General features: G+C 36.6%; 3 protein-coding genes across 3 annotated transcripts in view; 2 read left to right on the top strand and 1 right to left on the bottom strand.

The window, feature by feature from the left end:
• Nucleotides 1-16,307: 16,307 nt before the first annotated feature.
• LOC112045381 (uncharacterized) lies at nucleotides 16,308-30,821 on the top strand. The gene is made up of 5 exons (XM_024081541.2): nucleotides 16,308-16,478; nucleotides 21,086-21,245; nucleotides 28,621-28,794; nucleotides 29,362-29,528; nucleotides 30,403-30,821. The coding sequence occupies exons 1-5, from the start codon at nucleotides 16,308-16,310 to the stop codon at nucleotides 30,553-30,555; spliced, it is 825 nt and encodes a 274-aa protein (XP_023937309.2). The 3' UTR covers nucleotides 30,556-30,821.
• A 31,468-nt stretch (nucleotides 30,822-62,289) lies between these two features.
• Nucleotides 62,290-65,183, top strand: LOC128199280 (uncharacterized). The gene has a single exon (XM_052888156.1). It carries the CDS (start codon nucleotides 62,385-62,387, stop codon nucleotides 65,124-65,126), a length of 2,742 nt encoding a protein of 913 aa, XP_052744116.1. The 5' UTR covers nucleotides 62,290-62,384; the 3' UTR covers nucleotides 65,127-65,183.
• Nucleotides 65,184-66,644: 1,461 nt separating this feature from the next.
• LOC112045379 (glucose dehydrogenase [FAD, quinone]-like) overlaps nucleotides 66,645-67,993 on the bottom strand; it is a 3,764-nt gene continuing 2,415 nt past the window's right edge. The window contains exon 4 of the mRNA XM_024081537.2: nucleotides 66,645-67,985. Coding sequence (XP_023937305.2) covers nucleotides 66,645-67,985 — 1,341 coding nt within the window. The remainder of the gene's footprint in view (nucleotides 67,986-67,993) is intronic.

The following is a 67,993-nucleotide window of genomic DNA, read 5'->3' as shown; positions in this document are numbered from 1 at the left end:
TAACATATAATATTCCCAACATGTAGCCGTCACGTGACTTTTGTATGAAAATCTCGTAATACCCGTAATACCCGGGCCGAAATGAAACGGTGACCGTGTATGGGACATGCGAACAATTTTATAATGTCTTTTTGGTATCGTTCCGTCTAGAATTAAAGTCCTCGGGTCTAGAAAAAAAATATATATTCATGACCATGCTTATGCTTTGTGTATATGATATTATATTATACCTATTCATGAAGAATATTATACCTATTTATGGGGAGTCTGACCAAACTATGAACTAGGGCTAAGCGAACTTTGGTGCATTCGATAACGAATAATTATATCCCATGAAAATTGTCCGACAAGGTTACCACTTGATTTTAAATATATGTAGGTATTTCTTTAACAAATCTGCTAAAATCGACTCTGAGGTCGTAATCATTTTACTTACTTTATCGCCATAAATCTTTTTTAATAGCCCCATTTTTTAATAGCTTTATGAGATTATATTTGGAGCTTAGACCCATGATGCAGCTTGCATTTGGCAAGATGGTGGTAAGAGAGCAGCAATACCCTTTGTCACGTTAAGTTGCCGGTCAAGATCTATAGTAAGATCCTATAGAGACCGTTATAAAGTCAAACTTTATCAGCTTTAACTCGTCAATCCATAGTGGAACAGCACACTGCACAATTGGTCTAAAGTGGTCTGGCATGATCATTATGAGAGCATGCTTCGGTCCTGAGTGACATGAAAATATAGGACTTTTGTCGGATCTTGTGGTTGTCGCTTTGATACGTTGGTTTATGCGAAATCTATATCTATCTATCTATCTATCTATACTTATAATAAAAGTGATCGAATTCTATACATTTATTCGCAATTTGAGATTTTACTTATACCATTTGTAACAACATACGTCAGCGTAGTTTGAATTCAAATCAAACTTGGCACGGTTTAAGACCATAATACGGAGAAGGTTATAGGATACTTTTTATTGCGAAAATAAAATGAAAAGGGGGTGAAATAGGGGTTGAAAGTTTGTATGGAAAGTCCTTCATTTTTAGAGTTACAGCTTTAAAAATTTGTTCATAAATCGTAAAAAATACAAAATATAATGTACCTATGTATTTAAAAATTAAATATAATAAAGTAATCGTTAATTGGAAATACAGCTTGTCAGTCAACGGCAATTAAAGACGGGTTTCTTCTAACATCCATGAATGCCATATTACACCGGCTAGGTGATTCTGTTGGCATTTCAAAACGCTAGAGGTCGTAGTGTTAAGAACGTTTACTGCCGACCCATATCCTAGACACTGGGATAACAATGGCATATAAAACTTTACCGTACTCCCGTATATCCCCGAGTTTATAGGTACTAGATCTGTTTATTCACTTGGTTGGGTATTGGCATGCGCTGGACGGGCGGAAAACTGGAGCGTTCCGAGCGTAGCATTTGTTGCTTGGCTTCAACTTGGCATTTGAAATGATAAGGACGTTTGGTTTTAGGCAAATAAAGTTTATACTGCAGTGTTTAACGGGCTGAACTTTTAAGTATATATGCGGTGTCAGAAGTGTTTTTAAGTTTTGTACACTTTTGAATAAAAAACCAGTGAGGTTCTATTGAAATATTAGACAATAGAGTAGGTAAGTATTTTTTTAGTTTAAATTCACTGATTTCTGAATCTAGCAGAATACTGGAAAAAGAGGCCTGATTTAGGAGTATCAAAAGCCATTGTTTACATAAAAGACCTGTATTTTTCATGCTTAATCAATGAAAGGTTCAGGTTATAGGGAGCTTCTGGGTATATGGTATATGCGGCTTAAGACTGGGTTGTTTGGAAATCCTTAGAAGAGACATCAGTGAATAATGATGATGAAAATCCTTCATGCATTCTACATATTATTATTTTTAGTATTGGTTTTATTTTATAGTATAAGAACTGCAGTTAGTAAAATCTTATCAAGATTAAAGATTGCTCGGTTCGATATTGAAAAGTAGCATATATTGAAAAGTATATATATTTTTGTGTTTTTTTTTATTCTTTACAAGTTAGCCCTTGACTACAATCTCACCTGCTGGTGATGATGAAATCAATCTAAGATGAAAGCGGGCTAACTTGTTATGAGGAGGATGAAAATCTACACCTCTTTCGGTTTCTATACGCCATCGTTTCGGAACGCTAAATCGCTTGGCGGTACGTCTTTGCCGGTAGGGTGCTAACTAGCCACGGCATAAGCCTCCCACTTCCCAATTAAGAAAATCTCAATCGGTTCTGCCGGGGATCGAACCCAGGACCTCCGTCTTGTAAATCCACCGCGCATACCGGAGGTCGTGTTGTAAACTTTTCAATTTGTAATCCTTGATCTATAATTCTCGCTGAATCTTCATGTATAAAATACGACCGAAGTTCTCTACATAATACCCTACATCAACGTAGATCGTATTAAATCACTATGTGGATTAGTATGAACATAAATTCTGCTTTCCAGCTAGGTGGCCATTAATAATAATCGGATATCTCTTGGACTGTAGTATAATTTGTGCTATAATTGATTCCTCCACGGATTAGTTGGTTATAAACTATCATGTGGTGATAGTTTTAAGTACTTAAACTTGTTGTGTGTTAAGATATAAAAATTTTATGCTATTTGATATTATGCACCCCTGGTCATCAGCAAATATTATATTAATGTGGTATCTGATATACCATATATAAGAGCTGTGATAGCCCAGTGGATATGACCTCTGCCTCCGATTCCGGAGGGTGTTGATTCGAATCCGGTCCGGGGCACCTCCAACTTTTCAGTTGTGTGCATTTTAAGAAATTAAATATCACGTGTCTCAAACTGTAAAGGAAGAACATCGCAAGGAAACCTGCATACCAGAGAATTTTCTTAATTCTCTGCGTGTGTGTAGTCTGCCAATCCGCATTGGGCCAGCGTGGTGGACTGTTGGCTACCCTCTCATTCTGAGAGAAGACTCGAGCTCAGCAGTGAGCCTAATATGGGTTGATAATGATGATGATGATATACCTACCTACTGATCTATGGGTGATAATTATAACACAAAGGATGGTGCTTCTTTAGTACAAATTAGTAGATAATTAATTAGCTTTGTCATTCATAGGGTTTAGCCTGCGTGTTGTCTTATATGAGAATAATTAAGCACAAACTACTACTATCAGTTGAGACCTACCTACGACGTTGTATTCGCTTTTTAGCGTAGAACATTTTTGTGTTTGAAGTCTGTTGACCGCATTTAAAGCTTTTGTTTTTTGATTTTTTCGCAAAACTTGATCGTAGTAATCGTACAGTAACTTGATCGAGCATTGTGGCAACCCCTTAGAAAGAAGAGTTCCCACTTGCCACACGCTAAGTGGGAACATGATTTATCATATTACCCTGAATAAAACATTAAATAACACACTTTATACTTGGATAGTTAAATGCTGGGACCCTTTAAACCTGCACCGTGATCCTAACAACCATTTTGTTGGCCCCCGTGGCGCGGTATGCGGGGTGGATTTACAAGACGGAGGTCCTGTGTTCGATCCCCGGCTGGGCCGATTGAGGTTTTCTTAATTCGCCCAGGTCTAGGCTAGTTACCTCCCTAACGGCAAATAAATACCGCCAAACGATTTAGCGTTCCGGTACAATGTTGTGTAGAAACCGATTTTCCCTCCCACCGAAAGGGTGGATTTTCATCCTCCTCCTAAGAAGTTAACCCGCTTCCATCTTAGATTGCATCATCATTTACCATCAGGTGAGATTGTAGTCAAGGGCTAACTTTTAAAGAATAAAAAAAAATACTCCATCGTCCCACAAATGGAAGATGTGATTTTTTGATATTTATAAAATCTTGACAATTTTTCAAAATATTTAAACAAATAAAAGAGCACTCTCTATAGTATAAGTAATTTGTCGAATAAACACTTTGGTATCTCGCTCAGCAAATTAGATCAAATGTGTAGAGTCGACAATAATGACTATATCACCACAAGAAGCAATTGATTGCCCATCACATGTATATTGTATCTGTGATAGATAGGAACGCACGATGCGGTTGTAATAGATATCAAATTGATTTTAGCTAATCTCCTCAAACCGTGATAGCCCAGTGGATATGACCTCTGCCTCCGGTTCCCGAGGGTGTGGGCTCAAATCCGGTCCGGGGCATGCACCTCACACACGCAAAGAACTATGGAAAATCTCTGGTATGCAGGTTTCCTCACGATGTTTTCCCTTAACCGTTTGAGACACGTGATATTTAATTTCATAATTAAATTGCCCCGGACCGGAATCGAACCCACACTCTCCGGAATCGGGGGCAGAGGTCATACTCGTATCCACTGGCTCATAAATATTACCCATTTTTACTTAATTTATCATTATAAATAATTTATCATTACAATTTGGTGGTGGGAGGCTTCGTCCATGGCTAGTTACCACCCTACTGACAAAGACGTACCGCCAAGCGATTTAGCGTTCCGGTATGATGTCGTCTAGAAACCGAAAGGGGTGTGGATTTTCATTCTCCTCCTAACAAGTTAGCTCGCTTCCATCTTAGATTGTATCATCACTTATCATCAGGTGAAATAGTAGTCAAGGGCTTGTAAAGAATAAAAAAGAAATGTAATATTACATCCCGTAGATATCTTCCTTGCTGTAATTGCGAGGTCAATGCTCTATTAGGTAAAATTAGGCAGTTGACAAATAACCGAATTGCCGCATAGATTGATTGCGTACCAGGCTCAGTGATTAGTTCTTGACGGTTAATTAATTCTAGCGAGGTTACGAAATACAAAATAGTATTTACTCGTATAATATACTAGCAGGTGCCCGCGACTTCGTCCGCGTGAAAATCGATGTACATTTTCGACGCCGTCGCCCCTTCTATTTATATTTTCGTATGTTTTATATATAAAAATTATAAAATCACAGCCCCGACCGAAGGCCGGTGTACAATAATGTGCGCGTTTTTTGTGCTTGGGTAAAATGCAAAGTCGTAGCCATCGTCGGAGGCCCTATCCAGCCCCCGGCCGACGGCCGTCGTGCAATTAATTGTGTCTGCGTTAAGTGCCCAGCCGTAGCCACGGTCGAAGACCCTATCACAAACTCCCGGACGAAAGAGGGTGCACAACAAAGTACGTACTTTTTTGTGCTTGAGTAAAATGCCCAGCCGTAGCCACGGTCGGAGGCTGCATCACAAACTCCCGGCCAAAGGCCGGGTCACAATACAGTGCGCGGCCGAAGACCGCGCGTTCCGTTTTTTGTGCATCGGTAAAATGCCCAGCCGTAGTCACGGTCGAAGGCTGTATCATTAACTCCTGGCCGAAGGCCGGGCCACAATACAGTGCGCGGCCGAAGGCTACGCGTTCCGTTTTACGTGCTTAGGTAAAATGCCCAGCCGTAGTCACGGTCGAAGGGTGTATCATAAACTCCCGGCCGAAGGCCGGGCTACAATACAGTGCGCGAAGGCTCTATCACAAACTCCCAGCCGAAGGCCAGGCTACAATACGGTGAGCGGCCGAAGGCCGCGCGTTCCGTTTTCTGTGCATCGGAAAAATGCCCAGCCGTAACCACGATCAGAGGCCATATTACAAATCCCCGGCCGAAGGTCGCGCTTTTTTTTGTTTGGATAAAATACCCAGCCGTAGTCACGGTCGAAGGCTGTATCATAAACTCCCGGCCGAAGACCGGGCCACAATACAGTGCGCGGCCGAAGGCTACGCGTTCCGTTTTTCGTGCTTGGGTAAAATGCCCAGCCGTAGTCACGGTCGAAGGCTGTATCATAAACTACAATACGGTGAGCGGCCGAAGGCCGCGCGTTCCGTTTTCTGTGCACCGGAAAAATGCCCAGCCGTAGCCACGATCAGAGGCCATATTACAAACCCCCGGCCGAAGGCCGCGCTTTTTTTTGCTTGGCTAAAATACCCAGCCGTAGTCAAGGTCGAAGGCTGTATCATACACTCCCGGCCGAAGGCCACGCGTTCCGTTTTTTGTGTTTGGGTAAAAAGCCCAGCCGTAGTTACGGTCGAAGGCTGTATCATAAACTCCCGGCCGAAGGCCGGGCTACAAAACAGTGCGCGAAGGCTCTATCACAAACTCCCGGCCGAAGGCCGGGCTACAATACGGTGAGCGGCCGAAGGCCGCGCGTTCCGTTGTCTGTGCATCGGAAAAATGCCCAGCCGTAGCCACGATCAGAGGCCATATTACAAACCCCCGACCGAGGGCCGCGCTTTTTTTGTTTGGGTAAAATACCCAGCCGTAGTCACGGTCGAAGGCTGTATCATAAACTCCCGGCCGAAGGCCGGGCTACAATATAGTGCGCGAAGGCTCTATCACAAACTCCTGGCCGAAGGCTGGGCTACAGTACGGTTCCGCGTTCCGTTTTCTGTGCATCGGAGAAATGCCCAGCTGTATCCACGATCAGAGGCCATATTACAAACCCCCGGCCGAAGGCCGCGCGTTCCATTTATTGTGCTTGGGTAAAATGCCCAGCCGTAGTCACGGTCGAAGGGTTTATCACAAACTCCCGGCCGAAGGCTACGCGTTCCGTTTTTCGTGCTTGGGTAAAATGCCCAGCCGTAGTCACGGTCGAAGGCTGTATCATAAACTCCCGGCCGAAGGCCGGGCTACCAAACAGTGCGCGAAGGCTCTATCACAAACTCCCGGCCGAAGGCCGGGCTACAATACGGTGAGCGGCCGAAGGCCGCGCGTTCCGTTTTCTGTGCATCGGAAAAATGCCCAGCCGTAGCCACGATCAGAGGCCATATTACAAACCCCGGCCGAAGGCCGCGCTTTTTTTTTGCTTGGGTAAAATACCCAGCCGTAGTCAAGATCGAAGGCTGTATCATACACTCCCGGCCGAAGGCCACGCGTTCCATTTTTTGTGTTTGGGTAAAATGCCCAGCCGTAGTTACGATCAGAGGCCATATTACAACCCCCCGACCGAAGGCCGCGCTTTTTTTTGTTTGGGTAAAATACCCAGCCGTAGTCACGGTCAAAGACCCTATCACAAACTCCCGGCCAAATGCCGGTCTATAATAAAGTTTACGTACAAACTTTCAACCCCTATTTCACCCCCTTCTGATTTTATTTTCGCTATAAAAAGTATTCTATAACCTGCCCCGTATTATGTTCTCAAACCGTGCTAAGTTTCATTTGAATTCATTCAGTAGTTTCAGTGTGATGCCCGGTCAACAAAAAATAGGGACAGACAGACAAATAATCGAAAAAAAATGTTTTTGAATTCAGTATCGATTGTATAATGCCCTATGATAATTTTTTTTTAAATTAATCAAAAAGTTCTGTAATTTGACCTGTTACAGTTTTATTATAAGTATATAGATAAGTATTTAATAGCTATTGCGCCAAATTCGTGCTCTTTTTATAGTAATAAATCTTGCATAACATTATACGATAAAAAAGTAGACAATGTGACTATTTAAATACAAAAAGCATTATTCAGTTTGAACCAGAACTTTTAAGTAGTTCCTGAGATTAGTTTCGCGCGTTCAACCAAATAAACAAACAAATTGGTCAGTTGAGTATAGAATATGTGCCTCAATATCGATATTACACAGTTTTAGTGGAAATCTCGTTTCTCCAAATAACGCCTGCGAATCAATTTGAGCAATCCGGTTTTTTCAAGATAACTTTTTTCTATCTGTCCGATTTTAATGAAACAAAGCCTATATGTTGCCATGAACTTTGCTTAATCTATTTGTGAAATCCGCGTCAAAATCCGTTCAGCAGAACCAGAGAATAGCACGAACATACAGACAGAAGGACAGACAGACAGGCAGATAGACAGACAGACAGGCAAAAAAATAAAAAAATATATTTTTGTATTCTATTGCTCATTTCTAATCGCCCTAACTTGATTTTAGTTAAATTTGGTCAAAGTACAGACACTCGATTTCTACTCTTTTATTACAGTATAGATAGATAGATAGATAGATATATGCTGTCGCGACATTTTTTGTAGAAAATGATGATGTGTGCTGCGAGTGAATGACGCTGCTGTATTTGCAACCCCTTGGCCTTTTGAATAGCAATGACAATGCTTTAGGGAATTAGCAGACTGTTGGGAAGGCGCCATGTACACCTTGGGTTACATTATTGGAGTTTTAGGAAGGATCCCTAATTTTTTTTTAATTAAAATATAGCCTATAGCCTTCCTCGATAAATGGGCTATCTATCACCGAAAGTATTTTTCAAATCGGACCAGTAGATCCTGAGATTAGCGCGTTCAATCAAACAAACAAACAAACAAACAAACAAACTCTTCCGCTTTATAATATTAGTATAGATTTACTTTATCAACGAGATGTCTCTTCAAACTAATTTCAGAGTTTTTCTGTAAATTCTTGCTTGTTAAAAGGCCGTCTATGGTAACTTACATAGGTTTTTTTTACTACCATATTTTCGATTTTCAAAAAAACTCTTAGTGCCTGAAGACGAAAGTCTTCGAAAGTCCTCTAAAGTCTGCGTGTTGCCAGTGATGACTTTCGGATCCGAGACCTGGTCGCTACTGTGGCCCTCATAAAAAGGCTCAAAGTCACTCAGCGGGCGATGGGGCGAGCTATGCTTGTGGTTTCTTTGCGAGATCGAATAAGAAATGAGGAGATCCGCAGAAGAACCAAAGTCACTCATATAGCTCAGTGAGTTTCAAAGCTGAAGTGCCAATGGGCAGGCCACATAGTTCGAAGAGCCGATGGACGTTGGGATCTCAAGATGCTGGAAAGGCGACTTCGCACCGGAAAGCGCAGTGTTGGTCGACCCCCCACTAGATGGACCGAGACCGTTTTGTTTGGAAGGTGCACTCTTACTATAAAGGTGCTTAAATTTTCGGCAGGAAATTAAAACGCCGGAAGGATATTCCAAACTTTTGCTGTGGGAATTATAGTAATGTGGATATAAATCGCTTAGTACGAGTTGCCTGGATATCTACCACCTAAAGTCAGCCACTGACGATCCAATAAGCTCACAACTTGCAGCACGGCTTGACTGTCGTCAGCGCTGCAGGCATGTGGGCTTATCGGATGGTGGGTGGTAAGCATAAGGATGTCAGCGATCACGGCTACGAAAATGCTACGAGGAATAATGGTTAAATTTTTATCTGTAGATTTACTCTTTCAAAAGATATTTAATGGACTGGCTTTCTTCTTTTTCTTTTTGTACCTTCCCGAGTAGCGAAGTTTGTCAGTCAGCTTCGTAAGCCCTTCTATCTTTCGCAAAACGAAATATTTGTGCGACACTCAAGATCTTGGTCCACTCTCTGTTGTTAGAACTCCTGACCCATCTATGGGACGCCAGAGTTTTCAGAGACTTTTCCTTTTACGTTATTGACTGGGTTCAACACAATTCAATAGCTAGTTGGCCAAACTAGGCCAAAATTCATTGGCAAATTTACATAGTTGACAAATGACCGAATCGCCACGCAATAAGATTGATCGCCGACCACACGCTGTGACGAATGTGCGACGCGATGCGCCATGATTAATTGTTGACGCCTAATTGATTCTAGCGGCCATTTGGTATCTAGTGCCAGCGCCTAAATGAGATATTAGACGGCTCTACTGCGGGTTTTCCATCACGGGACTCGTGGAAGTTATTACCGCTGTCCTGTGTAGTAGGTACAGCTAAAAAATATGATATGAGAGTAGAAATCGAGTGTTGAAGTGAGAGTTTTGTTTAAATTACAGAAAATTTCCAATGACGTCTTTTCAGAGATAATCGATTTCTGTAGGTACGAGTAACGTTATTAAAGTAAAAAAAATATAATTAATTAATTAGCAAGACTATATTATATTACATTATTAACTAACATTTAAGCTTTATTTTATTAAAATCTCGAAATAAAATTCTCAAAAAACAAAGAAAATTACTGTCGTGTGCTAAGCAACAGCTTTTAGTAAACTGGTTCTTCAAGGCTGGTTTTAAGGCATTCTTTAAGGCTGGTTTTATGGCATCCTTTAAGGCTGGTTTTAGAGTCACGCTGACCGGACGCTGACCGTCGGCGCTGACAGCTGAGCGCGTAGCGCGCCGAACACCGCACGCGCTAATAGCTATGCGTTATTCTGAAAAGCTCCTTAAGAGTTCATACATTTCGTCTGTCAGTGCCGACCGTCAGCGTCTTGACAGCGTGACTCTAAAACCGGCCTTACACTTATAACAACTTTGCAATGTGTTTTTGTCTGTAATTTTTGTACTACACTACAAAGCCAAATCGTCATTCGAAAATAAAATAAATAGGTATAACAATTTATTTTAAAAATGCACTAATTCATAATGAAAAAGTAAAGACGAATGTAATATTATATTAAAAAAAATTGGAGTGTACGTCGGTAACAAAATGTTTTTTTTTATAACGTGAATTTTTAAACTAGGTTACGTAAGTCTACGCTTAGCTGAAATAAATTTCAGTTGTAGTATTCATTCTTTCTCTGTTATTTATCCAGTGGAGTAATAGAAGTCGGGTGAAAGAGGTATAGTGTGGCAGTAACAACGACTTTGCATTGCCTCTGATTTATTAGCTACCATTACGATCGATCCTAGTTCCAATGCTGGTAGGGTTCCGTAATGTTTACTTCAAAACCGCATTTCTATATTAATCTAATTTTGTTGTTGAACGAAAATAAGGTTTAAACAACAATTAACAATGTACTTTTATCGAGATACCAGTATTAATTGACTACGATATTTGATAAGTCGTCGTCGTCATGAACCCATATTCGGCTCACTGCTGAGCTCGAGTCTCCTCTCAGAATGAGAGGGGTTAGGCCAATAGTCCACCACGCTGGCCCAATGCGGATTGGCAGACTTCACACACGCAGAGAATTAAGATAATTCTCTGGTATGTAGGTTTCCTCACGATGTTTTCCTTCACCGATTGAGACACGTGATATTTAATTTCTTAAAATGCACACAACTGAAAAGTTGGAGGTGCATGCCCCGGACCGGATTCGAACCCACACCCTCCACCCGGAATCAGAGGCAGAGGTCATATCCACTGGGCTATCACGGCTCTTTTTTACTTTGATAAGTAGGTTAACTAAATACAACAGCAAAATAGGTTTTTGTGCTACTATTTCAAAGATAATTTTATAATTTTTCAAGTTGTGGACATTATTTTACTGCTAAAAGAGTTTAGTGTTATTTACATTAATTATTTTGCTCGGCAAGTGTTCATAACATTTCGAAAAAAATAATAATTGATTAGACCTTAATGTGACTTTAATTTTTAATCGTATTTTTATATGCAGTTTTTTACTTATTATGAGTGTAATGGTGGCATATATAAAAAACTGAGTAGCTTTGGGAGTCCACCAATTTGGATCATGAAAAACTTAATTTCATCAAGCTAAAATTGCTCAATCAAAAACTAAATATATGTCAATGTCCGTGATATAGCTAAACTAACTTGGTATATTAGGAAAAATTTGTTTAAGTGTATTAATTCGATTGTTAACATATTTGCGAATGCTCCTAACGACCATGTTATTTACTGTGTTAGGAGTATTTGCTTCAATATTTTATTTCTGGTTTAAGATATATTTTTTTCAACAACAGCAAAACGGGCATTTGTAGTATACGGAACATATGCGAATGATAAAAGCTCGATCTTCCGATAGCGGTATTCGTGCGACGAACCTCGTCGTTCAGAAACTTTTCAGTTTCACCATAAACACAAAATATAGGTATCGATTTATTTTTTCCATTTTTCTTCAGTTACATCGGCGAGTCAGTGGTGCTAGTCGGTATTTGGCACACATTGTAGTTCCAACCACAAAGCGGAAATTTTGTGAGTTCTTTGTTCTTTTCGATCAATATTACCTATAGTAATAGTTTGTGAAGTTGTAGGGGGTAATCTCTGCTGGCCTTTCACTTTCACTCATTCGGTCTTTTTTCATCATCATCATCATATATGCCGATGGACGGATCCACTGCAGTACATAGGCCTTTTGTAGGGAGTTCCAAACATCACGATACTGAGCCATCTGCATCCAGCGAATCCCTGCGACTCGCTTGATGTCGTCAGTCCACCTGGAGGGGGATCAACCAACACTGCGCTTATTAGTTCGGGGTCGCCATTCCAGCACTTTGGGACCCCAACGGTCATAAGCTCTTCGGACTATGTGCCCCGCCCATTGCCACTTCAGCTTCGCAACTCGTAGAGCTATGTCGGTGACTTTGGTTCTTCTGCGGATCTCCTCATTTAGCTCGTTCCATTGCCCGCTGTGTGACTCTGAGCCTTTTATGAGGTCCATAGTTAACGACCTAGTCTTGGAACCATAGGACATCACTGGCAACACGTAACGTTTGGTTTTTATTAACAACTTATTAAAAAAAATATCTAATCAACTGAGAAAGTCATCTACCGTCGTATGATATCCACGAAGGGTTGTCAGTAGGCACCAGATGTTATGTGTTACATAGAATCTCAATTTCGTATACGAAAACTAACCTACGTTAAAGTTAGTAAATTCTAAACTGATTTTGAAAATTCTGTTACCATTAGAAAGTCATGTTATTTGTAAGTGTCATAAGCTATGTTTTTATCCTAGTATTTCTACAAAATCGGGAATAGCTCATGCGCTGTAGCAAGGTGCGTGTGACAATTCATTTTACTCTTGAAAGTTTGCCGCAACTCACGATAATAGTACGTACTAGCGGCCGCCCGCGACTTCGTCTGCGTGGAATTTCGTTTTTCACAAATCTTTCCATGGAACCATGGAATTTCTTCGGGATAAAAAGTAGCCCATGTGTTAATCCATGCTATAACATATCTCAATACCAATTTCAGCTAATTCGGTTCAGTAGTCGAGGTGTGAAAGAGTAACAAACATTCATATCATCAAAATCATCAGTTTTCCAAATCTCGGTAATACATGGATTTTTCGGGATAAAAAGTAGCCTATGTGTTAATCCAGAGTGAAATCTATTACAGCCTAACCGCTCTAGTAGTAGCGGCGTTAAAGAGTAAAAAACATCCAAACATCCATACAAACTTTCGCGTTTATAATATTAGTAGGATTATGAACGTCATACGGCAACTGTCACCCGCACCAAGCTACAGCGCACGGACCATAGTAGTTTGTTAAGGCGGAGAAAGGCATTTACGTAGACCCTTTCGAGTTCCGACCTCATTCAATAGATATCTCAAAGTCAACCAGCAAACAGGTGAAACAACGTTTGCTCAAAGACAATTCTATCAGATAAGCAAACGATTGGGAAGGTCGAAGGTCCCTTTATTTAATCAAACGTCACACCTGTATCCAAGATTGTCTTTAGATAAGGGTGGCCCGCAAATTAGTTCGGACCGACATGTGTTTGTTGAAATTCTCCTGAGCAAATATCTTGGATATTTTAGATGGAATCTTAGACATGTCGTAGATGTTCATAATTAGCCGACTTCAGAAAAGGAAGAGATTTTGTACACAAAAACTGCAATTCTCATAGTATTACATACGAATACCTACATATGTGTCAAGCAGATTACCTCCTTTTTTGAAGAAGAACTTAGTTTAATCTAAGTCTATTTCATAGATAATGAGATATATCGTGTAATTATTATAATACCTATTTATTTAATAATAATTATTATATACATGATATTAAAAGTTTCTCTAAAGTTCTAATAAACTGATAATAAAAAAGTCATTTAAAAAAAATTAAGCGACTTTAAAGCTTTAAAAAAGGAGAACTAAAAATGTAAAATGTATTACGTAAACTAAAATCGTTTAAAGAAGGTAAAATTACGTACTTTTTTTCGAGGTCGAAGTAACTTTTAATTAGCTAGCACCGAACTCAAAAAACGGTTCAATATTTTTAAATTATAGTTATTACTTTTTTACTAAAAACTATATTCAATGTCAGGCTACCAAATTTTTTTTTATATTTAAACTATGAGGCTAAATAAAAAGAGAATCACTGATCATCAAAATAAATATCACGACGAAAAATCGATCATGTCCTTCCTTATTTTAGACGGTAACATTTTGATTTACTTACAGTATTGTGTTCCTGAAAACTTTACTGTACCTTTGAAAGCAGTTTTTTTTCTTTTTTTTTAAAGAATATTTGCCATAGCTTTTAAATATGAGCAATATTCCCATTCCTCTCCAACTAGTCTGGAAAGACTGTATTAGGAGTGGGTACGACAATAGACCAACGAGGCGGATCTCGAACCACCACCGCTCTATGATAAGTCAGACCGCTCTTACTATTGAGCTATTGAGGCTCTAAAGCTTTATGAGCTTTATTTCAACAGTGATTGTTTAGAAATTACGATGTTACCGCAGATAACTGCGTGCTCCGAGAAACATGTTACCGTTGGAGGGTTAAAATACTTTAAAATACTCAGGTTTCCACGTACTGTACAAGGGTTGTGAGCAAAAAATAGCAATTAAATACTGGAAAACTCTTTTTAAAGTAAATGAATTTTTAAAGCCTTTAAAATCGAGTTCGTTCACAGTTTTGTGCGAACAAAAGAAAGATTTAACGCTTTCAACCCCTCGCAAAAAACGGCCAAATTTTTACAATTCGACTTCGATAAAAAGTTTGCTATCAATATTTGATGGTACCTATATTTAGTGGTAGATACATTTTTCGATCACAAATTGAATATATTTTCTAATGTTTATATGAAATATTTTTTTAAAAGGGAAAAAAACCTTAAATTGAACAACTGTGTCATGAATTTTCAATTAGATTCGTAAATATGTCTTTTTTAATTTAAAAAGATTTCACTAAAATAATGTTTTAAGTTAGATACCTATTGATTTTTGGTAAAGACTTAGAGAACGATAGGGAGAAAAATCCCTGAAGAACCTTTTATTGTAAAAATAATATTGAAGGGGGATAAATAGCAGATCAAATTTTGTTAGGAGAATCTATAGAATACTCCTAAATCCAAGAAAAACTGCTAGTTAATTAGAAATAATTATACAACTGATACCTAGTTAATTATAAATAATAAAAATTTCTCTAAAAGTGTTTAATAAGCAATTTTTTTTCTAGTAAATGCCTTAGCGACACACAATCGCGTTTCACATTACTTCATCTCATCATCTCATCATAATGTACAAATATTCAAATCCTCCGAGAATACAATAACTTTTAATAAACCCCAATATAAAACCTATTTCCGTAATATTACGAAAAAAATATATTTCATAGACAATTCCAATACGTTTTATTTGGACGATTTGCCAACTTTGTCATTGTCAATTATGTTTACTTTATACAATAATTTACAAGAAAATAAACCGGGAAACGTAAATTTTAAACTTTGCCGATCTTGTACATGATTTCTACCTTTCAATTATGCCGTAATTAAACTTTGATTAGCGTTCCAAATTATTGCTAAGTTTAATTAGTTTGACTCACAAAGGGTTATAGTTTACGAAGATAACAAGGTATAAAGGGTAACAGTTTGGATCAAAGGTAACTTTAGAGAGTCTTGGATTTCTAGATAATTCTAGATTAAATCAGAATAGCTTAAGATTGAATTATAAATTCAATATCGGGGTTTGAAACTATAATAATATCGGAGACTTCTCGATTGGCGATACGGAATTGAAATCCGTAGTGAATACTGTCAACTTTGCTGAGTGAAAATCTCTTAGTAAGAATCATATTGTACTGAATTTCGATATCGTTGTCATATTATAGCTACGAATTCTATCAACTTAAACAAGATATATCGTTATTAATTGAGAAAATATTCTTGGAAATATTTCCAAAATGTTCGCGGCAGTAACTTTGCCACACATCTTTCCTGCTTACTTTCCTCGCTACTTCCCACGTCACTCGACAAGAGTCAATTACCGTTAGTCCGTCAACACGCATCAAAGTAGCGTGGTGGGTCTAAGTTCTATATCACCTCTACTATAAGGAGGCTCTGTAGTGGACCATTCAAACAGGGTGTTACTGATGATTGATAGGTATTTTTTATTTTTTTCCTTTTTTTATTCTTTACTAGTTAGCCCTTGACCATCCATACCATCAAATGAAGGTAAGTTATGATTCAATATAAGATGGAAGCGGGCTAACTTGTTCGGAGGAGGATGAAAATCCACACCCCTTTCAATTTCTACACGAATCGTACCGGAACATTAAATCGTTTAGCAGTACGTCTTTGTCGGTAAGGTAGACCTGGACCATTTAAGAAAACCTCAATCGGCCCAGCCGGGGATCGAACTCTCCGTCTTATAAATCCACCGCGCATACCACTGCACCACGGTCAAAACCTTATCCTAGAGGCCATTTTTTACCTAAACTTTCATTTTCTACAGATAAGTAACATAAAATGGCCAAAAGCGCGGAACAAGAAGTGGAAAAGATGAAACAGTTGGAAGAAAGGATAAAAGCGCCTTCAATATGGGGTCGAGTCCCTTGCGGTGTAAGGTTCGAGGATTTACAAGACAGGAGATATGAGGACGCTGTGCGACTTCTGAAGAAACATTATTTACCTGAAGAGGTTTGTATATTATCAACTTTTTTTTATAAAGAATACTAGCTGACTCCGCGCGGTTTCTCCTGCGTGGTTCCCGTTCCCGTAGGAATACGGGGATAATATATAGCCTATAGCCTTCCTCGATAAACGGACTGTCTAACACTGAAAGAATTTTTCAAATCGGACCGGTAGTTCTTGAGATTAGCGCGTTTAACCAAACAAACTCTTTAGCTTTATAATATTAGTATAGATTTGCCTTAAAGTTTTTAAATATGGCCAATTTTCCCGTTTCCCTCCTCGGATATAACAATAGGCCAGGTCTGGCTGGTGGGAGGCTTTGGCCGTGGCTAGTTACTACCGGCAAAGATGTACCGCCAAGCGATTTAGCGTTCCGGTATGTCGTGTAGAAAATGAAAGGGGTGTGGATTTTCATCCTACTCCTTATAAACTAGCTTTCATCTTAGATTGCATCATCACTTACCATCAGGTGTGATTGTAGTCAATGGCTAATTTGTGAAGAATAAACAAAGGCCAGCGGGCGGGGAGCTATTTATTGAGGCTTTCAAATAATTAATGATAATGATTATTAAGTGTTATTGAATTATTTTAGACGTTAGTATTTAATTATTGAAATGTAGAATACACAATTCAGTACGATGTGCCACTTTTTATATTAACTAAATACTTTGATTTAACTTTTGTGACCCCTTGCATGGTTAGTTTTGATAACGGTCGTTAAATAACCTACTTTGGAGAAGCGTGGTGAACCTAAGCTCCATATAAGCTCCATAACTACAAGGAGGGTGGAGAAGAGTTCTCTCTTCTGCACCCTCCTTGTAGGTTGGAGAAGAGAGAACTCTTAAGTGGTGGGTGGAGCCTAGTGACGTGGAGGAGTAATGTGCTGATAATGGTGCTATTTGGTGTGCATATTACAATGCAATTATCAATATCGGATCAACTAATCTCGTAGATAATCTTGCACAAGGTAGCACGAACCACTTCAGAACTTGTGGATTATCTAATTGTTACATCTTAGGTAATAACGGAATAATCTCAAGTGGTGTACATATACAAATAACATTCTGTAATATGTACAGATAACCCGTATGGTTTATGCAATGAAATTTTCAAATAGCTATTATTTAGCGGATCTACGTGTAGGTTCCTGTGGGAATACGGGGATAAAATATAGACCATGTTAATCGCTGATAATGTAACTTAACATTGATTTGAGATTGATAAAAATCGGTTTATTGATTGTGGCATGAAAGCTTAACAAACAAGCTAATTCGCATTTGTAATATTTAAGATTTGTTCAATATTTATACAGTTTTATTTGCCTTACGAGTTTATTAACTTGACATTTTTCAATATATGAACTATAAAATAAACGCACAAATAGCAAAGATATTTGAAATTTTGTTTGAACGCCCATACAAACCTAACGATCAATATGATCAACGACGTTATTAATTCGTGAAATTTTATATGGGGCGTTTTTCAGGGATCCGTGGCAGTGCCGCAAATTTGACCTTTAAAATCCCTGTAGCTCCGAAAGTAATGATCGCAGATACCCTGTTACTTTTACGAAATTGTTTTACTGTTAGCATACTTCTAATTAATAATCATAGATTTAAGAGTCGGTACTTAGTACAATTTAAAAAAAAAACTGCCATCGTCCCTACTGTCCTCAACCGTCGCGGCATTTAAAAAAAATTATAATTTTACGTTTAATAGTAGTTCTTCGGCAAGGCTGGAAGATTATTATTGTATGGTGTTTGGCTAGAAAGCGAAGTATTTCAAGATTAAAGAGCACATTATCTGTTTTTTCAAGTAAATTGGTTTAAAAATCCTGTATGTCAGTGAATCACATAAAGGAAGCCCCAATTTTTAGATAACAAAGAATAAATTGACAATGGAAGCCTCAAATCGGAATCGCATTTTTCAGGGCGCGAATCCCGCAAATTAATTTAATTAACCGACCGGAAAAAGATTTAGGGATTGAAAAGCTATATTCGCCTCGACTTTATTAAAAATTGCGAAGATTTCCCGAGTGTTCCAATCGTAATAATAAAATTTGGGATATAATACATTTTATAAAGCGATTAATTTTTTTTATCGTGGCGATCGTCTCCAGGTGATTGGTTGCCGGTTTAAGAATTAAGTCAGTTATTATTTATGTAGATATATCGGGGTCAACGGCCTTTTAGAGTAATCATCAAAACCCATATTTGTCTCACTGTTGAGCACGAGTCACCTCTTGGGATGAGAGGTGTGAGGCTAATAGTTCACCACGGTGGCCCAACGCGGATTGGCAGACTTTACACATGTAGAGAATTAAGAAATTCTTTAGTAAACAGATTTCCTCGCGATGTTTATCCTTCATCGTTTGAGACACTTGATAGTTGATTTCTTAAAATACACATAACTGTGAAGTTGGAGATGCATGCTCTGGACTGGATTCGAGCCTACGTCCTAGGAATCGAATAGAGAGGTCATATTGACTGGGCTATCACGGCACAACACATGAGAAATCACATGAGAAGCGTCCCGGGTTAGTAGAATATTGTCATGACTTACATGACTGCTTATTGACATGAACCACGCGAGATATGTTCGTGTATGTATCTAGGACTTGCTGACGTCGCGCGATTTTACCCGCGTGGTTCCCATTCCCGTAGGAAAACGGGGATAATATATAGCCTTCCTCGATAAATGTGCTATCTAACACTGAAAGAATTTTTCAAATCAGCCTAGTAGTTCCTGAGATTAGCGCGTTCAATCAAACAAACAAACAAACTCTTCAGCATATATTAGTACAGATATAATGTGAACACATCATTGAGTATTTTAGTAGAAGATTTAATCACCCTTCTTTGCAACGGTAGTTAATCATTTTTTGAAAAAATTAAATCATGTCAGGGCTATTTTATTCATCATTAAATATATTTTAAAATATACCATAAATATACAACCCTATCTTTCAGCGGGTTGTTTTTTCTTTTCAAAGTATCTTAATGAAATAAATCAAGATTTTAAAAGAACGATCCATCTTTTTCTGGCACTTCTTTAATTAAATACTTGGGATTTGTTAGAGCACTTTATAATATTTTAATAATTACTCCATTTAGTTTTTCTTGGATAATCTTTTGATTATATAAATTAAAATGAATTCGTGTTTGTATGCAGATCTAAAAGTTGACTGATCAAAAAATTTTACAATTATATTAAGTGTTTTTCGAATATTTTTCGTTTTTTAGAAGTTGTTTAAATTTTTTGTGAAAAGGTTTTATTTTCATATAAAAAATTTTAACTTTTAATTTCGCTAACTTTGTAGTCACTTGTGGCATATTTACTTAGCTTTTAAAATCTACTTAGTCGGCGACCGTGACGTTATTAAGGGGTTCATTATTCTCGTGTACGCGCACATTAAGTTTATGTATGCCTCCGCATAGAAGGGAAGTTGTGATCTCAGGACAGCTATTAAGAATTTTAAGTAGTTAGTTTTACTGGTTAATTCTGTTATGTTGTACGGAAATTATGACTTTGTTCTACTTTGCCCCGGTAATTTAGTTCTTCAAGGTTTTTGAGTTTCGTTGAGTAATTATCCCCAAACATATATAAAGACTATGTTACTTAGCGAGTAGGTTTTTGAGTAATCCTTGTCGTTTTGATGTCACCCTTGAATTTCTCAGCTTAATCTGCACTTTTATAAAGATTTGTATTTTTGGAGTATATTGGAGTTTACATATTAAGAATCTATTTTTAATATATAGCCCCCGGTATGAAAAAAAATATGGGCAGTAAAATTCGATGAATGACAGCGTTAGGTACGTTTTTTGTGTGCAATCTATTCTGCGCACCTTTCACCCTGCACTGCCGCCAAGAGCGTTCACATGGGCGCGCACACACGCATGCGAACGTTGTTGCGGGCGCGCACGCCGCGGCCTGCTGCACCTCGGTTGCGCACCTTTCACTTTTTACATTGAGACATTGAGACAACATAGTGTATGCTGCGGGGCAACATTTAGACAGTCGATCTGAAAGAGTAAACTCCATTTGTGTGTCGGAGCTGACACACACATTTTGTTTGTAACCAATAAACTATACTAGACCGAATATTTATTTTTTTAACCGACTATAAAAGGGAGGAGGTTCTACGTTCGGCTGTATGTATGTTTTTGTTATGTATGTTTAGCGTTATTTTATATTATAGGCTGTATTTTATCCCCGTATTCCCTCGTGAGCACGAGTGAAACCGCGGAGTATCTGTTAGTTTGTAGTATAGGTCAACTTATATAGGCCACTACCTATCATCATCATCATACCAGCCGATGGACGTCCACTGCAGGACATAGGCCTTTTGTAGGGACTTCTATCACGATACTGAGCCACCTGCATCCAGCGAATCCCTGCGACTCGCTTGATGTCATCAGTCCACCTGGTGGGGGGTCGACCAACACTGCGCTTTCTAGTGCGGGGTCGCAATTCCAGCTTTGGCTGGAATTTGCCTTTGGCAACGTCCATCGGCTCTTCGAACTATGTGCCCCGCCCATTGCCACTTCAGCTTCGCAACTCGTTGAGCTATGTGGCCGCTACCTATACTGAATATTAATTTTACTTTTTTTTAGATTACGTACCGATCAGTCAAGATAGCCGACAATACAGAGGGTGTCGACGAATTCACCCACAATGTGAGGATATGGATGAAAGACAAAATGTCGATAGCAGCTGTTAAAGAAGACACAGAAAAGTTGGTTGGTGTACTCATCATGAGGATTCAGGAGAAAAGTACGTGGAAGAAGTTTTGCATTACAATTTTTTTTGGTGTACGCTCACTTGTTTGTGTCTTCATCAAATAGATTTTAGTAACGGTTACGTAGAGTAAACTTTAGGTTATAATTTCTTCTATTTTTTATCAGTCATTAATATTTTATACTATAAAAATATAATATATCTAATCAGGGAGTAGCTATCTATACTAATATTATAAAGCTGAAGAGTTCGTTTGTTTGATTGAACGCACTAATCTCAGGAATATGGGGCTAATATTTTTTTTTCAAATCGGATCAGGATTTGAAAAATTCTTTCAGTGTTAGATAGCTCATTTATCGAGGAACGCTAAAGGCTATATATCAGCCCCATATTCCTACGGGAACGGGAACCACGCGGGTGAAACCGCGCGGCGTCAACTAGTATACTAATAAAGATCTCCTTTAAGATTGTCTCAGCACATCTGTAGAACTATATCGAGGATTGAGAACCTATTTGCGTATCAATCGTATCGATTCACATAAACCGAGCTCCCCCTGTATCGGTGGCTGTAACATTAAGGGTGGATTGCTTGACTGCTTTAAGCCTAAATTTTTACTGCATCCGTAAAAGAATTCTGAATTCAGCGTTAGGATTTTGGGTATGGTGCAAGTTTTAAATTATTTGAGCGACTGACCTTGCTCAATGTTGATTCAAAATTAGGTTTTTTTGGTTTTTAATTGCATTAAATTTTTGGTTGCCATGAATGAACTATCATTATGAGGAGTGGAATATATACTAATATTATAAAGAGATAAAGTTTGTGGTTTTGTAGCGGGAAATCTCAAGATTTACTAATTACCGAATTAATACCAAATTTGAAAATTCTTTTAGGTACCACTAGATAGCCACGTTATTTGTGAGTGTCGTAGGCTATATTTTATGCCTGTATTCTCATGGAAACGGGAACTAGGGGGGTGATAACGCGGAGCGACGGCTGGTTTATGAAGCATTAATTAAGTATTCATTTTGTTTCGTATTGAATACGAAATATACGAGTACATTAAAACACATAATATTGTATTCCTATATTTATGAGCTCAGGCAGAGAGAAATCATTTTGGCGTTCTGCGTTCTGCGATCTGCGTGCTCAGACGTCGCAACGTCTGTAACTTTAAATCGTTTTCAGCAACACACGCACGCCCTGCGTGTGAGCACATTCTGTCTGCGTTGACCCTATAGACAATAGACAATAGCTTTATTACTAAAAGTTACATGCTTATTTAATATACTTAATCCAAAAAATTAAATGCGTAAATCCAAATAATTAATGTGATGGAAGTTGCACTAGTATAAACCGTGTCGCAACTTCCATCGCTCTTCCCTCATTATAGATGATTACAACATTCAAAATTAACAATCTAAAATTAGAGAAAATAAAAATCTTAATAATAAAAAACTAGCTAAATATTAGTAAAAGGAAAAACTAAATAAACAAATAATAATAACAACGACGAGCGAAGGAAATAAAATAAAATAAAATAAAATACATGTTAGTTGAGTGTGCCTTAAGTGAGAAAGTGTATGTGGGTTGATGTGTGTGGGTGTAGCGTGTGTAGTGTGTGTTCGTGTGTGTGTGTGTGTGTGTGTGTGTGTGTGTATTCGTGTTTACGAATGTGTGATTAATGTGTGTTTGGTTTAGGCCGGTGCTATGGACAGAGTAAAGATTTACTGTGCTATATTCAAGTGTATTCAAGGGTATTCAAGTGTAATTTATTTCAGTAAGTGGAGAGTTCCGAGTTAAATATATATTTAGATATATGAGTAGTGTATGTTTATTTTTCAACGGTAAGTAACTTTTCAGTATCTTCATATGACAGGTTTAATAAATACGGTATTAAAGTTTTTTTGCAATTCCTTTTATTTAGTGGGTAGACATTTAATACTGCGTTTATTTTGTTATATATGTGAGGACCTTGGAAACAGTAAAATCTTCTTATAAATGACGTTTTTGTAGGAAAAGGAGCCTTCGCCACCGTGTATTTCCTACGTCTGTCCAAATAAGAGGATTTGTATATGAGGTCACAATGCTGTTTTAATGAAATACTCAGTATATATAGTTTTCTCACTGAGAGTACCTCACATTTTTTATATAGTAGTGAGGTTGGGTACAGAAATGGTCGATAAGTGGAAACCTTGAGTATTGCACGTTGTGCAACTTCAATTTTCATTAATGTAGTTTTGTCTGCACCTCCCCATATAGTTATGCAGTAAGAGATTATGGATTGGCATAAAGTCAGGTATATCCGCTTTAGTATTTTAGGTTCAACTACATGCCTAAGAGTTTTGAAAATATAAATCATTTTAGACAGTCTGCTCCTAAGATTAACAATATGTTTTTTAAAATTTAAATTACAATCAATGGTTATTCCTAAATATTTAATGTGTTCGACCTTTTCTAATATTTTGCAGGATGTACAACTATTAATTGTAGAGTGGGGACATGAATGTGCGGTAATATGGAGGTGATCAGGTAAATTAATCGTTTGTCGCATTGAAAAAGTTATATACTTCGTTTTATCAATGTTTAATGATAGTTTACTGGTTTGCAGCCATTTTGTAACAGCATTTAGACCTATTTGTGCTTCTTTAAATACTTCAAGCCAGGAATCTGCAGCAAAAGCAATTGCAGTATCATCTGCATATGAAATGATCATACCCTTGTCTAATTGAAGACGAGTAAGCGCATCTATATATATAAGAAAAAGAGTGGGTCCCAGTATACTGCCTTGAGGTACTCCGTGAGTAACCAACAAGTCACTGCTAACAAAAGAATCTAATTTTACGCGTTGATATCTGTTTGTTAAATAATTCTCAAAAAGTTTCAGTTGAAGGCCTCTTATACCAATGCATTCTAACCGATTTAGTAGGAGAGGTATAGACACGGTATCAAAGGCTTTTGCCAGATCTAAGAAGATGCACAAACATTTTTTATCTTTGTCCAGATTTGTCCCTATATAATTGGTCAGCGTGTGTACAGCATCTTCCGTTGATTTCCCGTGCCTAAAGCCAAACTGATTTCTAGATAGAAGATTGTTCTTTTCTACATATTGTGTTAATCTTGTATTTATTATTTTTTCTAAAATTTTTGATAATGCTGGCAAGATGGAGATTGGCCTGTAGTCATTCAAATTACTTTTGTTACCACTTTTAAAAATTGGTCGTAGTTCTGATATTTTTAGTGCTTTTGGGAAAATACCCTTCTGCAGGCAACAGTTAAAAATATATGTTATTGGGGGTATAAGATGATGCTTACAAATTTTAAGTATTTTATTGCTGATACCATCCCATCCCACTGTACATTCGTTTTTCAGGCTCATAATGATACTATTTACTTCATCCATATCTGTATTCATTAGCACAAAAGAACTTAGCCGACTGCCGGAAACCCCATCCAACTTAGGCGTATCGACATTGTTAAAACTCTCTGCAAGATTTTTACCCACATTTATAAAATAATTATTGATACCATCAACCGATGATTGTGGTGTGCTTTTAATATTTAGCAATTCTTTATTATACCCTTTTTGTTTTGTAGTGTTAATTATATTTTTAAGGACGTTCCATAATCTTCTGTTATCATTTTTGGCCATGCTTACTTGTTCTTTATCATAGTTTCTCTTAACTTTTTTTAAAATATTATTACAGAAATTTCTGTATCTTTTGTAAGTTAAACAAATGATTTCGTTATCTGGACTATGCCTGACTTTTTTGTGCAGATTATCCCTATGCCTTATGCATCTAAGAAGTCCAGGTGTAATCCATGGTTTGATTATTTTCTTACGTCTAGACAGTGTGGCTATTTTCGTATTATTATTAACGGCAGTAGAAAGTTTATCTATAAAGTAATCTAACGCAGTGCTTGGATCCTGATTATCGTAAACTGGTGTGAAATCTGTGTTAAGTATATCTGAGTATATTTTATCTGTATCTATATGTTTAATTGTGGTTGTTGTGCATTGTGCTATAGGATGTTTTAGTTGCATATTTAGAATTACGGGCTTGTGGTCCGTTATTTGGGTTTGGGGTACAATAGTTACAGATGGATTCGTGGTCTTTAGAAATACATGATCAAGACAGGTTCCACTAGCATCTCGTGTTACTAAGTTATGAGCAGGCAGTAATCCATGAAACGCAGTTACATTTAAATATTTTTCTGAATTAGCATCAATTTTATCTGGTATAATATCTATGTTAATATCTCCGATAATCATTATATTTTTATTGTTCGAAATATTTTGAAGTAAGGTATCCAATGATTTTAAAAAGTTATCAATATTCTTAAAAGACGGCGAACGGTAGATAGTAATAATGACAATATTTTTTAATTTTACAACTAGGCAATTAGCATCTTGAAATGGTGGTTCTTCAATGTTGACTTGTATCTTATCTTTAATGTACAATACTATACCATCATTTTGGTTATAGTTATTTTTTGTTGATGCACAATTATAACCATTTATGGATGGAAGAGACAAAGTATTTTTCAGCCAACACTCTGTCAAAATTATTAAGTCTAGGTCTATTTTTAGCCTAGCAAGTAAAACTTCAAAAGAATTCATATTACAATTAATACTTCGTATATTTTGTGTGATAGTTGTAAGATTGAAATCATTCATGGAATTTATATAACGATGGCAATATTTGACATCACACGATATTTGTTTTGAAACAGTCACGTTGTCTATTTCATCAAAAATTTCATTAATGTTATTAATCATTAGAGTTGAAAATTAAGTGTTTTGGTATTTTATGTCGTCGTTTGACTTTATTAAAAATATGAAATATATGTGATTTAGGCCAAAATATCCAGGTAATATATGTAAAAAATGTGTAAAATTGTATTTGTAAAAAATGTGTAAAATTGAATAAAATGTTAATAAGTATATGATATGACAATATAAAAAATAATTGTAAAAGTATGTAAATTAAAGTTGTATACTCGTATGTACCAATAATGAAAATTATAGGGTATTTTAAATGTGTTAAATCTAGTCATGCAGTTAATCTAAGTTTTTCTAAATCCGCCTCCGTACTAATTTTAATCTGTGGAGATTTTTCGTCTTTTCGAAGATACACTATTCCTCGCGATGTCCAGCAAAAAGCGTATTTTTGGTTTTTTTGAAAGTTCCGTGCCATGTAAAAGAGCTTTTGTGCGTTATGAGTCAAAGTCTCTGAGATATATATGGGTTTTTTTGGTCCAGTATAGCTTAGATCAGAGGTATTCAGCTTATCCATTTTGGACTTTGTTTTATTGAAGATTTTGACTTTATTTATTATTTTCTCCTTAATAATGGTATTGGAAAACTCTGTAATGATTGGGTTTGATCCATCCTTTGCATTAATACGGTAGACATCTCGAATATCGGAATCGCTTATATTGATTTTTAAAACTTTTCCAAGATCCTTTATATTATTACAAATATTTTCCTTAGTCTCTCCATTTTTTTTAGGGATGTTACGTATTTCCAATCCCGTAATACGCGACTTTCTCTCATAATTTTCAAGTTTTTCTTCTAGCTGATGGATTGTTAGTTTATCTTTTTTTCGTTGTGATTCCAAAGTCGATATACGGGTCAAAAATTCATCATATTTACTCGACATAGTGTCTACACTCTTTTTTAACTCATCGTTTTGTTCTTTGATGTTAGTTATTGTGTTCTTCAGGTCCTTAAAGAGGCTTTCCTGTTGTCGGGTAAAAGCGATGAACATGTCGTTAATATCCGACGGAGTATATGTATTTGTGCACTCATGTTTGCGTTTTTTGCGTTCAGTTGTACTAAGTCCAAGCATCGGTAAGTCCGGTGCCGAATCTCCGTGTTGTAGTTTACTACCTGTGACGGTGCGTTCAAAGGTTCCGTGCGCGAGCGCAATGTCTGTTAAAGTCGTTTGTTTTAGTGATCGTTGGGGAAGAGGCGAGGCGGGGGCTGACTCACGATCGCTCGACATTATACTTAGCTCTATGTAAGACTGATTACCAGGAGACCATATAATACTCGTACTATTTGAATCTTACTGTAGAGGTCTCTTAAACTGGTCAGTCATCGAGATTCTGCATACAACGACCGTTTCCGTCCACCTTTCATTGAGCTCTTGATTGATAACGTTTGCATGTAATGCCAGAAGCGTGGTAATACAGTCGTCTCTTTTTTCCAAAGGTGTTTATGACACACATTAAATGTTATCTCTCTTTAACTTCTTTGTGTATGTGTTTATTAGTGACTTACGTGCGAGTGTGGTAAATGGTGATCGGGCTGCTTGAATAACTGCAGCTTCGTTATGCACTCCTTATATATTCACTACTATTAAGCACTGTTATTTTATATAAAAAAATATTTTAATATTTAATTATTTAATTATTGTTTCAAATGATACATGAAATGCGTCTATACTCTGTCACGGTCCGAGGGGAAGAGGATACTATATCTGCTTACTACAGAGCGAATTTGCGTGTTCGTTTAATATGCAATGCGTACACGATTTGATCGGTTAGATCTTTAGCGTTTTTGTACGAACGAACGAACGAAAGAAACCTATAGACATACCTTAATTGTCTATAGGTTTCTTTCGTACGTACTTTTTGCATCTTAATATCATTGATGATTATGGAAGGTTGCAGTTTTACAAAATAGTGATAATTAAAATGTTAAATAGTGATAATTAAGTTTAAAATGTTTACTAAAACTAATACTTAAGATTTTGGGAAAAACCATTAGAGCCGTGAAAGCACAGTGAGTCATCCACTGTGCTTTCACGGCTCTATTTGACACCTTCGACGTTTCAGTTATGTGCATTTTAAGAAATAAAATATCACTTGTCTCAAACGGATACGGAAAAACATCGTGAGAAAATCTGCATACCTGAGAATTTTCTTAATTCTCTACGTGTGTGAAGTCTGCCAATCCGCATTGGGTGGCGTGGTGGACTTAGATTTAGCCTAACCCCTCTCATTCTGAGACGAGACTCGTACTCAACAGTGAACCGAAAATGGGTTGTTAATGATGATGATGATGAAAATATAAGATATTTAAATAAATAAATAAAACATATCCCTAATAATATAATTGTATCTATAATATTATGGAAAAAGGTCCTATAATAGGACAGTTTTAATGGTATAGGTACACTGATTTGGCTGATATTTGGAATGGACATAGATTTTACTCTGGATTTTACTTTTCATCCCGGAAAAAATCATGATTCGCGTGGCATAAATAGAATTTCGCGCGAACGGGATCGCGGACGTTCGCTAGTTCTTTGATATAATGTAGGTGATACAACATTGTACCATTCTTAGTAAATTATGCGATTATTATTATTACTATTATACATTTATACTTACTAATAACTTCAGGTGCTTTCTCCAGAACGTTCAGCCGGGTGAAGATCACCTACAATCCGCAATACACCACTGTGAACACTTTTTATAGAGCCATCGAGAAGCCAGTGGATCTCTTTGAGAAGCTTGGTGTGAAACGTTACTTCAAAATTTATCTACTCGCCTTGAAGACCAGGTATCGTCATAGGGGTAAGAAATATATTTTATTGATCAAAACATGAAATAAGATTGAATTGTCTGTCCGCGATTTCAAAATAACTATATTTTCTCAAGTGCACGAGTAAAGTTATTTACATATTATGTACTAAAACACAACTAAGTAACAATATAGATTTCTTTTTATCCCGAAAGAAATATCTGTTCCCACGGGATTGTGAAAAAGTAATTATAATTATCATTCTACTCTTAAGTTTGTATTTAAATGTTACACGTCACAGGTCAATAAAATAGGTTAATGGGTTAAAGTCATAATCCAGAAGACTTTACTTTCATCGTCACCATCATCATCATCAACCCATATTCGGCTCACTGCTGAGCTCGAGTCTCCTCTCAGAATGAGAGGGGTCAGGCCAATAGTTCACACACTCAGAGAATTAAGAAATTCTCTGGTATGCACGGTGTGAGGAACACGATGTTTTCCTTCACTATCACGGGCTATCACGTCTCTAAGGACTTTACTTTAATATTCAGTAATTGTAGGCTAGGAAAAAAATCGCCTTTAAAAATACATAGAAGTCAATTGATATCGCTTTTCAGGATTAGCGAAAGAAATGCTAAAAGCAGCGATATCGCTTAGCATAAACGCGAATGTGCCGGCCATATCTGGCATATTTACCACTGCTCGAGGACAACAAGTCGCTGATGAACTTGGCTTTGAGAAGTTCCATGAACTTCATTATGTTAGATACGTTATTGATGAGGAGGTAAGTTAAAGTTTCGATCAAACTTTCCAATCCTATTTTCAGGTGTATCAATTTCTGAGCTCATGGTCACCATACCAAACGTCAAAATTCATCAATAGCTACCGATTAATGATCATGATATCTGTCTTTAAAAAAATGATTAACCAAATTGAGCCATCTTGTTAAATGTTGCGAATAACCATTTGGCTATGTGTTTTTTAGCCATTTCAATAAATTTAGGGTTTAATCAACGGCCTAGCCGTCTAGTCAATGGCCAATTCAAGCCGATGACTGTGACATATACGTCACATTACTATTCATAATCGTCATCATCATCATCATCATGTCAACCGATGGACGTCCACTGCAGGACAAAGGCCATTGTAGGGACTCCGTACATCACGATTCTGAGCCGCTTGCATCCAGCGAATATCTGAAATTCGTTTGATGTCGTCAGTCCGTTCATAATCGTCATCGAAAGTTTCATCATATCAGTGGAGTGTCCTGCAGTGGACGTCCATCGGGACGTCCACTGCAGGACATAGGCCTTTTGTAGGGACTTCCGAACATCATGATCCTGAGCCGCTTGCATCCAGCGAATATCTGCGACTCGTTTGATGTCATCAGTACCTGGAAGACGTCCAACACTGCGCTTTCTGGTGAGGGGTCGCCATTCCAGCACCTTGGGTCCCCAACGTCCATCAGCTCTTCGACCTATGCGCCCCGCAAATTGCCACTTCAGCTTCGCGATACGATGAGCTATGTTGGTGATTTTGGTTAGACTGTGGATCTCCTCATTCCTATTACCTTTTAGCAAATATTTAATCTTTCTCAATGAAACTCGTGTTTATCAACAGCGTTATTGTAGATGTTTATAATGATTTAAATTTTACAGATCGTGTTTTGGGACACTGGTCTTGGCAACTATGGTGCTGCGCTCATGGCGTACCGGATCCCATCTGTGGAGGAGCCAGAGGAAGTCCAGACCCAAGCGTCTTCCCGCTTCAACATACAGCCGCCCATCGATGATGAGGAGGATGAAGAATAAAATTATTGTATAGATTGTTATTACTGTTCAATGGCTGCTAGAAATTTAATAATAAATTGTTTTTGAGATGGAATATTTTTTTCGAGTGTCGCTGGTCGCTGGAGTGTCGCTGAATTTTTGAAATTTTTGAAAATTTGTGAACATGATTCATGATTTAGCATTTAAATAATTAGTTTTCTTTCCTTTATCTGACACTACAATAAACCCGCGACTTTTTCCGCGTCAATAATCCCAACACATAATTATTATATTACTAACTTCCCAACTCCGGGTTGAGAATTTCAACTGAAAAAATTTTTAGAAGAAAATAAAACTGTAGCAACCGAAAGGGGTGTGGATTTTCATCCTACCCCTAACTAAATAGCCTGCTTCTATCTTAGATTGCATCATCGTTTACCATTATGTGAGATTGTAGTCAAGGGTTAGCTAGAAAAGAACAAAAAAAAAAAACTAGAAAAGAAGAAGAAAAAAAAAAAAGAAACCTAGGACCTTGTGATTCGAAACTACATAAGTTATTCCAAATGTATTTTATTTATTTTTTAGGTTAATTATTGTAAATAAACGATTATTATTATTATTTGCCTGCCTGCAAAGTTTTACTCTGTTATTTGCCTGCCTGCAAAGCATTGCTCTGTCATTTGCCTGCGTAAAAAATGTTGCTCTATTAGGCGGTCAACTACTGTTTTTTTCATCAACCATTTTTACCATATTGGTCTAGGTCTCCTTTAACCGTTTCAAATACTTTCTATTATGGGCGGCCAAAATTCAGTTATGGCTTCCACTTTTATGTTATGGTCATTTCTTCCCAATGGTCGCTTGCGGTCCCACGGCATTCTCACGGTTTAGCACCACGAATCCATATCAACTGTTAAGTATACTACTTATAAAAAGTTAACAACCATGTTAACTTTTTATAAGTAGTAAAACCGTTTGTTAAAATACGAGGAAAATGCTAAAACTTACGCACCCTTTATTTAGAAGCCCCTAATCTTCTTTGAAGTGAGTCGGTAAGTAAAGATAATAACGTTTCTGTAAACTCAACTTCATTAGAAAGGTTCGCAATAATTTGTAGGTACCCTTTGTTTAACTTGTCTATATAAACTTTGCAATGATGTTCCGGTATAAAGTTAATATTTGAACATTCATCGAAAACTAGCGCAGTCTCACTACTTCATCTAACTTAAATTCAGCTTTCTTTCGGTTATAAATTAAAAGTATTTAAACTTTAATATAGTTTAAAAAACATGCTTTTAGCACGCACTAAAAATTACAAATGGAGCGTTTTGTCCACGTGATAATTTTTTCGTATCCCGTATAGCAAACCCTTTCAATTTAATGCCCATATTATCTATCATGGGTGTGCATTTCAAATAGCCAGTCTACCATATTGGATTTAAGTCACGTAAGTATTTTTTTCGTAATCCTGACAGCATACCCTTTCGTTAATTTATATTAATATCATGGGGGTGGATTTCAAACGGCCAGTCCTCCATCTTGGGGTTAGCGCCAAATAAAAGCGTGTTAAAAGAACTAAAATCCTGCTGAGTCATCATTATCAACCCATACTCGGCTCACTGCTGAGCTTGAGCCTCCTTACAGAATGAGAGGGATTAGGCCAATAGTCCACCACGCTGGCCCAATGCGGATTGGCAGACTTCACACACGCAGAAATTAAGATTTTTTTCTGATATGCAGGTTTCCTCATGATGTTTTCCCTTCACCGTTTGAGACACGTGATAATTAATTTCTTTAAATGCACACAACTGAAAAGTTAGAGGTGCATGCCCCGGACCGGATTCGTACTCACACCCTCCGGAATGAGAGGCAGAGGTCATGTCCACTAGGCTATCACGAATCTAAGTAGGCAACCTATTCCCATTGTGTCACTGTGAATATCATCTATTTCTTATCAATAATTAATCAGAAGAAGATATATTATTTCTAATGACGGACCTTAGACCAATATATACTCGTAATATTAATATTCAATTGTAAACACTCAGTGTTGTAAGAGTTTCAGCGACAATCTCAGCTTTTTGTCTCGGTAAGTATCTTTTTAATTAGGTCCCCACAGATTCTGTAAAAGAAAAATAACTTATTTAATCTAACTTCCAACAAATACTGCGATAGTATCTCCATCTCGTTAAAATTGGCAGGCGCGGGCGTTTTCGATGACGTGGATGTTTTGATGTCCGTCCGTCCTCTCTTATCTCTGAAAAGTTAACTCATTACATTTTCTTGTTTAAGTTTGGTGATCGCCTCTTTAGAATCTAATTATGTTTTCGGCTTTTCGAAAATACCTTGCCTTGAAAAGTAAATGTTTTTAACAATATTTCATCCATGTACGAGTAGGTACTTATTTATTCATACATGCTCGTTTCATCACATCTCATTCCAGTAGAGACTACGTCCTTAGATTTGCTACGATTCGTGCTTATTATTTTATCCTCATCAATCCAATATTTCATATAATTACATCGGTTTACTCTTGACCTGTCTTTTATAGGTAATTTATTCAGGATTTTGCGGGCCCAAATTATATGGAGCTGAAAATTTGCTGATCACAAGGGCCTTGGTTGGTGTGCAGGACACCAACGACCCTAGAAAGAAAAGCTGAAAGTATAAGCAAAAAAAAAAATCCCTTTCCCTATAGACTGGTATCTCAAAGAGCACGTTAAGCCGCCAGTCCCGGTATTATCATTATGAATAATGGTGACAAGAATTAGTCGAAAACTTAAAATTAAAGTTACGAGAGTTCCAAACGTGCCTTGGTCCGAGAAGATCCCACAACAAACTCATCCTGGTGTTTTTAGTTAACATCATTTAACAATAGGTATTTAAGCAGCAAACTATAAAGAGGTCTGGTCCTATAGTGGAGCGTTAAAACAGGCTCATAATAATGATTAGGCTAGCCCTGCTTATGACAAACAAACCTCATAAGACAAAAGATTACTAGGCGACACATCTAGTGACGATAGCGTATAGTACACCATCTAAATGCTAATCAGTTTCACGCCTTCAATTTAGCTCATGCCACCTAACTTCATTCACAACTTAACATTACTAAGTTGTGGAATGAAATTGCCAGGCAGGAGCTAAATTGGGGGTGCGTCATACTCCATAGAATTTGCGGTCGGGTTACTGCGTTGAGCCAAGCTGATAACTGGATAGGTGACCGAGCTTCATACTTCTGTAGCCGCTTAGTAGTATGAGATTATTTGTACTATAGTGAGATAATACATTAGTTCTAATTTCGTTAACAAATGAGATAGCAGAATTTCACAGTAAATGTATTTTTTTAAGTTTAGTAAATTATGACTTTATTTTGCCATGCTTTTATAAGCTTCACTTGTATGTATGTAGTAGTAGTTATTACACATAATTTATTTATGTGTAATAATATGTTTGAAGGGGGACATTTATTAAGTATTAAGTTATATAAAAATAAATGTTATTTTGTTTTGCTTTTTTTTATTTTAAGCTGAATTTATAATTTTTGTACTGGTACTAGTTTGGTTTGTAAAAAAAAACATTCCGAAGAATTGATAACCTCCTTTTTTGAAGTCGGTTAAAACGCATTTTTAACTATACTCAGAGGCACAATTATCCGCCCTCTTTAATATGATGCGAGTATACTATAGTGGGCGGATAATTGTGCCTCTGAGTATATTTTGTTTTGTGAATATTCTTAAAAACCCAGTTTTTCGTTATTTATCAGTACCAATACTAACAATGTTAAAACTTAATAAAGTATGAACAGCATTTTAATTTTTAAATAATTTAACCTTGTTTCAAATTAATTTCTCGTTTCAGTAAATTAATTAGTTCGTAATGGAAATGTAAAGAAGCAGGCTTCTTTGTTTGTTTGAATTTCAGTCGTTTAATAAATTCCAAGTTGTAAAATATTCTTCTAGGGTATTGGGTTATTTGTAAGAATCTACCACGAAATCTAGTTTTAAGTATTTATTTTCTATTTTTGTTCATAGTGTTAGGACCCTCGTCCTTACTATAAGATAAACAAATCACTGGCTCATTCCTACACTGGTATGGCAAGCAGACCGTACACGACCACTCCGGTCAAGCGCCGATGACAGACTAACCTAATAACCTATGCCCCCACTACCAATGTACATGAGATAGTGTGATGTAGTATTGTAGGTATCTATTTTGTAGACACAAACACTACAAATAGTTTCATTGTTTTTACGCATCGTTATTTAAATAAAGAAAAAACATTCATTTTCAAAAATTGTGCCACACTTAACAACTTAACACTATTGTAAAGTCTGATACAAGTCAAAACCTCTTAGGCAAGTCTAAACTAAGAGTAGTCTAAGCATCAGAACACCACTATGTCATATTTGGCACAACCTTCATATTCCGAGGGTGGTATCATGATAAGCAAACCAGGATCTGTTGATGAGATCCTGGTGAAATCTAGGAGAACTTTCGAAAATCGTCTTTTTTCATTAAGTATTTTAAAGCACTACAATTTAATGATGAAACAAACGCGGGAACTCGTCATTACTAACTTCTCGTTACTCGTCAATACTTCGGACAGCCCCTGTTATTATAATTGACATCTGATAGAATAGGTACATTATGACCCGCATTGAAGCTGAGTGGTGGGCTTAAACTCTATATCCGTGTGAGGCCTGGTCCTATACTCGTCGTCATAAACCCATATTCGGCTCACTGCTGAGCTCGAGTCTCCTCTCAGAATGAGAGGGGTTAGGCCAATAGTCCACCACGCTGGCCCAATGCGGATTGTCAGACGTCACACACGCAGAGAATTAAGGAAATTCTTTAGTATGCAGGTTTCCTCACGTTGTTTTCCTTCACCGTTTGATATACGTGATATTTAATTTCTTAAAACGCACACAACTGAAAAGTTGGTGGTGCGTTCCCCGAACCGGATTCAACGGATTCGACCAACACTGCGCTTTCCAGCGCGGAGTTGTAATTCCAGCACTTTGGGACTCCAATCGGCCATCGGCTCTTCGAACTATGTGGTCTACCCATTGCCACTTTAGCTTCAGACTCGCTGAGCCGTCAGTGACTTTGGTTCGCTTGCGGATCTCCTTATTTCTGAGCAAAGTGGTGGGCTTAAACTCTATATCCTTAAGAGAGGCCTGGTACAATACGTTGATAATGATGATGATGATGAACTAGCAGTCTTTAACGTCATCAAAACAAATGGTTTTTAATTAGTAAATCTACGGAAAGTATAGTACCAAGTTGGCCGCTCTCCACGGTCCATTCCCGGAACAATAAAGACTTTTATTGTTCTGTTTGTTTCTTCCAATAAGGCGTATCCATTCCGTCGGTTTATGGCCAGGATTGACACGTCCCCGTTAAATTGTGACTTCTTTATCAGTACTACTTTACTATTTATAAGATAAAATCGTTATAGCACCCTTTATTTTCTGCTACACAATTTAATAAATGAATAAATAAATTAATTAAACAAATAAAAAAACCCGACTGCATAAATTATACAAAAACTGATAAGAAAAAAAACAAGCTCAGTCCAGAAGTGTAGAAAGCAATTAGAAAACAGTCGGGACCTATTAAAAAATGTAGACGAAAATCATTTTATTCAACAGTATAGGTCCAGACTCTTCGTCTCCGCCTCGAGCATTTTGTTAGACAATTATAAATAACGTTTTTCTTATTGTAGTTTTTCTTAACATGGCCATGATATACCATTTTGAAATTCTCTGAAAAAGCCCTTGAAATTGATATCCATGTTGCAATATTCAAAAAAATTTTTTTTTCACCTCGAGTCTATAGCGTCTCACAGTCGTCTTGTTGGTATTTTTTAAATTTCACCTATCTAAGAACACTTGGGTTATTAAGACAAATCTAACGATATCTTAATTATGAAAATCCGTCCAGCGGTTTGGAAGTTATGAGGTAATAAAGAACATTACATACATACATACAACCAACATACGCGCGAAAAACATAACCCTTCTTGCACTCGGGTAATAAATGTTTGAAAAGCAATACAGCCAATAATTTGTAAGTAAAATAGCAGAGAAAAGAAACTTTTCACTAAAGTTAGTTAATTATTAACGAATCAAAATCCAAATTGGTTCATCAGTTTCAAAGAAGGTACCCCCTTTTACGTTGGTTCAGAAGTAAAACGTTTTGTGAAATAGGTGTAAAAAGGTTATCTGTTAAATTACATAATTAGATACTTTAAGTAGGTACATCATAGTCAGAATCAGAATCATTTACTTGCAAGAAACATTAAATTTAATTATACAAAGATGTTCTGATGTATTAGGTAACAATGTTTGACCATTAATAGGTATAGTAATGTTTAATAATTAATTAAATTAAAATTATATAAGTTAAAATTAAATGACATTAAGTTTAAAAGAAATATAATTACATCTATTTTTTTGAAGTATCAGCAAAGTACTCTTCTATAGAGTAGTAACATTTTTGTATCAGAAACTTTTACATATACTTAACACAGAAATAAAATGGATGAATAAACTATTGCTTATTATAAACAAAATGAAACTATGTCATAATCTGGTACACTAAAATTATAAAGAGGAAAGGTTTTTTTCGTTTTGTTTGTAGTGAATAGTCCCTGAAACTATTAGTCCGATTTTAAAAATTCCTTTACCAGTAGAAAGCGATATTATCAGCAAGTAATATAGACTATAATGTATTCCTGTATTCTCACAGGAACGGAAACTATACGGGTAAAAGCGCAGGGGGTACGCTACTCTTTGATAGTCACAAATAAAACGTGTTCAGTGAAAGCGACTTTAATATTACGGCGTGTATACTCTAAACCAGAGGTTCCCAAACTTTATTATCGTAGACCACTTTCAAATTTTACTGGTCCGGTGAACCCCTTGCTAAATTTCTATACAAAACTCGACAAAAATGTGATTAGATTCATCTATGAAAATTTTCGTTGCAGCTGAATCAACAGCCACGAAATAACAGTTTAAAAAAACATAGTGAGTAAAAAAACATTGTGAGAATTTATTACTTGGTTATTTAATTGATTGATTATGCTGTGAGTGGATAACAAAAAATAAAATTATCCAGGAAAAAAGTTATTGCAGCCAACTTTAATTTTTTATTTCTACTCACAGCACAACGAAGCAATCAATTCACATTTATTTTATTTAAAAAAAAAATCCCCATTCGGTATGAAATCAGATAAATTTACGCGGACCCCGCTTATGAATCGTGAACGTCCATTTTTATGTCACATCAACGTAGACCCCCGCCGATCCCTCGGGGTCCACCTCGACCACTTTGGGAATCGATGCTCTAAACTGTATTTATCATTGTCACATATGAGTTCCCTCGCCTAAATCAAGTGCATAGTGCACCGGCGTGTACAGAGATAAACCACGCTGCTCTGCCTAATTAATATAAACGCGCTATTTTAGGATTTTCAGTACACTGTTATTGTTATTCCGTAACATATTTCAAATATTTTCGAAGCGGTATTCTGTAGCGCATGCCTTCGTAAGGTTTACGTTGCTTTAGGTGTACTTTTTCGAATTCCATTTGGTACGGGTCATTGTTTTCTTTTTAATTTATAATTTTAATTACTTCAATTAGAGTAGATTGATTTATATATGTATTAATTATGCTTAAGTTGCCAATACATGTATAAGGCTTAATTTTATTATGTATCTACGAATTAATTGTCCCGCAACAGGAGGGCTGGTTATTTTAATAATTTTATGTTTTGTATTGTAATAAGTGTTTTGTTTTATATTTTGTATTTTATAAACATTAAAAATAATAAAAATCTGTTGGCCTACGAATTGCACCATTTATTTTATTTTTATTTAATGCTCTTTATTTGTACACCACAAAAAATAAAAGAAAACAAGCAAAACAGAAACAAAAGAAAAAGTAGAATACAAAAGGCGGCCTTATCGCTTAGTAGCGATCATGACATATCTCGAGACCTCTCGTCTTGACAATAGACACATTTCGGCCAATAGCAGCGAAATCGTAAATAACGTTCTCTTTCTTTGCGTTGGGATGTAAGAGAGATAGAGATATTTAAACTCCGCCGCTAGTTGTCCTTTTCACTTCATTTCACGAGATAATGTCGTTGACGCATGCTAGGTCTAACAAGGAAATCAACCAATAAGGCGAGGAGATTAAATACACTAAAAAAATCAATACATTATAAAAAAAGAATAATCATTTAATACTATCCGGCTGCAAGTTAACTAGGCAACCTGTGTTAAATGTATCAATGTAAATATTTTCTATAATGTATTTCTTATCTCAATTAAATAACAGATATATACTTCTTCTGCGTGCTCTCGTACTATTATTAAAGGCTGTAGATATCATCGATTTGTGTGTATTACGAATATTTCAGGTTGTGACGCGTGTAACAGAAAAATGTCATATGACGTCACACAACGCTTTGAATAGAGCGGATCAGCGAAACTTGTACGTGACCGTGCGTATAATATGTTGATCACATTGGGAGTATACAAATTGCTGACCTGATTTTTTTTCTAACACCTCGGCTAAGCTGTACTATAAAATAAATCATATACACAGTACATTGAATATTTAGCTAATACAGTATATTGGTAAACCGTATTATTATTTTGTTTTTACAAAAAAATACGTAATATTTATTTGTTATAACACTTACAATCAAAGGTTCCAAAACGGATTTACGGCTGCTTTCAATAACCTATCTATCCGCCATTTCGCTTAATAAAGTTAAGAAAATCTATCTTTCTGTTCTTATCTGCTTTTCAATGATCTACTGGCAGATAGTAGATCGGGGTTATAGTACCGGAATGCTTCCGGTACTATAACCACATTAGAGTTACATAAAAACACTAGTAGGTACAACTACTCACAAAATGACAAAAAGGCTTATTGAATAAAGTACCAACCCGTATCACTCAATTTCCCTTGATTCAATTGGCCCCACCCAGCCTCCGTCTCGAAATGTCGCAAAGGGTTTTAGAATTTAAATACAAAACATTCTACATATTACTCTTAAGACGTTACACGTGTCGCGGGCCTATTTGTTTTGCTACATATCTTTAATTTTAATTAACTAAGTATTTAATATAGCCATGGATATAAGGATATGAGCCGTGATAGCCCAGTGGATATGACCTCTGCTTTCGATTCGGATGGCGTAGGTTCGAATCCGGCCCGGCGCATGCACCTCTAACTTTCCAGTTATGTGCATTTTTAGAAATTAAACATCACGTGTCTCTAACGGCGAATGGAAAACATCGTGAGGAACCTGCATACATGAGAATTTTCTTAATTTGTCTACGTGTCTAAAGGCTGCCAATCCGCATTGAACCAGCGTTGTGGACTAAGGCCTGACCCCTCTCATTACGAGAGGACACTCGTGCTCAACAGTGAGCCAAACAATCTAGCAGACGGTTTCACCCGCTTAGTTTCTGTTCCCGTGGGACTACAGAGATAACCTATGACAGTCGCAAATAACTTTGCTGGCTGGCTTTCTGTTAGTAAAATAATTTTCAAAATCGGTTCAGTAGATCTTGAGAATACTCCCTACAACCTCACAACATCACAAACAAGCAAACTGCGAGTATACATATTTATAAAGTTAGTATAGATTAATAAATAATAATCGAAAATAAATCGTAGCAAAATTTAATCACAAAGAAACGATTTTAATGAATTTAAAAAAGTCCGAGGGAAAAATAATAATCCAGTGACCTGTCCGGTTCGGAATTAGCTTCTCAAAGGTAATCGAATGATTTCGTTTGCTCATTCCAAGTTTAATTTCTTAAACGAAGTTTGACTCAGCATTGGATTTGTTCTAACAATTTTGTAGCAAAGAAAAGCTTCCGATTTTTTTGTACTTTATTCTCGATCTTTGAATTTCTTTCGAAATTAGGAACGTTTGCTTAATTTATTTGAATTGTTCTTATGAAATGAATTAGCCTAACCTGTTTTTATATAATGGTTTGATAATCTTATGACCTAGAACTTCCTAGGTATAACTCTAGGCAATTAATTGCTAGTATGCTAACTCTACGAGAATCTTACCGTTTTTATGTCTACAAGATACATTTTTACAACCAAAAAGCACGCATGAAGCTAGATGAAATATGCAAAGAAAATAGTTTCAGTAAGCCGAGCATGCGCAAAAACGCTGTAAGCTCTCTTTCGCACGAGAGTTTTATAACAGACGTTAAAAAAACGTTCAAATACAACAAATGCATTACCAAGTATATGTTCAAACGATAACGTTTTTAAAACACGAAGCTTTTTTTCGAGCACTGTTGCATTTTCAATTTTGGGCTTTTAGATAATTAGACCTCTTTAATCCAGCCCTTAGGTACTGTAGTATCGCTGTAGAAATAGAGTAACTTCCTCCTGTTTTCCCAACATTTCCCTTCACTATTCTGCTCCTATTGATCGTAGCGTGATGAAAAGTATACTATAACCTGCCCAGGAGTATGAAGAATAATTGTACCAAGTTTCGTTAAAATCCGTCGTGTAGTTTTTGTTTCTATAACGAACATACAAGCAGACAGACAGACGGACAAAAATTTTACTGATTGCATTTTTGGCATCAGTATCGATCACTAATCACCCCCTAATCGTTATTTTGTAAATATATTTCATATACAGAATTGACCTATCTACAGATTTATTATAAGTATAGATTTGAGGGTTTTTTTACGGTTTAAATAAGCGTTGAAATGCATTTGTTGTATTTGAACGCTTTTTTAACGTCCGTTAAAAAGACTCGTGCGAATGAGTTCTTTCAAGTTTCATATTCATATCTCATGCAATGTTATAGTAAATCGTAAGTCATATCGATGTACGATTGAAAGGCGTTACGTGGAAATGGAAACGGTGGCTGATGTTACCAAAGTCTATGGAAAGGGAGCGTAAAAGTTATTTATTAGGCGACGGGAACACAGTTATTACGTCATAAATAATATTTATACGCGTTACGCCATTTAACATCGTCGCCTATGGTATTAGCGTAAAATTTTTTGGGGGTCACTGATTTTTTGGACTTTTTGTTATGTCCAGTTTGGAACTATACGAATACTTGGACTTTGGAATAGTCTGATGCTAATTGTGTACCATTGATTCATCGGCATACAGTGAAAATCCCATTACAGTGTAAATCAATGCATATAAATACAATTGAAGAGTCCTGGTGCATATAGTTATATAAAGGAAATTAAAACAAAGCTTTTTTAAAATTATTGTCTGTCTAATCTCTGGAACAGCGGAACTGATAAGTGGGGCTTTCACTGATAAATAAAGGAGCTTGTTCTATTTCATTTCAGACTACAAGTTATCCCTTTGATAAATGCCATCCAGATCCATTAAGTCGCTCTGGTGTGATTGAGTTACAAACATACATCCATTAAAACTTTCGTAATGGAGACTAAGAGTTCGTATTGGTCAGGCTTAGCTAATTTTATAGAGCTGAAAGTTCGCTACCTTTAGATACCAACCGTGTTTTTTTTTTATTATTTACAAGTTAGCCCTTGACTACAATCTCACCTGATGGTAAGTGATGATGCAGTCTAAGATGGAAGCGGGCTAACTTGTTATGAGGAGGATGAAAATCCACACCCCTTTTCGGTTTCTACACGGCATCGTACCGGAACGCTAAATCGCTTGGCGGTACGTCTTTGCCGGTAGGGTGGTAACTAGCCACGGCCGAAGCCTCCCACCAGCCAGACCTGGACAAATTAAGAAAATCTAAATCTACCCAGCCGGGGATCGAACCCAGGTGTTTATATTTATATGGACATAAAGTCGACTTTAATTACCACTATCGATGTGATAGCCCTAGTATCGACGTGATAGATCATGACCTAGTAACACATCTAACAGTATTTAACATCATTGGATAGTCCAGTATCGACATGATAGCCCAGTGGATATGATCTCTGACTTCGATTGAGACAGAGGGCGTAAGTTCCATGAACCTCCAACTTTTCGGTTATGATGATATTTCGAGAAATAAAATGGCTTTATTATTATTATAAGTATGGCTATCACAGGCTAAAAGTAAACATTTGGTTTACGAACATACTATTACATTACATTTTCACACAAATAGCACCCAACATGAAATATACTAATTTGCTTATGTTTTGAAGGAAACGCTGAAAGCGGACCAGCGTTGCAAGAAATTCTGAGAGTTGTTCACAGACTGCAACAGTTTTGGAGTTGAAGTCATTCACGCCCCAGTTCCCTCAGTAGCCTGCGCTGGGATGATGTTTCATGAACATTTTTTTTCATAGATATTTTTCTTTTCACATGAAAAATAAATATTTTCAGTGAAAAGAATATTTCACGCCGAGAAAATATTATAGTTGTTGGTTTCTTCAATTCAGTATATTCCAGTACTATTTTAGTTGGTCAATATTGTATAGTAGGTATATGTGTAGGTATATAAAAAACTGTTTTTATTTTTCATGAGAATATGCAAATGAAAATATTAAATAGACTCTAAGGATATATGTGTGTATGATATGAGGACCGCATTCATCGTTAGCAACCCGTGTTCGGCTCACTGTTGAGCCAGAATGAGAAAGGTTAGGCATCGATCTCTTTTTAAAAAGTGGATGCACAATCAGCGATCAAAAAACGAGTGATCTCAATGAGTGACAAACATCACTTCTTGGCACTCAATTCAAGTAGTCGCATTTGTAAATTCAACCTTAAACTCAATCTTTAAGGTAGAATTTGCTCTGAATTTGGGATTTTATTTAATATTAGACTATATTTAAAGGCCGTTAGGTTTAATTTTCTTTACCAAAACTATTTTTTTTTTCTAAAACTGTCATAGCAAAATTGGCCTGTTTATAAGTGAATTTTTGTACATGATTTTGCGCCGATTTATTATAAGAGGTCAATGGGGTTAGGCCAATAATCTACCACGCTGGATTTCATATACGTAGAGAATTAAGAAAATTTTCAGTTATGCGGTTTTCCTCACGGTGTTTTCCTTCATCGTGTGAGACACGTAATATTTAATTTCTTAAAATGCACATAACTGAAATGTTGGAGGTGCATGCCCTGGACTGTATTGAAACCTATGCTCTCCGAATCGACTGCATTATATTTCCGGTTTATAACTCAGAAAAGTATGGAGATTATTCTGGATGCTTATCCAGAATAATCTGCATATGTAGTTGATAGGTTTGTTGCAAACTCAACTACTCAGAGCGCCTGCTCTAATTTGTATTTTAATTCTAATATCCAATATAGTTTAACAAAGTTTAAATTAATTATTTATTATATTGGTGGGAGAGATTATTTGTTTTTACAAAATTAAAACGTTTTCAAGGACAATTTACTCATACAATGTTGCGGCAAGTTTAAGAGTTTTTCAGAAGCGCCAACATCGTAAAAGTTTAGAGTCATTTACGCTCCACATCTTTTTATATTTTGTGGGGCGGATATTAAGATTTTTTATGACTGTGTAAACATTTTCCTATATCCAGTAAAATGAATGATTATTTTTCAGTCCATTTGAATTCGACTCGGTTGTGTCGTTTCATTTTGGCGCAATCAAATGGATGTATTTCAATACTCATGAAAAGATTTTTTTATATATCCATATTTCATATAATATTATTTCCACATTTACAAACTAGCGGTCGTCCGCGGCTTCGTACCTACTCGTGAAATTTAGTTTTTCCCAAATCCCAAGTAAGCCATGGATTTTTCCAGGATAAAACGTAGGTTGTTGCTCAAGAACGAGGAGGTTTTTGAGCAAAATCTTTCTGTGAAAGTTCCATTAGAATCCGATCATCCGTTCCATAGATTAGCCTGGACAAACAGACAGACAGACAAACATTTAAAAAACCTTGATTATGTTTCGGTATCAAGTAAATAACTATAAGCACACAGTGAGTTTGAAATAACAGTTGACACTTCAGTTTTAATTTATGTATTGATAATAATGATGATTTTTTTATGCTTTACAAGTGAGCCCTTGACTACAATCTCACCTGTTGGTAAGTGATGATGCAATCTAAGATGGAAGTGGGCTAACTTGTTAGGAGTAGGATGAAAATCCACCTCCACACGACAACGTACCGAAACGCTAAATCGCTTGGCGGTACGTACGTCTTTGCCGGTAGGATGGTAACTAGCCACGTGTGTCTAGTTACGTACCATTATTATAGCCTTTCACGAATTGCTAACACTATCTCCTGATATATACCTATAGATTAAATCAAACGATTTTATTGTACCTGTGAATCACTGCTTAACATGAAAGCTATCCAATTTACATGATTACTACGAAACTAGGTGTTGCCTAGTTTGGTTATTAATATAAAGCTAATGTTCTCGCCTTCATTGCACTTCTACATGCGATGCCGTGCCTTTCAACATTCCTACTGGCATGCAAGTGAATGTGGTAACTGCCTGTTTATTATTATCATTATCAGACTATTTTACCCACCCACTACAGGGCCAGGTCTCCCTCCTGAATGTCCGGAGGGAATGTAGAGCTTAGACACACCACGTTGTACGGGTTAGAGGGCTAAGGGTGATAATAATTTTGGCTGGTGGGAGGCTTCGGCTGTGGCTAATTACCACCCTAACGACAAAGACGTACCGCCAAGTGATTTAACGATGTCGTATAGAAACCGAAAGGGGTGTGAATTTCATCCTACTCCTAACAAGTTAGCCCGCTTCCATCTTAGATTGCATCAGGATTGAATCAAGGGCTAGCTTGTAGAGAATAAAAAAAAATTGTTTTCTTTCGATCACTATTGATTTCCAAAACGCTGCCCAGGCGAGCAGAATTCGGCGGTTCACCTCTTTCTCGAAATTGTAGCTACCTAATTGGACTGTGTGTCCTAGGTATATATATTCGTCTACAAATTCGAGCGCAGAGTCCTCAACAATGACTGGGTAGAGAGATACATGAGCATTAGACATGATATTTGTCTTACTCATGTTCATTTTTAGACACACACGTTAGTTGAGAAACTCTGCTGAGGTCGTTGACTATGGTACTAAGGTCAAGGTCAAGTCATCCAGAGTCTCTGCCATAATAGGGATAACAGTTTTTTAAATTGTATATAAATTAAGAGTGTACTAACAGCAAAGCAATTTTGTAAAAGTAACAGGGTATCTGCGATCATTATTTTCGGAGCTACAGGGATTTAAAGGGTCAGATTTGCGGCGCTGCCGCGGATTTCTGAAAAACGCTCCATACAAAATCGCAAGATTTAGTGACGTCGTTGGCTCGCTGATCGATAGGTTTGTATGGGCGTTTAAACAAAATTACTAATATCTTTGTTATTTGTGCGTTTATGTTAATAGTTCATTTATTGAAAAATGTCACATTTAATGTAAGGAAGCTAAAACTGTATGAATTTTCATCTAATTACGATAAAAAAAATTTAATAGATTTTGAAATTTTATAATCTTATTTATTTTGCAAATATTCAGTCAATCTTTGCTTTTTATGTACCTATAAATTAGTTAATATTGACCTTATTTACCCGAATGTATCATAAAAAACAATATATTCAAACCTAGTCATCATCCCCATTACCACAGCGTCGGCAAACCGGGTTTTGTATTTGTTTTGTGTTTGTTCTCTGCTTTTCTGGTTTGAAGGGATAATTTTCTTAATAAACCACAAAGAGTCAGAAAATTTAATTATAAATTGTTGGGTCTTGATTTTGCTTATATACTTATATAATCCAAATGCATCTACAACAAAAGGACACTGAGTCATATTTATTACAAGTTATCTTATTTAATTTAGAATTAATTATAGCAAAAAGAAACTTCTATCAAAAGCCCATGATTATCATATTTACTGTGAGTGTAAAATAATGTCTAGAATAAGAGAAAGGTAAGCAAAACTGCATAACTTTTTTCCATCTATTTATTAGATATCTTTCCCTTTCACAAATAAATTCACTTTTAACCTTAAACTTACGCAACACAAAACTAGCTCTTAAAAGACTCCATTACAAAAAATAAATACGAATTAAGTAAATGAAACCTTATAAATAAACCTATTTGTTATATAAACAACCGCTAATTATGACTCACACGATCCCTAAAGTCGTAGAAAAGCAAAAACCAAAATTCATTTACAGGGTTTTCCGGTACTAGAGTGCTTTGTTGGTAGAAACTCGCGAAAGGTGCATTTATCTTTTGCTTTTATAGCGAATGTCTTTAACGGACGTTTGTTTGTTTACGTTTCATTATGAGTTAAAATAAACTACTTTTTACATTGTAACTGGCTGTTACTAGCGACTTTGTTTGCGTTTTTAATTAAAATGACTGTTAAGGTTACGCCATTTGTTATAACAAAGAAGTGTTTTTAATTAATTATTTTTGTTACTTAAGTGACTGTTAAATAAAGAGTTCAGCTGTGAATTAATTATTGTTTTTAAATATTATGTAGAAAAAAGCTGACACCAAAAGCGTTAGTATAGTGCTTCAAATGATGTTCTGCCATTTCAATTCCACAATCGCGGATTTGTTGTTTACAGATATTTTTATTATCGCGCGTACGGAACCCGCTATTAAGAATCATACACGCTATTAAGAACACTAGTGGATCAGTTATTTTTATCAATTGCAATCTATTAAAAATGGTGGGTGAGGGTAGGATGAAAATACTTTTCTATGAGTACCTGTATACTCATCTCATTGGTCAAACTGTTTCTGAAATGTGCGACATACATCGTTTGTGTGTATCACACTAGAGATTTTTATACAGGGTGCTCGGGAGTATTTCCCATAACTCTAGGGTTATATATAGTCTTTAACGAAAATTCATTTAAAATGTCTAAGGAACGTGTGTTCTATAATGAATATTTTCGGAGTAAAAATATTTATTTTGTAACTAGATCTTAAATTGTGTCTCTTATTTATACCGCATTCTTATATTACCTATGTATGACCTAGACAAACTAATTCATTGATAAATATCATGAAGAGGCAGTGAAGTGCTGAGTGCCAGTTGCAATATCTCGTCGATATCGACAGTCTTACCACTACGATTACGTATTTTAAAATACAAGTATAGATAAAGGCGTGTCTTACATGGATAGTCGGAATTATTTCAATTACTTCGTATGAGAACATAAAAAGTTTTTTTTAGTTAAAAAAAATTAGTTATGCAGTTCGGCACCTATAAGTGAACTTGTCAACACCTTGTTAGTTATGGGAAACACTCCGTAACACCCTGTATATCTAAATATTTTTATATCAATTAAATTTCATGTTAACAATTACTTATTAACAAAATAGTTTGTACCTAAACTCAAACACCTACACAAATACACTTCAAGGGTTTGAAAGAGTAATAATTGTCCTATCTTTAACCTCTCTTATTTCTCTCTGTTTAGTAAGAGAATAATATATATGCTTAAAGTCGTTTAGCGTCAATAAATTCCATTTTACATGGAGCCAATATTGGCCGGAATCCCGTAAAACTCTTCCGATGGCCCCCGCTTATACCGGTTTTATTCATACGGTTTCATTTAGCAGTTTTATTTCAATTTTATGCCCTGTAGTTTTCTTTTCCATTTACATAACTCTGCCTTTTCACTTGATATTGTGAATGACAAATGTTATGTACTTCAATCATCATTACCCATATTCGGCTCACGCAGAGAATTAAGAAAATTCTCTGGTATGCAGGTTTCCTCACGATGTTTTCCTTCACCGTTTGAAACATACTCCGGACCGGATTTGCACCCACACCCTCCGGAATCGGAGGCAGAGGTCATATCCACTGGGCTATCACGGCTCTCTTCAATACGTATGAAATAGAATGCCAAATTAAAGTGTCTTGTGATTTCAAGATAACTTTGCCTGGTTTTCTCAAGTGTTTATAGTAAACAACCTATACTATAAGTATACCTATACTAACAGGCTAACAGGCTTAACAGGCTTTTAAAAAAATTTTGTCTGTCTCTTTGTTTGTCCGGTTGTAATTTCTGAATTGGCTGACTTGATTTAACGGGACTTTAGAAAGCAAATATTTAATGGTTCCTCAAACTAAAAAAATCGTTAAGGCGGTGCTATGCCAAATATGCTCTTAAAGTTCCTTTTGTTTTTTGGCACCGCCTTCAAACCGGTCAATAGAATGGACTTTTTCTATCTAATCTATCCTAACAAAGAGCCACGTATGGGCAATTTCGTTCGTATGTTTCAGTTATTTTGATTTTAACATGAAATTTTCGTGAAAGTCAAATGGGACCAATCTGGAAGTATACTTTACAAACAAAAGAATAATTTTCAACATTTTTTAAAAAACGCGTCGAATTGAACCTCCTCCTTATTTTGGGAAGTCAGTTATTAAAAAAATAAGCATGACGGTAGTAAGTACTTTAGACGCAGAATAATTAAATAAGAAGAAGAAGAAGCCTCAATAGCGTAATGGTAAGAACGGTCGGACTCATAACCGAGCGGTGGTGGTTCGATTCCCTCCCTTTGGTCTATTGTAGTACCCACTCCTAATACAGTCTTTCCCGACTAGTTGGTGGGGAATAGAAATATTGGTATATTTAAAAGGGTAAAATAAAGTGGCACAATAAGCTAACACTGCATAAAATATACTCTACATGCATATTACAACAACTATAAGTCCAAGGAACATTGGGAGCCATTCCACAAGAATGTAATCTTCATAACCTAAATACAAGTGAAGGGATTCAATACACGAACAGCGTAAGGAATGGAGCGGACGGACGATATATCACATAGTAAGTGCTCCACGGCATTTTGTTCTTTGTTGAGGAATTCTCTCGCAGCGACGCCGCGTTATCCCTGAGGATTTCATATTTGATACACACTGGCTTTAAATATCTGGCACAAATGTATACTTATTTATGCCGGACTGCAGTATAGGGTTAAAATTTTGGAGTTAAGGAATCTATACTAATATATGAAGCTGAAGACTTTGTTTGTTTGATTGAATGCGCTAATCTCAGTAACTCCTGGTCCGATTTGAAAAATTCTTTCAGTGTTAGATAGCTCATTTATCGAGGAAGGCTATAGGCTTTACATTATCCCCGTACTCCTAGGGGAACGAGAGCCACGCGGGTGAAACCGCGCGACGTCAGCAGATGCACTACGGTTTTAACTGCGCTGCTGTTCCTATGCGAATACAGGTATAAAATATAGGTAAATATACTATTTATTTACTTTAGAATGTCAGTATTGGTAATTTAATTTTCAACTAAATTAACATGAAGATAATAATTATTTGAACATTTATATTATATTATTTGATTTTAAAAATATTTGCAAGCCTAATTTCTGGTGAAACATGTTTGGACCATTCATTATTATGATTTGTATTTATTGTATCTGTTGTTACCCATGTTTAGCAAATAAATAATATATTATTATCTAATTTATAAAATTATCATGTCACAATGTTCATTCATATGCTCTTCTGAAACGGGGTCACCGATTAAGGTAAATTTTTTATGCATATTATTCAGTAAGTCTGAGAATCGGCTAGTATCTATTTTTCAAACCCCTAAGTGATAAGAGTTGTCCACCCTAACATATTTTTCTATACTCCCATACAAAGGATTCGTAATAATACTGAAAAGGCAATTTGAATTTTAATACCATACTATAAAGTTCTAGTGTTAGTAGAAAAGTTCCGGGAAGGCAAAACAATTGATTGACGTTAGGGTAGGGTAGGTAGGGTAGTGGTAGGGTAGGGGTAGGGTAGTTGTAGGGGAGGGGTAGGATTGGGGTAGGGTAAGGGTAGGGCAAGGGTAGGTGTAGGGTGAAAGTAGAATAGGATAGGGGTAGGGAATGAGTCAAAGAGTAGCTTGACAAGGTCCGCTAATTATTATTATCATTTTATTAGTTACGTTACTCAGTGAAGATAAAGCTTTTATATGTTTATTTTAGCCGATCGGTACATCTATCTAATGATCAACTTATTCGATTGGAGTTTTTTTTTTTATCAATATTCATTGAGCATTTTTTACGTGGAGGAAAAAGTTAGGGAGATCACAAACATACATCAATCTTGATATTATCTAGTATCATTTGCGCGTCAAACTTACAGTTCTTGTGTCCCACGTACCTGTAGAGTTTAGTGATTTCTCGGCCCAGCATCCGAGCCGTAGCGACGTACAGCGAGGCACGGAGCGTAAACATCCTTAAGCATTGCCAACTTCCCAACTGAACTTGCAAATTTTATTCTCCACCGTAAAATCTACACGCGCACAGGAACTATGATGTAAAAGGATATGACGGGAATATAAAAATGTCTACGGATACCATTGAGTTACTACGTACTAGAGAAGACAGACACTGCGTTACGTTCAACTGTGGCGATATCGCTGCACTTGACATTACTTTTTGCTAGCTTTTTTAATATCGTATATTAGGTTTATTTCATTATGGTTAGGTTAATTTTCAATATGTATTTTGTAGAAAATAAATAAATGAATAAATATAGCTTACTTAATATGGTATACGAAACGTGCTGTTTTATTAAAAAAAAAACAATATTCTATTAACGATCTAGTATGGGTAGACTTAACTAATGTTTTAATACTGCAAAAAATACTTTAATCAACCAGCTCTGCGCTTGCTCCAGCTGTTACTATTTTTCGAAATGATTTTGGTTGAGAACAGCTTCTCTAGTACGTAATACGTAGTAACTCAATGGCGGAAATACTATGAATATTTTTCAAAGCATTTTTATGTGCAAGATAGGTTTGCGCTTGACAATAATCGTGCTTCAGCGTGCGATTATTATCAACGCTATAGAATTTTATATGAAACGATATAAAATTTACTTTTGCGTCCGTGAATTTCCATTATGAGGCCGAAAATAAATAACTTTTATCAGTATCATATATATATTTTTTTCACAATATCTTTAACTCTATAATAAATAAAATTATATCTGATACGGCAGACAGTTATTTATCAAGATAAAATTAGAAATATTAATTAGAAATAGGGTATTTTAGGTTCGCAGAAGAACGAAAAATTATTTTTCATCCTCCTACCCCCAATCCCTCATTTTTAATTAATCGCGAGCCTTACTATTTTTCTTTAAAAGAAATTCTCAAGGCAGAACAACGTTTACCGTGTCAGTTAGTTTAAAGAAAATCGAACTTCCCGGATATAAGCATAACTTTTGAAATGACTTCAAAACAATCAAATTACTGGAGTAAACTGAGGAAGAGTGGGGCAGTAGAGAACCCAATTTGTCGGTTTGTAGAAAATACATTGGTACAAAAATTACGTAGTCAGCCTGAACCACAATCGATATTGAATGAAAACAAAGGAAAGTTCTTTCTTTTACCGACGCCCGGATATTACGTTAAAGGTAGTGTAACACTTAATATAAGATCATTTATTTTACTAGCATTAGAGCTTTGGTTTTACTGCTTGCTTGTGTGCTTTTAATTTTGCTGTTTATTAACGGTTAATGCTAGTATTGACTCGATTTTTTTGTTCTTTACAAGTTAGCCCTTGACTACAATCTCACTTGATGGTAAGTGATGATGCAATCTATGATGGAAGCGGGCTAGCTTGTTAGAAGGAGGATGAAAATCCGCACTCCTTTCGGTTTCTACACGGCATCGTTCCGGAACGCTAAATCAGTTGGCGGTACGTTTTTGTCGGTAGGGTGGTAACTAGCCACAGCCGAAGCCTCCCACCAGCCAGTCCTGGACCAATTAAGAAAACCTCAATCGGCCCAGCCAGGGATCGAATATATCATACCACTGCGCCAAGGAGACTCATGCTCAGCAGTGGGTTAAGGGTTGATAATGATGATGGTGATACATATTGAACTCACGTCTTACGTCGTCGTGATATTAGTCCAAAAGCTAATTATTTTCAAGGCAAGAGTGAAATAGGCACTTCATCATTGCTTTTGCAATTATTCCAGTAAATCACAAAAAATTGTCCATATAAATTTATTTTACTAGCAGACGCCCGCGATTTCGTCGCGTTTAAAAATTTAGTTTTTCACAAATCTCTCGGGAACCATGGACTTTTCCGGGATAAAAAGTAATGTGTTAAACCAGAGTAATATCTATTTTCATTCCAAATTTCAACTAAATCGGTTTAGTAGTTTTGGCGTTTAAGTTAACAGTATCAAACATCCATACAAACTTTCGCGTTTATAATATTAGGAGGATGAACAATTAAAAGAGTAAATCTAAAAATGAAGGACTTTCCATACAAACTTTCAACCCCTATTTCACCCCCTATATTTTTATTTTAGGGTCAAAAATTATCCTATGTTTTGCTCCAAGGTTCCATTTACGATCATACCAAAATTCATCTTGATCGGGTCAGCCGTTTAGCCGCGAAAAGGTAACAGACAGACAGACAGAGTTACTTTCGCATTTATAATATTATAAGTAATATAAGTAAAATAAGTAATAAGTATAAGTATAGATAGTATATTTTATTTAAGTGATGTCTGTGTTTAGTTTGCTTCCATCATTATATTACACAAGCCGATTTTTCTGCTCTAAGCGTTATACGAATCGTTAGTAGTTCTGACAATGAGTTTTTAAAATTTCACTGTTGCTGCTCACTACCGCAAAAAGGGTAGTAGTTTAGTCGAATTAAATTGTAGTTAATTGTAAATTTTTAGCGTATCGGAAAATTCCCAATATCCTAAATACTAGTCACAGAAAGAGACACACTGAATTTGATGAAGGCAGAAAATTTATCAGCTAAGGTTCCTTCATAGTTTAGTTGTCTGGTTAACGACATTTTATGCTATAGATATGTTACGTGCCTACAAAATCACTGCAAAATTGATCCAAATTTAGCTACTCCATTGATTGCACATATGCACAATTTTCTGTTTAAATATAGTTTTTACACTTCCTAAACATTGTACCTCTACTCGACATTGTAGACAATATTTAGGTATTATTTGTTTAAGCAACTTTTGATGTTTGACTAAAATAAATTAAGACAATTAGCCGCCTTTGTTCGCCTCAGTTTCGACTCATTAGTGACATATCTAATCGTGTAAAAGCTTTGTGTCTGGCACTATCACATGTTCTTAGTTTTACGCATCACCACGTAGTTGGTGGTTAGTAAGTTTTGGTTAGTTAGTTAGTAAGTTTTTAGTTAAGTATTAGTTACCAGCAGATCCTCGCGACTTCGTCTACGTGAAAATCAATGTACACTTTCGACCCCTTCGCCCCTTCTATTTATATTTGGTATGTTTTATATATAAAAAATACAAAATCACAACACCTCGACCGAAGGCCGGTGTACAGTAAAGTGCGCGTTTTTTGTGCTACGGTAAAATGCACAGCCACGGTCAGAGGCCCCATCACAAACCCCCGGCCTAAGGCCGGTGGACAAAAAAGTGCGCTGCCGAAGGACGCGCTTTTTTGTGTTTTGGTAAAATGACCAGGTATAGCCGCGGTCGGCCTAGTTATGTAGTTCGGTACCTATAAGTGGCCTCGTCAACACCTTGAAATCATGGGAAATACTCTCCAATATCCTGTATAAAGACGTGATTTTAACACTGTTTTAACCGACTTCACTAAAAGGAAGAGAGGATAATCTCAATTCGGTTGTAGCTTGTTTCTTTGTAAGTTGACTTCACTCACAAGTTGAACAAGTCAATAAACTCGGCCACAGGAAGAGAATGCCGTTCCTTGGCTGTACATTGTACAAGTATGGGGAAAGACAAAACCCGGCGAACGTGAAGTTGTCGACACAATAGACTCTGAGGCATTGTTTGGGCCGCATTCAGCATTGTTTTGTTGAAATTAGGATACGTACAAGACAGGCTGAAGTTAGTTCTAGAACGCGAATTTTGACGACCGCATTGTAACAGATTGGGTTTTAACAGTTTTGGCTACATTTTATTGCCTGGGTTAATTTGTAGGTAAAAATTTTATAATTTTTTCACACAGGTTATGGGTTTAATCCTCGGCAGTTGGTCATTGTCTTACCCATTAAATACACACATACTCACTATCATGCCACTATACAGTCTTTAAGACTAATTGACACTACTGTGGAAGAAAGTGATTACCACAATACAGGGAATCCTAGCGTGGAGATCACAGACTTACGTAAATTATTTTTATGTGTACTAGTGAATCAATAAATAATATTATATTATTATTATTATTATAATTAGAGAGATACGGCATATTGGCTTTTACCATATTAATCTTGATATATAAATGCGAGAGTAAGTCTGTCTATCTCTTTGAAAGATTTTCATGGCTTACCAAATAGGACCATGGAGTAGTATTTAGGCTACTTTGTGTCCTGAAAAGATCCGTGCTTCTCGCGGGATTTGTAAAGAACGAAATCACAGAATCGCTATTCGTACGCTTGTATTTAAAATATATGGCTAATATTCTTTATAAAATAAAAATAAAAGGCTTAGTTCGGTGTAATTTAAGTAAAATAGCATAGTGTATCTCAATTCTAATTTTTTAGCCAAGTCCATTCAGTAGTTTTAGTGTAAAAGAGTAACAAACATACATACAGTCATACATATATCTACACAAACTGAGACTTATTTTATTACCATTGGTAAAATAATTTTTATAAATCGGTTTTCGGCTGAGGCGTGACAGCGTATTAAACAAACTTACATTCGCACTTATACTAATAATAGTTAAAATAATGAATTTAAAAAATATGAAAATAAAACGCACGTTTTTTATGTAATGTTTACTTATTGATAACTAGGTATTTCACAAAAAATATATTAATCTCCGTGCTGCAAAAAATATATTAATATTCATCGCATACAATATTCATTTTACATTTTTGAGGTGTGATCCTAATTGGTCTGCTCGACCCAATTTTCGAGCACCCGAATATTTTAGAGCAGGTTTTAGATTAGTCAACAAATATAGTCGTATTATTCTTGTTTCTTAACAAATTATAAGCGTGCTTCTCTCATATTTGCTCAAATGAAACACAATCGAGCCTCGGAGATACCTCTAATAATTTACAATCCCCGTGTTTTTTCGTCGTAAACTCTGGCATATGAAAAATAAAATGAAGCTAACTGGAAATATCGCTTGACGTGACTGTTTCTTTTTTCCGTTGCATCCACTACGTGCCTGGTATGAATCCGGCGTAGAGACATTCGCTGTGAAACATTTACGTCCCGTTCCAATGAAAAATGATTTTCCAACCAGTGTCCGTCTAACAAGGACAAGTTTTTGCGTTAGTTAGCCTTATTCTTAGTTACTCGTATGCTTGTTTTTGTTGTCAATCTCTGTTTTACAACCAACCTTTGGCGTGCAAATCATAAATGCAAAAATGCACTGCCTACCCTGAGGACTCAACGCAAACCTATGTTGGACCACAGAATGCATGGTGGGCTCTCAGAATGAGAGGAGTCTTGAGCCGATAGCTGGCCACCACGCTGGCCCAAATGCGGATTGCCAGACTTCACACACGAAGAGACAGACGCCGGAATCGGAGGCAGGGGCCATATCCACTGGGCTATCACGGCTCATCAACCTCTATTATAGACAACCATTTTTCACTTGACGAGAAAAAGGGATATCTGCTTGTTATTGTTGTATCGCCATTGAGGTTTGGTATTAGGTACTTAAATGAGGCGATGTTGATTAGTAGGTATATTTATAATTTCACTGATTGTAACAATAGTATATGGATATAAAATAAAAGGTCTATCAAATAGATGATGCGATGTTGAATGGAGGACTGGTAAAGATGTAATGAATGGGCTAAACAATATATCCACGCATGCGCGGTCAAGGGAATTCTAAATATGAAATGAATCTGAAATGTGAATGTAGATGAAGATGTAGATGGCCTAACCTAAAGTGGGCGAACGAAAGAGTTCGTTCGCCACACCACCGCCCTACGGAGAAAAAAAAAATATATAAAAATAAAAGAAATAGTAAATGCACTAGAAGAGCAGGACTCGTCCAGCCACGGCTTTAAAGGCTTGGAGTCGACGAGCAGCGTAGAGCGCGCCGGGCGGCGTGATGAGCGCACCGGGCGGCATGATGTCAGCGTGGCGGCGCGGAGAGTGCCCCGGGCAGCGGTATGCGCGAGCCAGTGGCGCGGATAGTGCGCAGTGCGCCAAGACACCAGTGCTGCAGTGCCGCGCATAATGAGCAGACGGCAAGGGGGCAGCAGGCGCGGCGGCGCGTGGTCGGCGCCGGAACGCGCCGTGTGCCAAAAAAAAATCAGCACTGGGGCGCTGCACAAGTTGAGAAGAGGCGGCGAGGCAGGCCGGGCGCCATGTCACCAGCGCTGGGTTGCCGCGCAACAAGGGCAAACGGCGAGTGAGGGCGGCGCAGCGACGCGTGGACGGCGTCGAAGTGCACCGGATCCTGAATCAGCGCTGGGGCGCAACATTTATGGACGATTTTTCTTGATTGAATTTGAACATTTCTTGTGTTTTCTGCATAATTTTTCACTGTTTGAATACTGTTGAAATCTTGAATATATTTTTTCTGACACAAACGGTTGCTATGTTACGATTTTTCTTTTGTTGCGTTGCGTGTTCAAATCACGTCGGTGGTCACCAATATCGCCATTGAGGTTTGGTATCAGGTACTTAAATGAGGCGATGTTGATTAGTAGGTATATTTATAATTTCACTGATTGTAACAATAGTATATGGATATAAAATAAAAGGTCTATCAAATAGATGATGCGATGTTGAATGGAGGACTGGTAAAGATGTAATGAATGGGCTAAACAATATATCCACGCATGCGCGGTCAAGGGAATTCTAAATATGAAATGAATCTGAAATGTGAATGTAGATGGCCTAACCTGAAGTGGGCGAACGAAAGAGTTCGTTCGCCACAGTTGCATTAAATTATTACAGTAAAAATAAAAGTCCATCATGCGGTCGTGTTCAAAATTTGAAATCTATATATTTTTTTCAGACACTACTGGTCCTTGCTATCCTTATAGGAGAGCGATTGGGAACTCAGAGCTACCATTCTGCTTTAATGTGGATTGGCAGGCTTAAATGATCATATTTTGACTGTGTTATAATCACTATCAGATTCTGATGATTAACATGATTTCTTACACCAACTTCTAATTCCAGGCTACTACTGAGAATATTTGACAGAAAGCAAAACTCCATATTCTAGAGACCCACAACTCCAGGGGCTTATAATCCTGAGTTGTGCTCAGTTGGTTGGTTGGCAACGGATCAATGGATTGTACCTGCGTTACGATGACGCACGACGTCACAGTGCAAGAGGACAACGCACGTGCCGAGATATTCTCAACAAGGCATACAAACCAAATGAGCACTATCCGTCGTCCGATGAAACATCTCCTGCGACGACGCAATGCTTTAATGACATATATACCATTAGTTTGTGAGGTTGTAATCTCTGAATCTGAATGAAAATTTTTTTATGCTGTGTTTTATTCCCGTACTCTCACTACTAGAAACTACGCGGGTGAAACCGCAGGGCGTCTGCTGGAAAAAGATTTGTATTTTGGTATAAAGAATAAACTCAAAAACTATTGGACCGATTTGAAAAATTCTTTCACCAATAGAAAAGTTACATTATCAGGCAGTAACATAGATTATATTTTATCCCCTTATTCCCACGGGAATGTAAACTACGTAAGTAAAACTGCAAGATTTAAATATATTATGAGAAACGATGAGAAACGACATCTAAGCTGCTACGTCGCAACTTTACGCAACGCACTAATGGGGTATCGCTATAAAGTACTAAAATCAAAAGGCGCGTTTCATGACGCACGACTGTATGTTTTAACGCAGCATAAACTCGGGAACATGACGACTCTCCATAAAACGTTTTAAAATCCCCTTTTATCCCACATAAACCGGTTAATTGTACAATCCAGGATTAAGACCTATAAATTTTCGGCGCTAAATATTTATGATTTTTTATTTATTTAATAAATATGTATTCGGCCGATATATCTGCAGCATTTCATTTTTTGGCAATGCTAGATTTAACAACCTTTTTATTTTGTTTCCGACGACACGTAAAATATATTTATTTTTATACCAAAAATATTTTGTTGCAGTATGAAATACACTCAATTATTTTTCTTTCATCGAATTGTTAATTTATTTAAATTCTGTCTTTTTTTTTAATCTAGCTTTTAATTGAATATCAAAAAAGTTTTACATGTTGCACTGCTTGTCAACGCCGCAATGTTACCTAAGACAATAATTGCCGGATAATTTGGACAGGCGTTTACTTTATTGCATCATATCATTTGTCTACCTACCTGCGAATATTTTACATTGTCATTCACTTGTGCCATCTTCCATTACAACGCAATACACGCTTTCAATACCAAAAGGCCTTTTAATTAACAAAAACCACGAAGATCAAGTCCGACAACAAACATTTTGGCGACCGTGCAGATATTAACAACCGCGAATCTACAATCTTTTGGATATTACAATCAACGGACAAGAAATTCGTGACGAAAACTTATACGAAAATTGGATGACGCAATCTCAACAAAGAACAAAGGAAAGACGAATCAACTCAGCTAAGTGCCTTGAATCCTTTCTTATCCTATTCTAAAAACTATTGACTTTCTATTTACAGCAAGATTTGTGCAAATAGTATCGAAATCAAGTGGATTGTGAAACAATGTGTAACAGTTAGGTTATACCTAAGTACCTATTAATGAGTTAACGAAATATTAGTTTTGCTTATTTTACGTAATATTATTTACATTTTTACTATAATCTCAATTTAAAACATTAAGATTTGGTTAAAAGTTCGTAAAGATCAATTAATTTCATACAATTGATAATTCATTAATAAAATTACATATAGATTTGCATACCTACCATAGTATCCTAAACAATACCTATCTAGTATACCTAGCTTATTATTCTAAATTACTTTTATTACATCACTACGTAAATCTATAAAGTTATTACCTATGCCTATTAATTAATTACTTACGCTCTCATCTAAACTTGTCATATACTTACTTGGTACTCAATCGTATTGCCGAACATTCCAGGATCGCGTTGCTTCGCTCCGCGCGCCTGCAACGTACCTACCTAGCACCTACGTTATCTTATCAGCTAAGGACGCGCACAGTCGAGCGGTTTGAAGGCGGTTGAGATTCGTTTGTAAGCGGCCTAACAAGTATCACCGAATAAAGGAGCGTGAGCTAAAACTTTTCTTTTTAGTACTTATTAGTTGATTACTTTGCAATAGCCTACATAATTATACATGAAGTACTTGCCTAGTTTTTATTTTGTTTGTTTATAGTTTTTTTGTATTATTGTTCACCTAAATAATTACCATTTAATCACGTCTCAAATCTTAAAATACACAATGACTGAAAGTGCTAGTATGCCCGCTGTTGCAAAGGAATTAAGAGAACTTTATGCAAAACGTAGCTCGGTTAAAGGGCGCATTACTAAATATAAAACGTATTTAAATTCAATTTCTTCTAATAGTTTAACACCACTTGAGGTTGGTGAGTTAAAATTAAAAACAGAAAAGATCAAACGGCTTTCGGATTATTTTGAAGAGTTGCAAAATCGAATAGAAGTTGTAAATTCAGATAATATGTCATTAGAGCTTACTGAACGCGATAACATTGAACAAGATTTAATGATAACAATTGCTACAGGCTTACATCTCATAGATTCTAATGAAAGCATCTTGAACTCAAGTCGGCCTCACGCGTCACGCGACGAGCGCAGTGACCATTCGACTTCTATTGTTTGTCATCACGATAACCACGACATGGGTTTCAAGCTTCCTGAAATTCAAATTTCTAAATTTGAGGGTCACTTCTTCAGATGGTTGGATTTCAGAGACAACTTTTTATCTTTAATTCACAACAACGATCGAATAAAACCAATTCATAAGTTTCACTATTTAGTGTCATATCTTGAGGATGAAGCCGCTCGTATAATTTCTAATATTGAATTATCTGAAGCTAATTACAGCATTGCATGGCAGTCATTGTGTGAGCGGTACGACAACAAAAAACAACTTATTAACCATCACTTAAATTCACTTTTCAGTATCGAACCGTCGGCCCGGGAGTCCGAAAGATCGCTACGATTTTTAATAGACCATGTATCGAAAAATCTTCGTGCTTTAGCGACTTTAGGTCAACCGACCGACCACTGGGACACGCTTATAATTTATATCATGTCATCAAAATTAGACAACAATACTATAGGGAAGTGGGAAGAGCGTCGTAATAATTTTGACGAAGTACCTACTCTAAAGCAATTTAATAAATTTTTATCTGATCGTGCGGATGTCTTAGAAACTTTAAATAGAAACAAAAATGACAAATTGAAGCAACTACCGCGGCCAATGACTAGTTCAATACGCAACTACAACAACTACAAAAACTACAACAATAGCAATAATAATAATGAATTAAAATCTTTTGCAGCTACTTTTAATACAAATTCTTACCGCTGTTCCGTATGCAAGAATGATCATCGTATCTACCATATTTTTGGCTAAGAGTGTGGGGGAGCGCAAGACCGAGGTCTCAAGATTAAGGTTATGTTTTAATTGTTTGCGTGGCTCTCACTCTCTTCGTTTCTGCAGGTCTGGACCATGTCGTACATGTAATGAATTACATAATACTCTTTTATGCACTGTTCCAATCAAACACGATTCAGTCCCGACATCCAATAGAACAACTAAAAATACAACTCTCAATTTACCAAATAACAACGTAGTCAATTGCTCCACGTCCATACAAAATACTAATCAAATTATTTTATCCACTGCTTTGATTACAGTGACGAATCCGAAAACAAATCAGATCGAAAGTGTCAAGGCTCTCCTTGACTGTGGGAGTCAATCTACATTTATAAGTCAATCTTTGAAACAAAAACTATCACTCGATTCAGAGCCTATTAATACAATCAATATAATAGGTATCGGCAACACCAGTTGCGATGAAGTCACAGAAACTTGTACACTACAATTAGGTTCAATAAACAAAGATTTCAATATTCAACTTACCTGTTATGTTATGAAGCAACTAACAGGTCAAATTCCTAAAATACCTATCAACATTCAACAACTACAAATACCTACTGACATACAGTTAGCAGATCCAACTTTTGATCAGCCAGCTCCGATTGAAGTTTTGATTGGTGCCGATATTTTTTGGGACATCTTGGGTTGTGAGCAACATTCTCTCGGCCCCAATAATCCTAAATTAAGAAGTTCTAAGTTCGGTTGGTTAATTTCGGGTCCTATTTCAAATATTTCTAAATCTCAAAATAAACAATGTCTTGCTAACGTATCTCATGTAGACGAAATCGACCAACAATTAACAAAATTTTGGGAACTTGAATCAGTTCCTACAAATAAAATTTTACACGAAAATGAAATTGCTTGCGAAAACCATTTCCAACGTTTTACTCGACGATTAAGCACAGGTAGATTTTGCGTTAAACTACCTCTAACTAACGATCCTAAGAATTTAGGTAACTCTTATGATCTAGCCAAACGACGTTTTCTTAATTTAGAAAGACGACTAAAGAAGCAACCGGCTATTAAGTCACAATACATAGAATTTATGCGCGAATACGCTGATTTAGGCCATTTAGAAAAGTCAAAAATTTGTATTCCAAATCCATCGTATTTCCTTTGCCATCATTCTGTTTTTAAACCAAACAGTGAATCAACCAAAATCCGCGTCGTTTTTGACGGTTCGGCGCGAGTTCTTTCCTCAGGCCTGTCTATAATGACATTCAATTAATAGGCCCAAATATACAAGACTCTCTTTTCTCCATTCTGATTCGAGCTCGTCAATACAGATACATTTTAACAGGCGACATAGAAAAAATGTATCGCCAAATTTTAATTGATGAAGAGCACCGAAATCTTCAATTAATATTATGGAGAGAAGATGAGTCTTTGCCTTTAGAAACACTTCAACTAAATACTGTTACTTACGGTTTTGCAAGTGCCAGCTATTTGAGTACTCGTTGCCTTTGGCAACTGGGGGAGGAATGCGAGGACGAACAAATTAAAAATATTATACAACATGATTTTTACGTTGATGACTTAATAACCGGTTCCGACAACGAAGAAGATTTACTTTACATTCAAAATTCTGTATCTGAGGCATTAAAAAAAGGTTGTTTTAACTTACGAAAATATAGATCTAATTCTAAAACTATTTATCAATCATCTACTATTGATTTTACTGACAATTTAAGCATAAGTGAGTCATCAAGTACTTTGGGCTTAGGATGGAATCCCACTTCTGATACTTTTAATTTTCCTATTCAAAACCCATCATACAAAAACTGTTTAACTAAAAGACTAATTTTATCATCATCTTTTAAAATTTTTGACCCGCTTGGATTATTAAGTCCTTGCATTATTAAACCTAAAATGATTATGCAGTTATTGTGGCTCAAGAAAGTAGGATGGGATGATCCCGTTCCTGAGGATGTAAAACTATCATGGGAAAAATTTGCAAATAATCTAGATGCTCTATCTAATATTCAAATTCCAAGACTCACACTCTGTGAATCACCGGTTCATATCGAACTGCATTCCTTTAGCGATGCCTCTCAATCTGCTTATGGTGCATGTATTTACTTAAGATCAATAAACCAAAACGGCTACGCTACTGTTAAGTTATTGTGTGCCAAGTCAAAGGTAGCACCTTTGAAACCGACCACCATACCTCGCCTAGAACTAAGCGCGGCATTACTAAGTGCGAGATTAGTGAAAACCACTTTGTGCTCTTTAAGATGTCAGGTGATCCGTCTCGTCCACTGGTGCGATTCAACTGTCGTTCTTGGTTGGCTTCAAAGTAACGCACGAACACTTAAAACGTTTGTAGCCAATCGAACAGTCGAAATATGCGAACTCACGAATGCAGCTTCATGGCGCTATGTACCAACAGTGGATAATCCAGCCGATATGATATCGCGAGGTGTTGACCCACATCTAATAAAGGATTTAGAGTTATGGTGGTCCGGACCCCAATTTCTCTCTAAACCTGAATGCGAATGGCCACAATTAAAGGATAGTTCCAATCTCCCTCTACCAGAACTGGAAATAAAATCACATACCGTTAAAATTGAACCTGTTGAATCTTTCATACAAATGGAAAATTATTCTAAATTTACTAACCTAAAACGAGTCACAGCTTACATATTGAGATTTATACACAACATTAAAAATCCTAAATCTAAAACAATCGGTAATTTAACTATTGACGAATTAACTAACTCATTTAATTTTTTATGTATAGTAGCTCAAAAACAATCTTTTCCGAATGAATATGCCACTCTAACGAAAAACAAACAACTAAATTCTAAATCAAACATTCTCTCTTTGTCTCCTTTCATCGACGATCACAACTTGATTAGAGTAGGCGGTCGAATAGATGCTTCTAGTTTAAGTTATGATCAAAGGCATCCAATCCTTCTGCATTCATCCCATTATCTAACAAAACTTATTTTCAATTATTACCACATTTATAATTTACATGCTGGTCCACAATTACTGCTTGCTTCTGTACGACAACTTATTTGGCCTATTCATGGCAGGCGGCTCGCTAGAAACACAGTACAGAAATGCGTCATGTGCAGACGAGTTCAAGGTAAAACTCTCAATCCTCTTATGGGAAATTTGCCAGCACAGCGCATAACTCTGGATTTTCCATTTAGATCCGTAGGTGTAGATCTGGCCGGCCCATTTATGACGCTAAATAGAAAAGGTCGTGGCGCTCGACTTGTAAAAACCTATCTTTGCCTATTCATATGCCTGCGTTACAAATGTTTACACTTAGAAGCGGTCAGTGACTTGACGAAAGATGCTCTCTTAATGACGTTTCGTAGAATGATCAGTAGACGTGGAAAACCAGCGGAATTTTTCTCGGATAATGGAAAGAACCTGGTCGGTGCTGCTAATGACATTAAGAAATTCCTAAAACAAAACAAGGAATCTATTATCGAATTTGCAACTCAAGAACAAATCAAATTTATATTCTCACCGTCTTATGCTCCTCACTTTGGTGGCATTTGGGAAGCTGGCGTGAAATCCGCGAAACATCATATTAAACGCGTAATGGGTAATACACATTTGACGTTCGAAGAAATAAGTACATTATTTGCACAAGTCGAAGCTATACTTAACAGTCGTCCCCTGTGTCCATTATCTCCTTCTCCAAACGACTTCCTAGCCCTTACTCCAGGGCATTTTCTGATTGGTCGTCCTATCACTTCACTGCCGTCACCCGATCTAACTGACCATAATTCAAGCAGTCTGCAGCGCTACGCACGGCTTGAGCAAATCAGACAACATTTTTGGAACCGTTGGAACAAAGAATATGTCTCCGAATTACAAAACCGACTCAAGTGGCGCACCAACGACGGCCCCAAGCTCAAAATTGGTGACCTTGTTTTAATACATGAAGAGTACGTGCCTCCACTTTCCTGGCGAATGGGACGAGTTACACGGATGTTCCCAGGACGTGACGGAGTTTCCAGAGTCGTCGACATAAACACCACCAAAGGAAGCTTAAGAAGACCACTAACCCGAATTTGTCCATTGCTGCCTGATTAGTGTTTGTAGAAAGACAAGCCTTTCTACGCGGGGGAGGATGTCAACGCCGCAATGTTACCTAAGACAATAATTTGGACAGGCGTTTACTTTATTGCATCATATCATTTGTCTACCTACCTGCGAATATTTTACATTGTCATTCACTTGTGCCATCTTCCATTACAACGCAATACACGCTTTCAATACCAAAAGGCCTTTTAATTAACAAAAACCACGAAGATCAAGTCCGACAACAAACACTGCTTTTTGTTGACAGTAATAATAATAATTGATTTTTTACTAAGAATAGTAATCATCACGTCATGTTTCAAAATCGAGGTTTTTTTTCCTATTGAGAGCTTACGCTGCGTGCGCTGCGTAAACGATTTAAGTTTCGCAAAAATCATCATCATCATCATTATCAACCCATATTTGGCTCATTGCTGAGCTCGAGTCTCCTCTCAGAATGAAAGGGGTTAGTACTTAGTCCACCAAACTGGCCCAATGCGGATTGAACAGACTTCACACACGCAGAGAATTAAGAAAATTCTCTGGTAAGCAGGTTTCCTCACGATGTTTTCCTTCACCGTTTGAGACACGTGATATTTAATTTCTTAAAATTCACGAGGACGAAGTCGCGGGCGTCCGCTAGTTGGCACATAAAACTATACATTATTGGATGATAGTACAACTAATTCTAGCCATTGTGTTTTAATCTAAGGCATAAATTGAGCATTAGCCAACCTGATGTCGACCATGGAACTTCGCAAGGAAGAACACATCCATGCTCCAGAAAGGCCGTAAAAAATGTACGCAGGGTACTCGTATCGTATAATAAACCGATCATCGCCCATCACGGAAGGAATACATAAGTGATTCCATCGATTTGCCAGTCACGCATCCCGATCGGACAGGAATTAAAATATTTTGCCAGTCATTATTTGTAATTTTTTGCCAAGTATTCGTTTTCAACGTAACTTGTAAGTGGTTCATAGAACTAATTGAAAGTATTGAAAATATAATAGAGATGTGTGATGTGGTATACTCGTGTGTACTGAAATAAAATATGATTTATATAATACTGGCTGACGCTGCGCGGTTTCACCGGCGTGGTTCCCGTTCCCGTTGGAAAACGAGGATAATATATAGCCTATAATATCCTCGATAAATGGGCTATTTAACACTGAAAGAATTTTTCAAATCAGACCAGTAGTTCCTGAGATTAGCGCGTTCAAACAAACAAATTCTTCAGCTTTATAATATAATCAAAATCAAAAATCTAAAATATTTACTTTATAATCCTATGTCGAGCCAAGAAATATTGAGGATTTCTTTATTCCGGAGATTCTGAGTTAAAATTCTCAGTTTGGTGTTGGGTTCGGTCCCGGTTATTAGCATTAACATTTTATGGTGGTCGTCATAAGAGTAAAAGCATTATCACCGTACAACATTCTCACAGGCCTGACTACAGCCATTAAAATTGGCTGATAATGATGATAAATTTAACTCAAAAACATAAATATATTAAAATATAACCTTTTATTCAATGTTTATTTTGTGCTCTAACCAATCTTCTTTTATTATATCTGAAGCTTTCTCAGCGATCATTATGGTTGGTGCGTTTGTGTTTCCTCTTATTATGACAGGCATTATTGACGCATCGACTACTCTAAGATTTTTGATGCCATGCACACGTAATCTTGGATCTACAACTGCGTCTTTATCCCACACAGGTCCCATCTTACATGTGCCCGAAGGATGATAAATAGTAGTGGTATATTGTATAAGTAGACAAAAGAAATAATCATATGTCCCCCACTCATAATCTGTACAGCCTTGTACTGGTTTTCTGACAAATCTAGCACCATGAGTTTTAAATATTTCAGTTTCTTCTAAACTTACAACAAATCGCATCGCTTCCACCAGTACATCTACATCGATTTTATTTGTGAAAAATCCCGGATAAATCAACGGTTGACTATAAACTGGGTCCGTATAGTTCAGCAAAATGTGCCCTCTGCTCTTAGGTACTAATAAAATTGGTCTAGCTGCAAGGCCATCGTAGAACGAAAATGGGAAAATGCTGGTTCCCAAATAAGTTGTGGGATCTGAGTAAAACTCTTTAACATTTCTTGCATCGAAATGAAATTGTATGTCTGGTGCATGTTCATCGGCATACTTAGTTTTTATAAACGCGACACTTGACAGGATGCTAGTAGATGCTAACGGTCCAGTTTTTGGGTGTTGTTTTTTGTATTTCTTAACTTCATTTAACAATTGTTGAGACGTAACAGATGTTGCAGTTTTATTTGACAGTGATATAATAAGTGCATCTGTAGATGCATGATCCTGTAAATTTTTGCCAACGGGTAAATTAGCTAAAACTGCTATATTTAAATTTTCTAGATGCTCCTTAGGTCCAATACCAGAAACCATAAGTAATTTTGGAGAATTGATTCCACCACTACTAATAATAACTTCTTTTCTAGCATATGCTTGATAAATCTTTCCGTTCTTCATATATTTTACTCCACGAGCTATTTTTGTTGCTTTATCTATGATTATTTTAGTGACATGAGCATTCATTATTATATTTAAATTTGTACGTTTGTTGCGTATTGGTTTAATAAATGCAACATTTGTAGACCACCTTTGGCCATCTTTAGAAGTAGAAAAAGCTATATTTGTTCCAAAATTGTCTGGTGCTATTAAATCACTTAATGCCACTCCTTTTTCTTTGAATGCATCCACTAACATAATTGTGTTTATATCAGTATAAGAATATCTCTCTACGTTAAGTGGTCCGCCAACTCCATGATAGTATTTGTGAGAAGTTCCAATGTCTCGGTGGTTTTCAGATTTCTTAAAATAAGGAAGTACCTGAAATG

Source organism: Bicyclus anynana, chromosome 2, assembly GCF_947172395.1.
Source record: "Bicyclus anynana chromosome 2, ilBicAnyn1.1, whole genome shotgun sequence".
NCBI lineage: Eukaryota > Metazoa > Arthropoda > Insecta > Lepidoptera > Nymphalidae > Bicyclus > Bicyclus anynana.
This window is presented reverse-complemented; position numbering and strand designations above follow the sequence as displayed.

What these genes read in the sequence shown, in the direction of transcription:
- LOC112045381 (XM_024081541.2), top strand. Translation starts at nt 16,308, where the DNA reads ATGGCCAAAAGCGCGGAACAAGAAGTGGAAAAGATGAAACAGTTGGAA. An exon ending in AACATTATTTACCTGAAGAG is followed by an intron (nt 16,479 to 21,085) that starts GTTTGTATATTA and finishes ACTTTTTTTTAG; the next exon opens with ATTACGTACCGATCAGTCAA. An exon ending in CATGAGGATTCAGGAGAAAA is followed by an intron (nt 21,246 to 28,620) that starts GTACGTGGAAGA and finishes TAATAACTTCAG; the next exon opens with GTGCTTTCTCCAGAACGTTC.
- LOC128199280 (XM_052888156.1), top strand. Translation starts at nt 62,385, where the DNA reads ATGTATCGCCAAATTTTAATTGATGAAGAGCACCGAAATCTTCAATTA.